Below are 69,372 nucleotides of genomic sequence, written 5' to 3'. Positions count from 1 at the left end.
CCCAGCCACAAACAAGTATTTTTAAGCAAAAGACACAGTGAGGAGACATCAATGTGAGCACACACGCAAACCTTCCTGTGGGGGTTTACAGGACAGCACAGGGTGCTGAGGACAGAAGCCAGCACCCAGGAACCAACAGGGAAACCCAGGGGGCCCATGGCACTGCATGAGGTCTCAAGACCACTGTGGGGCTCAGTGGTCAGGCAGGCTCAAGGGTCAGCCTCAGAGCAGGTATAGCAGGTGGGGAAAGGCCTGAAGACGGGTTTTAGTGTCACCTTCTCATTCCACCACTAGACACGACATCTATTCTAATGTGTATGAGTGTTTATGTGTTTTTTTTTTTTTTTTTTTTTTTGAGGCGGAGTCTCGCTCTGTCGCCGGACTGGAGTGCAGTGGCCGGATCTCAGCTCACTGCAAGCTCCGCTTCCCGGGTTGACGCCATTCTCCTGCCTCAGCCTCCCGAGTAGCTGGGACTACAGGCGCCCGCCACCTCGCCCGGCTAGTTTTTTTGTATTTTTAGTAGAGACGGGGTTTCACCGTGTTAGCCAGGATGGTCTCGATCTCCTGACCTCGTGATCCGCCCGCCTCGGCCTCCCAAAGTGCTGGGATTACAGGCTTGAGCCACCGCGCCCGGCCGTGTTTAGAGAATAACATTTATATTATGAATCTATAGCCATATGTGGGTGCATCAAGTTACCCTCATCAACCTATGGTGACTCTGTTCATTAGGAATCAGTCCATGCATTTGAGGACCTCACAAATTAATACATACGTAGAATCACTTTATTTTCAGTCTCCTTTCCTCCCTCTTTCTTTCTTTCTCTCTCACACACTGACATAGGCACGGGGTGCCGTAACGTTAATTACCTGAGGTATTACAGAATATTGATTCATTTGCAACTTGACCAGTTTAGCTGCTGTTCATGTTGCTGTAAGATCTAGAACACATTTCTCAGCTGTGTACTCCTCTAAGCTGAGCAGCAGCTTTATTTCAAATACACAGAAACTGAAACCAATCCAAATACCAATCAGCACCTTTATCAGTAAACAACTTGTGGAAAAGTCATTTATTGGAATAGTACCCACTACTGCAGTCAGTTAATGTTGGATCCGATCAACAGCGTGGTTCAATTCACAAGTACATACGATGAGCACAATGAGCCAAACACATACATATGATTCCGTTTTATAAACTGTACAAAGTGAATACTCATTGGACGTTACATAACAAAGATCCCTAACTGACTTCTCCATAGTAAGAGAAGCGAAGGTATAGGAAGGAGAAATTGCGAGAGACAAAGAGAAAATTGAGAGGCAAATTGATTTGTTTTCTCTGTGAATGGTGATTAGGTCAATGTCTGTCAAATGGTGAACATACTATGTGAAGATTATGTCAGTATTACCTCATTAAAACTATTAAAAATAAAAGTCTAATGTGGTAGAAGATGAGGAGAGAAATAAAAATAATACAAGAAAAGTGATGAACTCCCGAATACCCACATGAATTAACCCTCAGTTTTTCTCTATTACTTAGAAAGACACCAAGGTACAGCCAAATAATATCACAGTATCATTTTAAGAAGATTGTTTTGTAAACCTCACTTGGAATTTCTAGCTCTTTCCTAGAGTTAATTTAGGGAACAGTTGGATCCAATTGTGAGAAACGTACGCCAGACACTGAGACTGGCTCTTACCAGATGTGAGCTCTTAGACATGTCACATGGCCGCTCCGTGCTTGGGGGTTTACATTCACATCTGTAAATGAAGGAAACATTGATTCCCAAAGAGCATATTTCATGTGCATGTAAAAGTATGAAGGCTAATGAGAATTAATTACTTATGAAGTATAATCACCCACATCCACTCTTGGACACAGCCCACTCTGATGCATCCCTAACAGAACTCATTATATAGTAGGAGACATGCAAATAGGGTCCTCCCTATGCTTATATGAAAACTAACCTAGCCCTGACCCTGCAGCCCTGGGAGAGCAGCCCCAGCCCTGAGATTCCCAGGTGTTTCCATTCGGTGATCAGCACTGAACACAGAGGACTCACCATGGAGTTTGGACTGAGCTGGGTTTTCCTTGTTGCTATTTTAAAAGGTGATGCATGGAGAAATAGAGATGTTGAGTGTGAGTGAACATGAGTGAGAGAAACAGTGGATCTGTGTGGCAGTTTCTAACCAGGGTGTATCTCTGTTTGCAGGTGTCCAGTGTGAAGTGCAGCTGGTGGAATCTGGGGGAGGCGTGGTACAGCCTGGGGGGTCCCTGAGACTCTCGTGTGCAGCCTCTGGATTCACCTTTGATGATTATGCCATGGGCTGGGTCCGCCAAGCTCCAGGGAAGGGTCTGGAGTGGGTCTCTGGTATTAGCTGGGATGGTGGTAGCACATACTATGCAGACTCCGTGAAGGGCCGATTCACCATCTCCAGAGACAACGCCAAGAACTCCCTGTATCTGCAAATGGGCAGGCTGAGAGCTGAGGACACGGCCGTGTATTACTGTGCAAAAGATACACAGTGAGGGGAAGTCAGTGAGAGCCCAGACAAAAACGTCCCTGCAGGAAGACAGGAGGGGACTGGGCTGCAGAGGGCACTCAAGACACACTGAGCACAGGGTTAGTTCTGGGGCAAGTTGCTCAGGAAGGTTAAGGGCTGGTTTCCTTTCAGAGTCTTAGCAATTTCTCCATCTAACAGTTTCCCCAGGAACCCTGTCTAGATCTGTGATCTGGATCTGCCAAGACTGCCTGTGTCACCTTCCTCACCTGTGACTTTGGGGGAGCTGATCGTGGACACTCCAGTGTGTAGGATTTCTTGGTGACAGCAATTGTGTCTTCTGTCTAGGCGAGTCTAGGGCCGGCCTTCAGAAAGGACAGGCTGGAATTCTTGGAAAGAGGCGCACCTGCCATCCATCGGGGAATTTTGTTGTCTTTTGTTCTGCTAGAATAAATCAGGATCACCCAGGATAACTAGTACTATCTTCCTAGCTCAAGAAACTTGATGGCAGGCTTCAGTAACACCTATATGAAATCATCAGAACAACACCTAGATTCCGGTCTCATTTAATAATTGAGACTATGTTCTAACCAAGGAGACATGTAAAAATGGTGATTGCCGTGGTCAGTTCAGATCATATATTTGTCCATAGAATCTGGCTGGTATTATAAACAGCTTTGCCAAAATATGTGCGTTAGTGTTGGTCTTCAGAGAAGCACATTCTATGACTGGATTACATTTGTGTACAGTTTCCTAAGGAACCTGTCCATGCTTTTGAGAGGAAATGCAGAGGGGGTGGAAGGAGGCTGGGGAAGCTGAAGGCATGTGAGGGAAGTCGGTCCCTCAGTGACGGAGAGAGGGAGGAGGACTGGGAGGAACTTTCGTAAACTTCTGTGCTGTTCTAGAAGGTCCAGCAAGTCACTGAGTCAGAGTCGTGCCAAAGTTTCCCATCGGGGACCCAGTGACTCCCGGCAGTGGCTCTGCTCAGATCAGCGCAGAGCTCGTTCTTCTCCTGAGAGTGGAGCACAGGACGGGGCTCCAGCACCAGCCGTGGCATGAAAGACAGAGTGCAGCCCGGGCACCTGGGTCAGCTGCGTTGTGCTCCCTGAAGGTGGAGGGAGGGAGGTGCTGACTCAGGGCCCACACGGTGCGGGTTCTATACAGAACAGAGGCTTTTACTTCATTTCTGTGGGTGACATAGAAACAAACATGCAGTCTGTAAACAATGGTGATTTCTAATTTGTCTCAATTGCTTTATTCCTTGATTCCGCAGAATGTCCTGGCACGGAGTTGCCTTTCTCATGTGGAATTGTGACGTGTTGAGGATGTGTGATCCCCCCTTTCATTGTTTTCCTCCATGTACAGAGATCCTGAGTAGAGTACAGCTGGCCCTCCTTCCACACTGTTCCTCTCCTCCCCACAGGAAGAGCAGATAAATACCTGAGGCTGACTCTGAGGTGGGATCTGTCCTGTGCACCTCAGAGCCTGCAGAGACCCCTGGCTGCAGATTCATGGAGTCAGGTGTTTGTGCCTGTGGGAACCTCGAGCTGTTCTTTTGTCAGTGAATGCTGCTTAGAACTAATTGTGGGGTTCAGAATTAGGACACCCCCTGAGCTATCACACCTCAGCTCATTCTGCCACTCACAATCTCCAGAAATTCAGGAAATGTTGAAGTTACATTTTTGTGCTGAATTGTTCTCATTTCACTCAGTTGTGAGTTTGTTCAGCAGAAAGTGCCACCATTGATGGGTCCCCACCTGATGCAGCTCATTTGCTCCCACAGAAGTTAGGAGGCTCCTGAAACTTCTCATCCGCCCCTCTCCTGCTCTTCATGTGAAATTCCATTTTACCTGGAATTCCAGTGTGTTGGTTTAGCCAGATTCCCCATCCTCCTTGTCTGATTTTCCTGGGTATTTTTTATTTTGCTGAGCACATGCTTTGCTTCTTACTTGTATGAAGCCTGAATTGTCTGTTTTGGTTTAGTTCTGTTTACTTTTAAGGTCGTAGTCATGAATTCTTTGCCTAGGACAATGTCCAGAAAAACATTTCGTAGGATTTCATCTACAACCTTCAGACTCTCAGGTCTCCCAGTTAAGTCTTTTATAGGTTTTGGCTTAACTTCTGTACATAGTGAGAGATATGGGTCCAGTTTTATTCTTCTGCAAATAGCTGTTCAGTTTTTCCTGCACAATTTATTGAACAAGGTGACCTTTTCCCAGGATATGCTTTTTGTCTAGTTGGTCACAGTCAGTTGGTTGCAGGTTTGTGACTTTACTTCTGGTATGTCTATTCTGTTCCACACATCTATGGTTCTCTGCTTGTTACATGTGTATAAAAATACCACTGTCTTTTGTATGTTTTTTCCATTATTTTAAACTTTGCTGAATTAATACATCAACTCTAGGAGTATTTCTAAAGAATATTAGTTTTTTAAGTACAAAATCATATTATCAGCAAACACAAAATAATTTGACTTTCCCTTTTCCAAATTGGGTGTCTTTATTTCTTTCTCCTGCCTGATTTCTCTGGCCAGTATTTCAAGTTTTATATTGATTAAGAGTGGTGAAAGTGGGCATCTTTGACATGACTTTCACAAGGACTTCTGATGTTTGTATAAATATTCCATTCAATCGTGAGCATTTATCAAACTGGATGTTGTAATGAGAACCACTTTCACAATGGGGAATTCAAACTCTGCTAGTTATCTTAATAGTAAGCAGTGGAGGTCAGGAGGCGATCCTTTCTTTTAAATCAGTGCAATTTTTGGACAAACACACTCATTCCCAAAATAACGCATTCACATATTAAGGTCTAGAAATGGTTCAAGTTGCCCCTGATTCATTCAAATGTGGATTCAACGTGAGGTGCGTGTCCCGGGGGAGCTTGTTCTCCAGTGGAAGCTCTGTCAACACAGAGTTCAGGGATGTGTAGGGGACACAGGGCCTCTAACAGGATTACGGCTTTAACCCTCAGCTTCTACAACTGTGTCATCCACGTGTCATGTATTTGCTGTTTCTCATACTGGGTCAGGCATTGGGCTATTAAATAGCATCCTTCAAGAATATGCAAATCACTGAGGTTAATACAGATAACTCTGTGCCCTGAGAGCATCACCCAACAACCACACCCCTCCTCGTGACCACACCCTACCATGGACAGGACCTACAGGATCCTCTTCTTGGTGGCAGCAGCAGCAAAGTTAAGGGGCTCCCCAGTCCCAGGGCTGAGAGAGAAACCAAGCCAGTCAAGTGAGACTTCACACAATCCTGTTTCCTCTCCACCGGTGCCCACTCCCAGGTGCAACTGGTGCAGTTTGGGCCTGAGGTGAAGCAGCCTGTGGTCTCAGTGAAGGTCTTCTGCAAGGCTTCTGGTTACAGCTTTACCACCTATGGTATGAATTGGGTGAGACAGGTCCCTGGAGAAGGGCTTGAGTGGATGGGATGGATGAACACCAACACTGGGAACCCAACCTATGCCCAGGGCTAAACAGGATGGTTTGTCTTCTCCATGGACACCTCTGTCAGCACAGCGCATCTGCAGATCAGCAGCATAAAGGCTGAGGACACAGCCATGCGTTACTGTACGAGAGACACAGTGTGGAAACCACATACTGAGAGTCAGAAGCCCTGAGGGAAGAGGGAGCTGTGCTGAGCTGAGGCAGTGGTGCAGCAGTTTCTTTATCTTCCATGTGATCTCATTTTGCATCAACTTCCACTGTTATATTAGCCATGAATGTGGGATAGACGGGTGCTCCTAAGAGATCCCTAACTTGTCCTTTTTGATGGGTTTTCCAGAAGACGTGAGGAGCCACTTTGTTTGCAAAGCATCCCAAAGCCATGCCCTGCTCCACACACGAGTGCGCATTTCCTGGTCTTTGGTTAACTGTAAAACGCTCATCAGTACACCTGGGCTAATTTCACATCAGGTAGAGGAATGTGTTCTAAAGGAAAGCTAAAGTTGTAATAGCAATTCCTGCTCAATAACTTTCAGCTTCATTGCTTTTGTGTGACCCACCAATTAATTATGTTACATCAAGGTTCTCAATGGGAGTGTCTAATAAATATAAGGGACGTACAGAATTTCCCTAATTAAAATGAAACAATTGTGAACACAACCTCAGTATTCAACCATGTCTCCACACTTCACACCCTTCACCACAAAGGAATTTTCATCTCTCCTGGAAGCTGGGTTCATTTTGAAATTAGTGATTTTTTTTTTCATTTTAATATCTCAAGATTATCGTATGTGACTATTTTATCAGAAAGTGAGTTATGGGTACTTGAACTAAACAACTGAAAACAAATTCCCAACTAATTAAGCAAGACGACAGAATGTGATTGGCTCCAGGCTTTGATAATCCAGCGGTTTATGCACTCAGACTTTAAATTTACACATCTTCCTGTTACCTTCATGGCACAGTCAACTCTCATTATGAAAGAAATGGTGACTGCATTCCCAAGGGTCACGCACAGTTACAAAAATAGACTGGCTAAGGTGAGGAGTTGATTGTTTAAATTCCCATTTCAAGAAGTAGAATCAACTACTTTTCTGAGTGGCTCACAATGACTCCAGCTCACTCACAGAGCTCAGACAGAAACTTAACTTGAGGGTGGGAGCTGGGCTGCAGGGGGCACTCAGTAGCCATAAAGGAGAAAATGAGCTGTCAGATGGAACTTCCCTGTCACCTCAACATGGAATTTATTGTTTCATTTCATTAGCACTCTTTACATAATGGTTCCTATTTTTTGGTCTGTTTATCACTTGTATTTTTGAAATGAATCTCACTCGAATCTTTACTCTTTTGCATTTTGTCTCCAGAACAAGGTTGGGAAGTGTTACCTCCAGCATCATAACATGATCTAGTGACCTGACACATTTGTGGCAAAGAATACCTACCAATTCAGAAGCTCTTTGGTTTTCTTTCCATGAAATAGAATTATTTCTTCTGTTCTGTGTATGAGCGTATCCTAGCAATCCTGTACACACCCACATCGATGTCTACAAGCCTATGAATTCTTCTCTGTAAATAAAAATTTATCTCAATTTCCCTCAGTGTCCATAATTCTCCTGAAGGTGAGGAAGGTCTTTCTGGATCTGTTTAAACAAAATGTCCAGAGACCACCTGGTAGGTCAGGAGCTCACCTGGCTCTGGATGTTGGCTCTGTCTCTTTCCCTCTGTGTCCCACAGGTCAGTTCACTTGTTCAGTCCTAACCAGAGAGCCCAGGTTTGTCCTGATGTTAAAACACACCCAACTTCTGATGACTCTCCTGTTACCCACATCCATGGAGATAGATTCATTATATAATTCACCAAACTAATGTCAAATGCCCAAGTTGCAATACCGCAAACTCTAAGGTGTGTTCATGCAATTCAATGAAGGAGAAAGTCTTTCAGACACAGGTGAACCTGAAATGATAAATATGTGGGTGAGTACTCTGGGCTTGAGTGTCATTTTCCAGCCATGTTTCAGAAGTGTGACCTGTCAGGGAAGAACCAGAGTTCCTTGTGCTCTCAGAGGGGAGGGTTCACAGATGTCCTCTCTTGTTCCCAGGAAAGGCAATTGCACTAATCTTGATGATGAGACTATGCTACTGTGCTGACCTATTATTTTTGGACTGAAATTGTCACTGTGATCCCCAATCTACCTATTCACAGAGAAATGTATAAAGGTCAGGCCATATTCTCAGCATCACATATTGACACAGTTGGAGATACGTCCCACTACCTTCTCCTGAGACTGCAGACAGAATCCCAATTTCAAACAGTCACAAAAGGGAAGGTCTCAGATTTTATTTTTTTTTTATGATGCACTCTGTGGGACAGATATATTCCCTCTAACCATGATGGATATTCTGAATTACAATAAACATGGCATGGATGTAGGTTTGTATAAGTTCACTGTGACAAATATATTTAGCTGCTGCCCTAATGTTTTGAATGGAGATTTGACAATTTAGATAACCTGATTGTTTGGTTGGTTTCATATAAATCTTCACGGGTAGAACAGCATTGAACCTATTCCAAAATCTGTCCTTGATCCATGATCACACTCATCTCCCAGACCAGCTCCTTCAGCACATCTCCCTACCTGGAAGAAGAGGACTCTGGGCTTGGTGAGGGGAGGCCCCAGGAAGAGAACTGAGTTCTCAGAGGGCACAGCCAGCATCCTACTCCCAGGATGAGCCCAAAAGACGGGGTCCTCCATCCTCTTTTTACACCTCTCCATACAAAGGCACCACCCACATGCAAATCCTCACTTAGGCACCCACAGGAAACCACCACACATTTCCTTAAATTCAGGGTCCTGCTCACATGGGAAATGCTTTCTGAGAGTCACGGACCTCCTGTGCAAGAACATGAAGCACCTGTGGTTCTTCCTCCTCCTGGTGGCAGCTCCCAGATGTGAGTGTCTCGGGGATGCAAATATGACGATATGGGAGCCTCTGATCCCAGGGCTCACTGTGGGTCTCTCTGTTCACAGGGGTCCTGTCCCAGGTGCAGCTGCAGGAGTCGGGCCCAGGAGTGGTGAAGCCTTCGGAGACCCTGTCCCTCACCTGCGCTGTCTCTGGTGGCTCCATCAGCAGTGGTTACTACTACTGGAGCTGCATCCGCCAGCCCCCAGGGAAGGGGCTGGAGTGGATTGGGTATATCATTGGTAGTAGTGGGAGCACCAGCTACAACCCCTCCCTCAAGAGTCGAGTCACCATTTCAAAAGACACGTCCAAGAACCAGTTCTCCCTGAAGCTGAGCTCTGTGACCGCCGGAGACACGGCCGTGTATTACTGTGCGAGAGACACAGTGAAGGGAGTTGAGTGTGAGCCCAGACACAAACCTCCCTGCAGGGAGGCGGAGGGGCGCGGGCAGGTGCCGCTCAGGACCAGCAGGGGGCGCGCGGGGACCACAGAGCAGGAGGCCGGATCAGGAGCAGGTGCAGGGAGGGCGGGGCTTCCTCATCTGCTCAGTGCTCTCCCTCCTCACCAGCACCTCAGCTGTCCCCAGGGATCCTCTTTCTTTGCTATCTGTGGTTCTGCTTCCTCACATTCTTCTGCCAGAAAAGAAAGGAGGAAGACACATTTTCCTCTTACAATTGAAGTTTCACCAATTACTAGGAACTTTCCTACAACTTCCTGCATGGCCCATTATTCCTTAGTGATTAAAAAACATATATTCTAATGCTTCTCACCATCTCTTGGTTTGTGTCATCAATCGAATTGTGCCCTCTTTGAAATTCATATGCTGAAACCATAAATTCAATGGATCTATATTGGAATTTTAACGATACAATTAAGGTTAAATGTGGTCAGAAGTGTGAGACCCTAATGCAATAGACGTGCTGTCTTTATAAGAAGAGGAGGAGACACCAGAGACCTCTCACTTTTCACGTGCACGCAGAGAAGAGGCCATGTGGAGACGCAGTGTATGAGAAGGTGCCCCAGTGCATGCCAGGAAGAAGCTGCACCAAGAACCACCCTGCCAGCACCTTGATCTTCAACATTTAGACTTCAGAATTGTAAGAAAATCAATATTTGTTGTGTAAGCCACCCACTCCGTGTTGTCTTCTTATGAAGACCCAGACAGACTAATAACACATAACTCATAACTCTGTTAACGCTGTCCCCTGGATGGAGAATCAGCCCCCTGAGGCTGGGCACATCTCTCAAACTTCTACATAAAGTAGGCAAAAAATCATAGCTGTGGCATAAAAACTGTCATGTCCCTGTTGACCAATTTCTGGGCAAAGTGTTTTAATAAAGCCGCTGAGGCTTTGTCACAAAAGTTGTCTTTTATCTTTTCTTATGACCTCACTAATGGACAATGGCTACCAGCTGGATGGAGACTGACCACTGACCATCTTCTGCTGTCTCCTTAGTATGCCACAGAAAACACAGCAACATTACTCAATGTCTTCAACTTTCTAAATTTGCACTGAATGTATTGCTAAATGAGGAGCTACATGAGGTCTGAGTTTTGTTCCCTTCTTCCCAGTCTTCCTCAATTACCAAGGGCAGAAGAGGCTTTCAATGAAATTTGGCTGTCAATGCCCCCAACACCACATCACTTTTAAGGTCCAGGAACTTTATTGGGGGATAGTGAAATACACTTTTAAATGTCAAGCCTAAAGCACATACAACAGCTGAAGGAATGGCCACTGTGCACCTAAAGGATGAGGCAAATGGTAGGGTCCCTTCCTCCAGGATGATCCTGGGTGTGATGGTTGGACGCCTCATGCATATGGAATTAAGGACTGGACTGAAGTAGAAACAAGGGTCACATCCCATAGGAAAACATGAAAAGAACAGGTGAGCATCCGTGAAGACAGGTAATTAAATTTGTTGAGTTTAAGATGAAATTTTTTTCCGAAGTTTTTAATGTTCTTAGCTAAATATGAATCTTTTCAACAAACTGAGAATTAAAGGAGAATGGAGTTAGAAGATGAGAGAGGAAAAAAATCCTGAGAGAGCAGAAAGAAAATTCACACAAAACTGTCACATGGCAGAGGCCAGAATGGAGCTGATGCAGCAATGTCATTATTCTGCAGCCCTAGTTGAAACACTTTGGTATTTAAGGCAGGCCCAGTGTTGAAGAATTCCTTTAGTTTTTGCTTCTCTAGGAAAAGTCTTACTTATACTTTATTTTACAAAAAGATTTACATGTTAAAGTTACTTGGTTGGCAGAGTTTTGTTTGTTTTTCAGTTTTTTTCCCCCAGCAATTTGAATACAGTCATGGGCCAGCTAACAAGGTTTCAGTCAACAATAGACCACATATATGTTTGTGGCCACATAACATTGTAATACCATATTTTCACTAAGGATGTTCCATATTTAGATGTGTTTAGATAGAGAGATTCTTACCACAGCGTTTCAGTTCCCTGCAGTGTTTGGTGCAGTAACATGCTATACAGGTTATTTGTTTGGAAACATTGTGCTATTCCACATAGTCTATGTGTACTAGGATATTCCTTGTAGGTTTGTGTAAGTTCTCCCTATGATACTTGCACAATGATGACATTGACTAGAAATAATTTCTAGTTATAGAAATTATTCTCAGAAATATCTCTATCAATAAACTATACATTATCAAATATAATTTCTCTCCATTCGGAACTGAAAAGCTTCTCCTAAGAAATCTGCTAAATCTGCTCTTTTACATTGTTTTCAAAAACCTTTCCTTTAGCAATGTGGTTTCAAACTATCTCTGATTTTTCTCATTTGGTTTAACTTATTTAAAATGTATAGAGCTTCATGGATGTGGAAGAATATTTGCTTCTCCAGATTTAGAAAGTTTCCATGCTATTACTTCTTTAAAAACCTTTCTGCCTCTCTTGCTCGGTCTCTCTTGCTCGGTCTCTCTCTCTCTGTCTCTCTCTCACCCTCTTCCGTCACTACCCCTTTTGTCTCATCTTTGCATAACTCCTCAATGCATAATTTCATTTTCACTGTGCTTCCTGACGCGTAAGTCTTTAACTCTTTTTATTTCTTTCATTTAAGTTTTTCTTCTCTGTCTCTACTATTTCAAATGATCTTTCTTTGAGTTTACTTTCTTTTATGACTTGATCTAGTCTGGTCTAAAATCCTCTTAAAAATTTTGTCTGACTTATTGTATTCTTCAGCATCAATAATTTTTTTAGTCATCTTTTAAACGTTTTATCTCTATTAAAATTCTCACATTGTTCTTGTATGATGCCACTAGCTCATTGAACATGTTTCTAACATTTACTTTAAATTTTCTTCCAGGTAATCCATATGCTTCGTTTTCATTGATATCAGTTTCTAGTTCTTTATGTTGTTCTTCTGTTTGGACCATGTTCCCCTCCTCCTTCATTTTCCTTGACTGTCTTTGTTGCTACCTGTTCATTATAACAAAAGTCACCATACACTCTTCAAAGACGAGGCTTGTAGAGATCATCCTCACCAATCAGTCCAGGCAGTAATTTGGGTCTCTCAAAACTTCATAGTATTCAAACTTCTGTCTCTGTTCTTAATGGTCCCTAGCTTTTAGAGGATGATAGATTCTGCCAGAAATCACAGGTAGGGGAGGTAGAAACTATTTACTCAAGCAGCCCCTTGAAAATTGGACCACTGGACAAAGTTTTATTATTGATATATGATTCATCAAAATAATGTTAGCTCAAGCTTCTCTCAACCAGTCATTAAACATTGAAATTTTATCATTTGTCATTTGAATCTGGGGTTTATTCTTTAAGTATTTAGGTAAAATTACAAACTGGTTTAAATCTGCCTATTTGGCAAACTGATCTGTTGCTGAATTTCCATTTTCTGTGTTCTCTCTGTGCATTTAAATCTAAATCTGTATTAGACATGCATCTAGAATGTGGAAAAGTATCTTAAAGTTCCTTAATTTATTTAATTTAATGGGGTTTCCAGAAGATGTGAAAATCTCCTTTGTTTATCAAACACCTGACTATTGCTCAATAGTTTTCTCTTTAATTTTTCTCTCTCCTCTTCCATTATCTATAATAAGCAAGGAGAAATGAAGGCACACCATCGACAGTTTGCTTAGATATCCCACCACCTAAAATTCTAACTGTCACTTACTAATTCTAAATTCATCCAATGTAACATAACTAAATTATAAATTCCATAACAAGGTACACATAGTTTCCAGTTCTTATACCACATTTGTGACAGAAACAAAGCAGGTGTGCTCTCTGCGAGGTGGTCATCTGAGTTCCGAGGTGAGGGGTCACACAGGTATTTTTTGATATTTAAGGGATCGGGCAACAACAGTGATAACAATTCTGATCATCACTGGCTATTACCGGAAAGTTTACAGGTAAAGTTACTGCTGTTATTTGATTATAACACCTAGTTAGAATGAAGCTCAGAGGAAGAGGTCCCATCCTAGGTCACACAGTGAGGAGGAATGGAGCTGTGCTCTGCTCTCCACACTATGCACCAGATCCCAGGCACAGGCCCAGGTTCCACTGACACGTGGCATCTGGAGGGCAGTTCTCAGGGGATGGTCTTAGCGCACCTGCTTCCTGCGGCAGGGCGCTTCCTTCTCTCAGTTGTGCACTTGCTCCTTCTGCCAGCTCTGAAGTGACCACTTGCATTGTCATGAATTATTCATGTTGTCTCCCTTATTATGGCAAAAAGCATATTTATTAAATTTTCAATTCATTGTCTCTGAAGCACACTGCATTAGCAGAAAGGAATAAATCACATTCCTTCACCTCCCCCACAGCCCAAGATTCCTGAAGACAGAGCGGATGTGATGTACTCATAGGTGGATCTCTGCTCCATCTATGAGGAGGTGGCCTTGGTCTTCAAGTTTCAGCAATTCTGGGAAGCCAAGGTCACCTCCATCTCCTCCTCCCTGCTCTGCAGCTCACCTGAGAACAGTTTTCTCATTGGAATATCATCTGTTTAAGGAATACAAGTCGCTGCTTTAGGATATGGGGCCTGAGTGCACCTGCTGGATCCAGCCCAGGACTGGAGACACTTTCCAGAACACAACTTCACCTGAGACATGTCCAATCACACTGTTTTACTTGCACAATTTCAGCTTCCTCAGAAGAAAATTAAAATTGCTGAGACTTTTTCATAAATGTTGTGCCATGTCCTTTTTCTGTTTCCTTGCCTGTTCATTTATGTCAGACCAGGTACCACTTATATGTAATGAGATCAGAATTCTGCCTCCAGTAACACATCTGAGGTGACACTTGATTGTACTTTTGGTTTAGGCTCCAAAATGTAGATTATAAAATTCATCAACCTCATTTTTATGTCAAAAGAAATCTGCATAATCTGAATGTCAACACTTTTTGGAATCAAGTAACTGAAGTAACAAGAAATCTTACCCACTTCAAAAACTGGATAGACAGACATGCCTAAAATGGCAGTTGACACTTACTTAACGGGAACAGAGGTTGCAGAAGCCACAAGATATTGAGGGCACTACATGACAAGCACTATAGACATCTGAAAGACAGATGTGGACTCGGTAAATGCAACATTCCAGAGGCTCTTTCACTTCTAACTTTTCTCTACTTTCTCTCCAGAAACCTCAGGATTCTAAAAAATAAAATCCAAATGCATTTCCTATGGATCAGAACTGCAGATGATTAATTACTGAGAAACATACCAGGAGCCTGTTTCAGGAGCTTCTACAGGGAAGGACTTTTCCAGAACCTTATCTTATGTGAATGAAGACAAATCTTCCGTTCCAGATTTTTCTTCCATCCTTCCATTATTATACAAATGAGCAAAGTTAGCCAATAGGGGTAAGAAGTAAGTAAATAGTCTAGGGACTCTGAAACCACAAAAGGGATTAACTACCAAAAATGAGCTTTTCCCCCTGGTGACGCCTGGTCAAGGTCACAGCCCAGAAGAGGATGCCGATCGCGTCTCTAGGTTGCCATGGTCAGAACGGGCAGTGCTTACCCGCACTGCCCAATCCGTTCTCACCAGGATGATGACTCTGGATAAAGACGCAAGTGTGGCAATGCACAGACTCTATCTGAGGAGAATGTAGGGAAACTAATGGAAAATGGCAGAGAGTGAGACAAGACAGTAGAGGAATCCGAAGCCTCTGATATCACCATTTTTAAGACCACGGTCTTGAAAACTCCCTGACTGACCTCAGCTTCTGTTATCATGAAGCCTTTGCTGGATTCCTAGCTGAGAAAATGAAAAGAACAACCTGCATGCACTTCCCAAGTCTCCCCTTGGGTCCTGTTTGCTTTAGACTTCTAGGGAAAATGTCAGATACCTGGGCCTAGTGTCAGTGTAGGTGGCACTTCCTATAAGCTACACAATAGGAAGAAGGGAAAATGTGTGTTATTGGAATAGTGGATATGGAGTGGGGTGTCATCTGAATGTATCTGGACCTGCTGGTATTCTCAGGTGCAACATTCAACTGCAGGAGCCCATTGAAGAAACACATCACTCCCCAAACTCCTGTAAGTTTCTGTGTTCATTTTGGATTCACTAATGAAGTGAATCCAGAGCTTCAGAGAAGGAGCTTCCTCCTTCATCATATAATCCTTGCTTTGGTTCCCCCTGCAGAGTTCAATAGGTTTAGTAAGGCTAATCACTTGTTTCAAGAAATGATGTCAGCAGCATATGGTGTCACTGAGAGATTATTCTAAACCAGAACAAAGCCATTTCATGTCGGGCTACAGAAGCTGGGGTAAATGTTTGTGAGCCTTAACAGGACCTCCTTGCAAGGCAAGGGCTGGGCGGAAGAATCACTCAGGAGCCACACAACACAGGTTCCAGCCCTGGAGCAGGTGCACAGGAGGCTGCTGAGAAGGTTTCCTCTGAAGGACTGAGTCTTCCTTTTTCAGAAAAAAAAGCTAAAATATGAGCTCAACAAGTTGCTGATATCCGAACCATTCGTACAATTTAAGGCAATGACGACTATTTTTAAAGTGGGTTTCTGGGATTATTAATATCTTAATAGTGAGAATATGAAGAATAGGGATGGTTTCATTAATTCAATGGATAGAGAATTGTGGTAGCCACTATATTTCTATGAATAAGAAATTCAGATTTCAGTGTTCAGTAATGTTGCCTACACTGTGTGAGTGACAGGACAGTGGTGGATCTTGGAGTGTGGCAGGGGCACTTACCAAGTGAGTCAGAAATCAATATGTAAAAATGAGGATCTATGGATTTGAACTGAAAGTATGTAAATACTTCATAAAATACTAACAAATGGAGTTCAAAATTAACCCAAAATTATTACAAACACAAATTCCTTGACAATTATATTGGGAGCAGTGAGTTCATAAAGAATTCCAAACTACTGTTTCAACTTCTGATTCCTATTGTTCCTGAGATGAGAAAATCAGCTCTGATTACACATCACAGGGCAAATCTCTAAACCAAGAGTGCTTCCATTGAAGATGCTGGGGAATCAGACGCGGGGCAGGTGCTAGAGACACTGGATCAGGAGTACCCAGCGGATCTCAGAGGGACCTACTGGACACTCACATAGGAGATCAGCAGTCACTGTCTCAGGTCACCAATGAGCTGGGCTGGTGCCTGACAGGTCCAGAATAGGGCCAAGGCCTCTTCTCAGTGTCATGGAGAGGGATGGTTCCAGAAATCTTCCAGGCGGTCTCTATACTTATAAAGTGAAAGTTCACAATGAGGAGCGTGCTCTGAGCGGGCTTATTCTTCAGTGAAAGGACCTCTGTCCACAAACATTCATAAATGAAGCAGGATATGCATTTCATCAAACAAGATTAGGGCTCAGACCATCTGCATCTCACACTCTCATAAGGCTAAGGTGCTTAAGACACCAGGGGATGCTCAGAACCACCAGGGGCGCTCAAGACAGGGGACGATCATAACCACCAGGGGGCTCTCAGGACACTGGGGGATGTTCAGAACCACCAGGGGGCGCTGACAACCAGCAGGGGTGCTCAGGACACTAGAGGGCGATCAGGACACCAGGGGACTCTCAGAACCATCACAGGGCATCAGGACACCAAGGACCGATCAGAACCACCAGGGGTGCTCAGGACAACAGCTTGCTCAGGACACCAGGAGGCTCTCAGAACCACCAGGGGGCGCTCAGGACTACAAGGCAGTGCTCAGGACACCAGGGTTAGCTCAAGATAACAGGGAATGGTCAGAACCACCAGGGGGCGTGCAGGACACAAGGGATGCTCAGGACACCAGAGGACGCTCGGAACCACCAGGGGGCGCTCAAGACAACAGGGGACGATCATAACCACCAGGGAGCGCTCAGGACACTGGGGGATGTTCAGAACCACCAGGGGGCGCCCAGGACACCAGGGGCGCTGACAACCAGCAGTGGGTGCTCAGGACACCAGGGGGCGCTCAGGACACCAGGGGATTCTCAGAACCACCAGGGGCGCTCAGGACACCAAGGGACGATCATAACCACCAGGGATGCCCAGGACAACAGCTCGCTCAGGACACCAGGAGGCTCTCAGAACCACCACGGGGCGCTCAGGACTATAAGGCAGACCTCAGACACCAGGATCAAGATAGACTCAAGATAGCAGGGACCTCAGAACCACCAGGGGGCGCTCAGGACACAAGGGGACACTCAGGACTCAAGGGTTCTCTTGGGAAGTGGGTCCCTATCAAGTTCTTGGGGATGGTGTGTTTCTTTTTTTAGGCTTTGTAATTTCTCACCTGGCGAAACAAAAGTCTTCCCAGGATCTCTTGCCATTTATTTCTTGGAATGCATGTTTCTCTCCTCTACAAAATCGTAGCTTAGAACCATAATTCAATTCTTTATATTTTTATAATAATACTAGCAATAATATCTAAGTAAATTTTAAAATGACGAAATTGTATATGTTTACTTTAAACTATTTCCGCAAACATTTCTGTTTCCTGCACTGTGTCAGTCACATTATTTTAAATACTTTTCTAACAATAACTCAACATATGAATGTGCTGAGTTTATTTTCCTTTCATCCGCTGTTTATGGAGTTGAAATATCACTTTAAGGGCTTCTGTCCTCCACTTTGGTGGTTCCTGGAGTTCTGACCCTCAGTCTGTTTCTCTACCTTCCCTTCTTCTGTTCACATTTTTGCTATTCCTCGGTTTCTGCTCAAGGAATCCGCAAGTCCATTTACTTTGTCTCATCCATGTCTGGTGAATCAGTTCCTTCCCTTCATGATCACTGAAGTCACCCAAGTATGGGAAGGTAACAGTCCTTAGAATATGCTCATCTACCTGCAGAATCCCTGCTCTCCTCACCCTTTTCCAGGGTCCTGCAGACATCACCCCATCCCATTAACCCTCTCTAAGTACCCCAGAGTGGGCTCTGCAGCTTCTGCTTCCCTCTGTGTGCTCAGCCCTGGGGCTCATTACAGCTTTGATGATAAAGCCCAAATCCCTATTGTGTTTGCACACTTTCTGACCACCCTCTAGCAAGCTGCCACTGTGAGTGAATCCTGGGAATCCTGGGGTGACTTTAATTCTATATTTATGGAGATTCTCTAGCATCCAGGAATATTGTAAAATAAGCAACATATAGAGTTTATGTTAAAATTCATGTAAAACAATTGCAGAAAAAAATTATTTAAATTGCAAAACGCTATCTTTTAAATTTAATACTTAATATTTTATTTTAATTTAATATTTAAATGTTATTTAAATTGGAAAAGCTGACACATTTTTCAAAAATACAATGTTATTTCAACACATTGTGTAATTTTATTACACAATGTGTTTTTACTAAAACATACATTTACATGTATTTCATATTGATATTGGAATATACAGACATTCATAGAAGAATATTATTTTGGACTAAAACCTCAAATATAAATACAATAAATTTAAATCAATTAATTAATTAGAATAATACAGAAACAAAGGTATGTTCCTTTGGTGTTCAGAAATGTGTTCACTTTTGCCTGTGCTCATATATGTTTCATTGCTGAGTGTGGGTGTTTTTTGTGTATGTGACTATAAAGTTTTAAAACAGATGATTAACTTATATAGTCATAGAAATCAAAGTTTGGGTTTTTTTCATGTTAAAAGTTAACAGAAAACTCACAAATGAAAAAAAAGTCATAGGCCAGGTGCATGACTCACGTCTGTAATCTCACCACTTTGGGAGACTGAAGCGAATGCGTCACCTGAGGTCAGGAGGTTGAGAGCAGCCTGGCCAACATGGGGAAACCCCATCTCTAGTAAAAATATAAAAATTAGCTGGGCGTGATGGTGGCTGCCTGTAATCCTAGCTACTGGGAGGCTGAGGCAGGAGAATTCTTGAATCTGGGAGGCAGAGTTTGCAGTGAGCCAAGATCATATCACTGCACTTTAGCCTGGGCAACAAGAGCGAAATGCTGTTTAAAAAAAAAAAAATTCCAGAGAGCATTTGAAATGCCTGTGGTGTATTCAGGTGTCCTATTAGTAATCATTTTAAAAACTAGCTAAAATGTTTTTAAACTTTTATTTTTGGTTCAGAGGTACATGTGCAGGGTTTGGTACATAGGTAAACTGTGAGTTATGTGGGTTTGATATACAGATTGTTTTGCCACTAAGGTAATAAGTGTAGTGCCTAATGGGTAGTTTTTCACTTCTCACCCTTCTCCCGTCCTCCACACTTGTGTAGGTCCCAATGTGTGTTGTTTTTTCTTCTTTATGTCAATATGATTAGCTCCCGCATATAAGTGAGAACAGGTGGTATATAGTTTTCTGTTACTTTGTTAATTTGCTTAGGATAATGACCTCCAGATGCAACTACGTTGCTGCAAAGAACACGTTCTTATTCTTGTTATGACTGTGTTGTATTTCACGCTCAAACATACAGAAATCAATGTGTTGGGAAAAGCCAAGGTGTGGGAAGAAGCGGAGGCAGGGCTTGCATATCTGACATAACATCCAGGGCTCAGGGCACAAAACCCCTCGCGGCCTTTGGAATGTGTCTAGACATGCTGGCTCCTTGCTTCCAGCCCTCCCAGGCTCCTAGATCAACTGTATTCCCATTATCTCAAGTAGCAGAACATGTTCCATATAAATGCTAAACCATCACAGCTGTAGATCATGCGCTTGTCCTTTCGACCCCTACATTCTCACCACCTGTTTCTTTGTTTGATCACCAATAAATAGTCTTGGCTTCCAGAGCTCGGGGCCTTCACAGGCTCCACACTCGCGATGGTCCACCTGGTCACACTTTCTCTCTCAAACTGTCTTTTTCTCATTCCTTTGACTCTGCTGGACTTCGTAGCCCCAATGACCTGGTGTTGTGCTGGATCAACCCAACATTTCTGGCACCCAATGTGGGGCGACAAAGATCCCGGTGAAGGAACAGCAGAGCATGTAAAAGTGGAGGCGGCATCATCAAAGGACACCTGATCGTGATGAAAACAATCTCGGAGGGAAAGCTGAGAGCTCAGCAGAACCAGGGTAACAATGGAACAAAGTGAAAGCAAACATTCTGCTTATTTAAATTTCTGAAGGCATTTATTACGAGAAGGGAAGTGAAAGTTAGTACTCAGAATATGTTATCACTGATTAGTAGAGGAAAGCAGTTTTTGCCCATGGTTCCCGGAACAAGGGACTATGGAGTTGGATGAATGGGAGAGAACTTGCAGATATTTTTTAAAAAGCATATAAAGATGGAGCAAAATTCCAGTCTCACTTTGGTCAATGTGGGCACTAATAAAGGCAGCTTGTGAGCCATTTCAAACAGATGACGAGGCAGATTCAGATGAGAAAGAAGAGGACAAGTGTAAAAAAAAACCACAGATTCTGAATGTGAAGAATGGAAACCAGAGGAAGTTGGGTCATACGACTCTCGTGCTAGAAAATACTCTGCCTTTCAGAATGTAACCTGGGCACACTGAATGCAACTGTATAAAAATGAATCAATATAGTCAGTTGGGTCATATGACTCTCGTGCTAGAAAATACTCTGCCTTTCGGAATGTAACCTGGCACACTGAATGCAACTGTATAGAAACCAGAGGAAAATAAAGGAAAGGAAAACGAAAGTATGTTTTACTAGCCCATCAGCTCCATCTGCTGAATTAAGTGAATGGCCACCTCCTGTATCTCCCCTTAATGGGCAAGAAAATGTATTAGCTACAAAACTTACTGCTCCTGTAGTTACAACCTTAAAACCTGGAGCAATTGGTGGTGCTACACAAAATTCCATTCAAAAGGCTAGAGCTGACTGACAGCTTGAAGCGTGGCAATTTCAGTTTCTCTAATTGAACCACCTTTCCATTTAAACTGTTAAAGGTATTCGCGCAGGCCATTCGTCAATATGGGACAACTCTCCTTTTGTGCAAAGTTTGTTAAAAAATGTGGCTCTTGGCCGGGCGCGGTGGCTCACGCCTGTAATCCCAGCACTTTGGGAGGCCGAGACGGGCAGATCACGACGTCAGGAGATTGAGACCATCCTGACTAACACGGTGAAACCCCGTCTCTACTAAAAATACAAAAAACTAGCCGGGCGAGGTGGCGGCGCCTGTAGTCCCAGCTACTCGGGAGGCTGAGGCAGGAGAATGGCGTAAACCCGGGAGGCGGAGCTTGCAGTGAGCTGAGATCCGGCCACTGCACTCCAGCCTGGGCGACAGAGCGAGACTCCGTCTCAACAAAAAAAAAAAAAAAAAAAAAAATGTGGCTCTTGATAATAGGTTAATACCATATGATTGGGATACTTTGATAAAATCTGTTGTCACTCCATCTCGGTTCTTGCAGTTTAAAACCTGGTGGTCTGATGAAGCTCAAACTCGGGCAAGGGAAAATACACAAGCACAGCCACCTGTGCCAGTTTCCTTTGAACAGTCAAAGGGAGTCGGGGCTAATTGGGGTGGATTAGAAAATCAAACAGTAATGTAGGATGTTGCCATTGTTCAGCTGCACTCTGTGTGCTTACGGGCATGGGAAAGGATAAATGTTACAGGGGAAAAATATCCTTTCAGTTCTGTCCGACAAGGACCTAAGGAACCATATATTGATTTTTATTGCTCAGCGCCAAGAGGCTGTCAATAAAGCCATAACTGATAAAACAGCTGAAGATGTTGTAATACAGCTTTTTGCACATGATAATGCTAATGCAGAGTGTCAAACTGCTATTAGACCCCTGAGAGGGAAGCCTCACTTAGCTGAACATATTAAGGCTTGCAATGGCATTGGAGGTAACTTACATAGGGCTACTCTTTTAGCTCAGGCTATGGCTGTAAGAGTTGGAAAAATTATGCCCCATTTCTCAGGCTCTTGCTTTACTTGTGGGCCATTTGGACACAAAAAAAGGAATGTAGAAAAGGAAGTCAAAAGGCAAGAACTACTACCACCAAACAACAGAAAAGCCCCAGTGTGTGCCCCTGTTGTGAAAAAGGCCATCGCTGGGCAAGTCAGTGTCATTCTAAATTTAGCAAAGATGGACAACTTCTTTTGGAAATGAGATAGAGAAACTAGAAAGCATCTGTAAATTGAACACTGTCAGCAATAAAAAAATAACAAGTGACCGATACATAAACCATTACTGGTGAACTCCAGACATGATGCTAAGTGAGCAGTCAGTCTCAAAGCTCAAAGGGACACAGCTGTAAGCACCACGGTCATCCTCAGGTGTCAGTGGTTTGGGCTGGGCTTTCTCTGTCTCTTTCCTGACCAGGCCCCGATGTTGAGCTCCGCCACTTGCAGATGGAAAATCCCACTATTTTCAATCATGCACTGAGGTTTGAAGTGCTTCACACAGACTGAAACAAACACAGGCTCCTTTGAACAGTGTCTGGCATTTGTTCCAATCACGAGAGAACGTCCCCCCGCTCTCTCCCTCCTCGGTTCTCTCCTGCAAGCCAGCAGCCCTGCAGTTTAGTCTGCATCTCCCATACATCCACCTATCTCATTCCAAGGGCCTTCCACTACACCTTCCACTGTTTTTGAGAGCACTGGCAGGCTTTGAACTTTTCCACATTCTGTTGTTACTGAAGTTAGGATGCTGAACTTAGATGTGGAAGGAAGTAGGAGCATCTTAGATAAAATATAATGACTGACCTTACTAAGTTTTCTAGATTTTCCTGAATAAATGTTTCTTCACTTGCTGTATGCTGTCAGAGCCTTTCCAAACCCTGTAATTTTCCAAAATAATTTTCACTGGTCTCCTGAGGGCATGGACTCATTGAGCCCCTCATGCTGTCAAAGAGAAATAAAACTTTTTTCACTTTTTAGAGACCATCCATGGGCCATAAAATAATGGGTTGGCTTTTCTTCCAACACTTTACAGACACCATCACTTTTCCTCTTGCTTATAAGATTTTCACCAGAAGAAAGCTGTCATCATCTTTTCTGTTCTTTTGGAAGGAATCCCCCCTCTACTCACCTCCACTTGCCTGCATGTATTTCTATTTGTCTTTGATTTTCAGCAGTTTTAATGAGATTTACCTAAATGTGTGTGTGTGTTGAGGGGTGTTATCATGCTGTTCTGTGTTCTCTGAGATGCATGGATTCATTGTTTACTCTGTCTCCATTTTCGTGAAAACAATTAGAAATAAACCTGTATGAGCCCAGAAACGAGCCTCCCCTATGGGAGTGAAGAACCACGTGGGGGCGCTCAGAACCCACTGAGCACAAGAGCCAGCCTCAGGGCAGGTGCAGATGGGGGTTAAGGTCTGGTTTCCTGTCAGCACTGTGGCTTCCTCTCCATAAAACAGATTCCTCTGGGGCACTTTTCTGGATCCTTGATCCTGCTCTTCCTATGAAGTCTCTGAAGAAGAAGCATTTGTTGTAACAAGAGAAAAACTTTCTCACATGCACCAAAGGCAGAGTCACCTAGTCATTTACTCCTGTTTCTCAACATCAATAACCTATCAGTGCTTCTGAAGTTAATCAGTTATATCTATAAAGATGCTGTGTTTAACTCAGCATGCAGCCCAGCTCAACAGAACTCCAAGGGCCAGTCAGCCAGCAGCAGGCAGGATAAAGTGCATGCTGGACATTGGGGCAGAGGGAGTTCCCATCCAGTGCAAGAGAAGAAAGGCCGCGTGGTGGTCACTGTCAGGACTCAAAGCCCACAGCTCCAATTGTAGGTGATCCCTGGAAAGGAAGAAAGACCCCACCAATGTTTAGTGTGGATGTCGAGTCTGATGGTGCCACACTCACACCCCAGGTGAATATAAAAAGTTTTATTAACTCTGTTTTTCGGGTGTCTGCTGAGAGCACCGCAGGCTTCTCAAGAAATTACAGACTGGAATTTCCTCATTAGAGCAGGAAAGGAGGCTGGCTCAGGGCTTTAGAATGATTTGGTGGTGGGGTCAAGGGGTGTGTTTCTACTCAGGAGAAGGAGCTTGCATGATTTAAACCTGACACTGGCATCAGATAAGGGAGCTTCCGTGATTTCTTAACTAGATTTACCACATGCAGAGGGCAAGGAGGAGGAAGAATAAACCTTAATTCATTAGCATTGAGGCACAAAAAATAGGACCTGGCACTTTATTCTCCCTAGCAGCTCAAGAAAATGAGTGAAAAAGAGAAGAGTCCACTGTGTGTGAAAAGCAAACAGGTCTAAAGAGAATAAAAATTTTATTACTATGAGGACATAATAAAAAGAGAAGAATGAATGAGACAGGCAGAAGTGCTGAATCAATGCCCTGTGTGGGGCCTTTTCATTATCCACAGTCATCAGTTTATTCTGAAGGTCTCAGGTCAGCTTCCTGCTTCAAAATATCACAGGCCCTTACAGTCTATGTGAAAACGCTCGGTTTGTCGTTCTTCACTAAAGTAGCCTCATAATTAGATGAACTTCTGAATTTAATCTCCAGTTATGTTAAATAAAAAACAAAACACAATCTACAGTTTAGGAAAGTGAGAGTTTATTTTTTATCAAAGGTTACAGCCATCCCGTATGCTGGAAAGCATAGCTTTTGGTAAAGATGAGAGAAAGGCACTCCCACGAAGAAGGAGTTGGGCAGAAGCTTTATGCTGAAGGGTTTGGCTAAACAGACGCAATCGACAGGTTACAGGAGGGGCTATGGATGTTCATGGAGGTGGTCCTGACACATGCACACTGGACACACATGCATGTAACTTATGACCCCTATTTACTTACCAGTGAAGACTTAGCATTTAAATTCATTACAGTTAGGACCTATGTGCCAAAAGCAGAAGCAGAGACACAAAGGCACTCAGTGTGCAGCCTCTATAAACGAACAGAGCCAGGCCATGGTCAGTGGTCTCTAGTTAGGAGAAAGATCGTGATATGAGTCTAGTGTTCAATCAAAGCTGGGGATGGCTTGCGGAACAGGGGTCAGTTCATCAGGGAATGGGCTGCAATTGTCCTCACAGTGCTTGTCTCAGTGCCTGTCTCAGTGCCCGTGCTTACTGAGCCACTAGTGAAAAAGAATGACCTATTGGCAGTTAGAACATAGTTTATCTTTCAAGTGCAGGAGTGAGTGGCAAAACCCTTGCCTGACATGGCTTTAGGTCTTGTTTATCATTTGACATTGCCATAGAAAGTCTGTTCTGTCAGTCTTATGATCTATATTTTAACAATAGTGTTGGTCATTGTTATGTCTAAACCGCAAAGGGGAGTGGGTATAAGAGGCGTGTCTGATCTTGTCATGGTTGGGAACTCAGTTTTAGGTTCTTCTGGAATCCCTTAGACAAACTGATGGACTATTTAGTCAGTTGAGGCACTTAGGATTTTATTTTTACTTTACAGTTCCATAAATATGAACCCAAGTATTGACATTGTGCAAATTCACTGCTGGGTTGTGGTTGAAATCACCTGGTAAGATTCCTTCCAAAGTAGTTCAAGAGCAGTGTTCCACCCTGATGTTTCTTCCAATAGATATAATTCCCTGCTTCAATGTCATTAGAGGCTATTGAAAAGATGTAGCAAAATGGTGGCTTTAATCTGTTGATGAATGGAGTGTGTAAAATACAGTCATCACTTTCAATACTTTGTCATGCATGCATGTAACAGGAAGAGGTGAGCACTAGGGGTACATCTCTAAGTATATGTGCCTTCCAGCTACCAAGCCGTAGGCTGATAACTGATGTCTCCCTGAGGGAGTTGACTATAATTCTCTAGTGCTAGGGAGAGAAACTTTGGCCAAGGAAGTTCAAGATTTTCTTAAGGTTTTGACAATTTTAGTTCAAGGATGACAATTTTCTTCATCAGTTTCAGAAGACTGTGGATGGGACTGATGCTGAGTTATAAGAGTAATGCTGATGCCTTCTGAGTTTAGATAGTATTATCAACAAGACGGTTTGGTGTGATGATCCACTACAATACGTATTCTTTGAGTTGTTTTGCCATTTCAGTTTCCTTTAGGATTTTACTTTCCAAGTTACAATTAGGTCCCTAAAATGTAGCTGTGCATCTAAAATTTATTCTTTTGTTGAGACTTTTTACAGGTTCCAGAAGATGTGAGAACCTTCTTTGCATGAAAAACATCCCAAAGTCAGGCACTCCTCTAAAACATGTACTTAATCCTTGCCTTTGGCTTATTGATGAGTTCTGTTGACCACGATAACTCTGTCATGCAGGCTGACTTTACATCAGGTGGAAGAACACATTCTGAATGCACTACTCATTTCAGTGTGTTTTATTACTGACGTATGATTCATCAGAGATGATATTAGATAAAGGATTTCAATCAGAATCTAATCTAAAAGATGTAAACAAGCTTTCCTAATTTAGATAATATTACTGTGAGCACATTGCTAATATTCAGCCAAGTCTCCTGGCTATCACACTGAATCCACACTAACTTTGACCTAAAAGTTAGCACTTGTTCTAATGTTCAAATACATTTTTTTTATATTGATGTCTCTAGATTATTATGTGTGGCTATTCTAGCCAAGAGTGAAGGAAAGCAAGGTTAACTGACTAAAAATGAGAAACAGCACAATCTAATGTAATGGAAGTCAGGACATGAGTGTCTCCAGACTTTTCTATTTTGTAGAGTTCATGCACCCAGGGGATTTCTTTTCTCATTTTTACACAAAGAAACACCCAAATTGTCCATTTCATCTCCCATTGACTCTTATCATCTCTCTCTGTGTCAGTTTGCTTAGAATTTTGGCCTTTAGCTGAATCCAAGTTGCTGCAAAAACATGATTTCATTCCTTTTTACAGCTGCATGGTATTCCACTGTGTGTAAGTACCATGTTTTCTTTTTCCAGTTTATAACTGATTGGCATTTAGTTTCATTATATGTCTTTGGTACTGTCAATAGCACAGGTTAGTTGATGTGTCTTTTATTTCCAGTGATTGGTTTTCTCTTGGACATATACCTAGTTATGAGATTGATGAGGGGAATGGTAGCTCTGTGTTAAGTTCTTTGAGAAATCTCCAGACTGATTTCGACAGCGCTTGGGCCAAATTACATTTTTCACCAAGTGTGTAAGTGGTCCGTTTTCTCTATAGCCTTGCCTGCATCTGTTAATTTCTGATCTTTTACTGATAGCAATTCTGACATACGTGAGACAGTATCTCATTTGGTTTTGATTTGCACTTATCTGATAATTGAATATGCTGAGCATTTTTATGTTAGTTGGCCGCTTCTAGGTTTACACTTGAGAAGTTTCTGTGTGTGTCCTTTCTCCATTTTTATAATGGGGTTATTTGATTTATGCTGATGATTAAGTTCCCTATGGATTGCCTAAGATAGCTAGTGTTCGAATAAGAAAAATGAATACAAAAACATAATCACTGGTAGGTAAAGGCATACTGAATTTGGAATGGTCATGGGTTGCCGGTTGGTACTGAAATGGTACAGCAACTTTGGAAAATGTTCTTCAGAGAAAATCTCATACACAAATGTACCTAGTGTCACCACTCACAGTAGTCAAATTGAGAATATAGCTCCAGTGTCCATCGACTGCCACAGGGATGAAGACGCTGCGGTGTGTCTGTGTGTCTGTAACCCACGGGAATGAAGACGCTGCGGTGTGTCTGTGTGTCTGTAACCCACAGGGATGAAGACGCTGTGGTGTGTCCGAGTATCTGTAACCCACGGGAATGAAGACGCTGTGGTGTGTCTGTGTGTCTGTAACCCACGGGAATCAAGACGCTGTGGTGTGTCTGTGTGTAACCCAGCTTTAAACAGGAGTGAAGCACCGACATAGGCTGTAACTTGGATAAGCCTTGAAAACATTGGGTGAGTGAACTGAGGTAGACACAGAAGTCCACATCACGAATTGTGCCATTGATACGAAGTACGCAGAGCAGGAAAACCCCAAGAGGCAGATCTGAGGAAGTCCGTGGAGGGGAAACAGAGAATGACCGCTTAATGGAAGTGAGGCTTCCTTTTTGATGATGAAAACGTTCCCAAACCAAATAGTGGTGATGGTTACACAATATTGCGAATGTCTAAAGTATCACTGACCTGTACACTTAATGAGGGCTAAAATGGTAAATTCTATGTTATGTGTATCTCAACACAATAAAAATGAGTGCCACATTTTGTTTAGTGAATCAGCAACAATAACATTTCGGTTTAAATGCTGGATTGATTCTTCATCAAAACCAGTGCTTCCTGCTGGATCTGGATCAATCAGCCCCCACAGAGGGGACAGGAGTGGGTCAGGTGCACAGGTCATGAAGGAAGCACAAATTCCAGCCCACTCCTCAAGTGTCTAGTCACCACCTCCAGATCTGTGTCCAAAAACAGTTCTTCCTATGGCTGAGCTATGGGATCAGCAAACACCCAACCATGCTTTTGTTTATTTGTTTGTTATTTGTTTTCAACAGTGTCTTGCTGTGTCACCCAGGCTGGAGTGCAGTGGGGCGAATTTGGCTCACTACAACACCTCCTGGGTTCAAGCGATTCTCCTGCCTCAGGCTACCAAGTAGCTGGGGCTGCAGACACCCAACACCATGTCTGGCTAATTTTTGTATTTTTAGTAGACATGGGGTTTCACTATATTGGCCAGGCTAGTCTTAAACTCCTGACCTCATGATCTGCCCTCCTCAGCCTCCCAAAGTGCTGGGATGAAAGGTGTGAGCCACCGTGCTGGGCCACAACCATGTATTTTTAAGCAAAAGACACAGTGAGGGGACATCAGTGTGAGCCCTGACACAAACCTACCTGTGGGGGTTCACAGGACAGTACGGGGTGCTCAGGACAGAAGTGGGCACTCAGGAACCAGCAGGGAAACCCCGGGGATACTTGGCACCTCATGGGGCCTCAGGACCATCGTGGAGCTCAGTGGTAAGGCAGGCTAAAGGCTCAACATCAGGGCAGGTGCAGCAGGCAGGGAAAGGCTCTGGAGACGGGGTTTAGTGTCACCATCTCAATGCACCACTAGACACTCTCCATTACATCTATTCTAATGTGTATGAGTGTTTATGTGTTTAGAGAATAATATTTATATTATAAATCTATAGCGCTTGTGAGCGCATCAAGTTACCCTCTTCAACTTATGTGGACCCTGTTCATTAGGAATAAGTCCCTGCCTTTGAGGACCTCATAAATTAGTAATTATGTAGAATCACTTTCTTTTCCAGCCTCCTTTCCTCCTTCTTTGTTTCTTTCTCTCACACACACTTATAAACAAATGGGGTGCTAAACTTTAAATACCTGTTATATTAAAGAAAACTGATTTATTTGCAACCTGACCAGTTTCACTGTTGTTCATGTTGTTGTAAGATTAGGAACATGTTTCTCAGCTGTGTACTCCTCTAAGCTGAGCAGCAGTTTTATTTGAAATACAGAGAAACTGAAAACAATCCAAACATTAATGAGCAGTTTTATCAGTAAACAAACTGGGTAACATCTGATCACTGTGTTCTAACTTCAACAAAAATCTTGGCAGTCTGCCTTAAGCAGGATTTCCCTCCCTCCTGATGTTTCCTCTTGGTGATTTTCTATCCTTTACCCCAACCTTGCTGCATGCCTACAAACACCCACGTTCTCATTCTATATTTGCAGTTCTGCTGAATCTCTCACCCCACTGCAAAATCCCATTGCCCAGGTCCCTACACCTATCACGAGGGCCCTGGATAAAGTCTTCCTTACTGTGCTGGAACAAGTGTCTTTGTATATGTATTTTTTCTTTAACAAATTGACCTTTAGTATTTCCTAATTGATCAAGGAACCTCAACCATTGAATGAAAGTGAGGATCTCCATTTTACTATAATATTTGTATGTGTGAATTTCAATTTCCATGTGTGGTGTCCAGAAGTCCTGAGCACCAACATTTGTGCTTCTCTGTCCAATTCATCGATTCTGAAACCCCATAGTCATCCCAACATGGGTAAATAGGTGAATTTTTTGTGTGTTTTTACTGTTTAGTGACTGACTTATTTCACTTACCCTGAGTCTTCATGAACACAATGATGAAAAGTAGACAGAGGACTTGTTTGGAAATGCCAGATTTATGGTAGACTTAACCACCCACATGTGTCTGGAGATCTTCGTGTTCCAAGAACAGGACATTTTTCCCACCATAGCACAAGGATGAGAACCTCTGAGCTGTGAGAATGGAGGACAGGCAGGGCTGTGTGAGGACAAGGAGGGGCTGCTGCCTCGTCCAGGGTGTTCTCTCCTAGCAACGCCTCCATCCCTTCCTCACTCTGTGGTATTTGTCAGATGGGAAACATGCCTAGAATTTATCTTTGACATATGGATGGAAGCCCAGGCAAGAGGCTGTTGACAGCTTATTTCTGAACCTACTTCTGTAAGGAATGCCCAGATCCCTTGCTCTCCTTCCTGGTTCCTAATCCCTTTAACCCCCTTCCCCTCCCGCACCCATCCACTGCCTATTTACCGCCCCTTCCCCACACCCTTCACTCTAGCACCATTTTCTTGGGCTCCTGGGAAACACAACAGCTTTGGTTGAACTCACAGCTCAGGCACACTCATGGGTCCCTCCAGAGCCTCTCAACTTTCCTCCTAAAGTCCCTCAGCTCCTCCTTGTGGTCCTAACTTGGCCATCTCTACCCTCTCTGCTGAGCCTAACCATCCACAATCCATCCCATCGGGATTTGTGTACATCAGTGGGTTAACTCAGCAGGCCTGAATTGCTCAAAACCTGCATGTTCCTAAAAAAGTAAGTAACTAAAGAATTTAAAAAGAACTTTTCTTCATTTATGGTTCTCTGTTACCTCCTGGGATGAGGTCTCCAAGTCCATAAAATATTCCACCTGATAACAGTGTCTGTGGATGTCTGCAGCCTTGGGACATGCGGTACGAGTTTAATCACAGGGATTTATAGTGAGTGCCTGCTGTTGTTATGCTGGGGTGGTCTGTTGTCTGAGTAGTGTGGTCAGTTACCCAGGTGTTCCATAGTCTGATTCATTCCCAGAACACAGCCCTGGACAAGAAAGCTCGGGGCACTCCCCTGGGTATCAACACTTCACACATGTCATCTTACAGCACAGCTGGACAATTACACATGTGCAGGAGGCTCCCCTGTGGGAGGACCCCTGAGAGCTTGTGCCTGGATTCTCCAGGGCTTCACTCCTTGTGCCTTTTTTTCAAGTATTTTCAATGGTATCATTTTGCTGCAATACACTGTTCCTGTGAATATGACAGTTTCATGAATCCTGTGTTTTTACTGAGTTCTGAGCCTGAGGGTGGCAGATGCAACCTCTCAATGCAGTTGTATCAGAAGAAGGATTTCCTAGAGAGACCCGCGAATCAATGACATGTGGCTGAAGCATTGTTTGGAAACATAAGTATTCAGGTGTGAAGTGACAAAATCTGACACCTGGATGGAAACAGAATTACCGGGTCTGAGACAGCAGCTGAACCGAAGTAGATGTCTGCAGGTAAATGCAATTTAGAAATGATAACTCATACTCCCAAAGAGCTGGCTCAATTGATACATAAGGAAACATAAAATGAGAAGAATTAGCCTAAATATGCAATTATTATTTCTGAGAACTAAGTGAACATCTGGGAGAGTGATTGCAGGGAAGTGGCACTGCGCCCACCTCAGATTTTGGCCGATCTCATTTCTGGCTGACGGGCTCAGAGCACTCCCTAAGAGGGCAATTATGCTGCGATGACAGACCAAAGCTTCACAAACTCTATCCACCCAGAAGGTGGCTCAGGTGGTGACGTGGGGGGAGGGTAAACCATAAAACAGCTGAAATGAGGGAGGATAGTGACAAGGGGCTCTGCTTTTGAGCTTATCTTTAGCTGAATATTTTTGTTAATCTGGACTTAGACAATGACTACTGTAATAATGGACACTTTTTTGAGTCTCTCGCAATGGAGGACTAGGCAGGGGTCAATGTTGTGCCCAGAGATTACTATAGAACAATAGTAGATGGCTGAACATGACCCAAACACAAAGCCTCTTGTTGCTGATGGGACAGCTGCCCTCCTCCACCGCACAACACTTCTCTAAAGTGTGTTTACCCTGAGAACTGAGATTGCCTTTCTCTTGTAAGTGAAAAAAAAATAGAACACTCCAAATAAAGAAGTTGTAATGCTGTATTTGTAAAACATTCTAATATGGGTTAATGATGACTTGGAATATGCATCCCACTTATCTTTTTATTTGTATAAATTCATGGGTGAAAGAGCAATTTTGTTACATGAACATATTGTTTAGTGATGAAGTCAGGGCTTTAAGGGGAGTCATCATCTGGATGGCGTATGTTGTACTCATTAAGTATCTTCTCATCCCACACACCACTCCCACCCTCCAGACCTTCCAAGTCTCCAATATTTATTATTCCACACTCTATATTCACGTGTACATATTATTTAGTTCTTACATGAGAACATGTGGTATTCAACTTTACTCTTCTGAGTTATTTAACTTAAGATGGTGGTCTAAAGTTTCATCCATGCTACTGTAAAATACATAATTTCATTTTTTATTGAGTAGTAATTAAATGTGTGTACATATATATTCACAAATATATATAGTGTATTTGCAAGGATAAGTGTGTGTATATATATATATATGCACATGTACATATACAATGTTTTCTGTATCTAATCATAATGAATAGACAGTAAGTGTGGTACCATATGTGCTAGTGTGAATAACGCAACAGTAAACATAAATGCAGGCATCTGTCTAATATAAAATTTATTTTCCTTTCCTTTCAGCCGATACCAAGTAGTGGGGTTGCGGAATCAAATATTAGTTCAATTATTAGTTCTTTGAGAAGTTTCCATACTGTTTTCCATATAGCTTGTACTAATTTACATTTTCTCCAATAGTGTATATGCACTACTGTTTCTCTGTGTCCTTACCAACATCTGTTTATGTTCAGTTTAGTTTTTATTTTTAACTTTTTAATAATAGCTAGTCTGACTGGTTTAATATGGTTTCTCATTGTGACTTTAAATTGCATTTCTGTGATGATTAATGCCATTGATTGTTTTATGACATGCTGGTTGATGATTTTTATGTCCTGTTTTGAAAAATAAATGTCTGTTATTTGCTCACTTTAAAATGAGGTTATTTGTGTTTTCTTGTGTTGTTTTTGTTTCTTGCACATTCCAAATATTAGCTCTTTGTCAGACGTAGTGTTTACAAATATTTTTCATCATTCTGTAGGTTTTCTGTTAACTTTATTGATTTTTTTATTTTGCTGAGCACATGCTTTGCTTCTTATTTGTATTAAGTCTAAATTGTCTATTTTGGTTTAGTTCTGTTTACTTTTAAGGTCATAGTCATGAATTCTTCACCTAGGACAATGTCCAGGAAAACATTGCCTAGGATTTCATCTACAACCATCAACTCTCAGGTCTCCCAGTTAAGTATTTTATAGGTTTTGGCTTAACTTCTGTACATAGTGAGAGATATGAGTCCAGCTTTATTCTTCAGCAAATAGCTGTTCAGTTTTTCCTGCACAATTTATTGAACAAGGTGACCTTTCCCAGGATATGCTTTTTGTCTAGTTGGTCACAGTCAGTTGGCTGCAGGCTTGTGATTTTATTTCTGGTATGTCTATTCTGTTCCATACATCTATGGTTCTCTGCTTGATTGTTACGTGTGTATAAAAATAGTACTGTCTTTTGTATGTGTTTTCCATTATTTTAAAACTTTGTTGAATTAATGCGTCAATTCTAGGAGTATTTCTAAAGAATATTAGTTTTTTAAGTACAAAATCGTATTATCAGCAAACACAAAATAATTTGACTTTCCCTTTTCCAAATTGGGTGTCTTTATTTCTTTCTCCTGCCTGACTACTCTGGCCAGGATTTCAAGTTTTATATTGATTAAGAGTGGTGAAAGTGGGCATCCTTGACATGTTCTGAGTCTTAGGAGGAATACTTTCAACATATTCCTATTCAGTATAATGTGTGTGAGTTTGTCATATATGATTTTTATTCATTTGAGGTATGTTTTCCTTCTATTTTAATTTCATTGAGGGTTTTTGTCATAAAGAAATCCTAAATGTTATCAAATGCTTTTTTTGACCTATTGACATGATTATATGTTTTTTGTTTTGAATTTTATGTGGTGGATCACAGTTATTGATACATGAATGTCGAGCCATCCTTGCATCCCTGAAACAAAACTTAGTAGATTGTGGCGTATTATCTTTTTGATATGTGATTGGATTCAATTTTCTTGTATCTTGTTGAGGATTTTTACATCTATAGTCATCAGTGATATTGATCTGTAGTATTCCTGTTTGGGTCCTGGCATGGAGGTGGTATGAGGCTGTTAGTGGCTTTGTGGAATGAGTTAGGGAGAAACACCCTCTACTCAATTTTTTGAAGAAGTTTCAGTAGAATTGCTAGCAGCTCTTTCTGTATATTGGGCAGAATTCACCATTTAAAATCATCTGTTTTAGGGCTTCTTTGTTGAGACTTTTAAAATTACTGCTTGAATATCACTAATTTTTGTTGGTCTCTTCAGGATTTTTATTTCTTCCTGTTTCAATCTTGGGAGATTGCATGTTTTCAGACATTTATCTGTTCACCCTAAATTTTCTAGTTTGTTAGCCAGAAGATGTTCATAGTAGTCTATGTTGATCATTTATATTTCTATGGCATCAGTTGTCATCTTTTCTTTATTGTTTCTCATTCTGCTTATTTAAATTGTCTACTTTACTTGCCTAATCTAGCTAGTGGTCTCTAAGTTTTGTTTATTATCTCAAAAACCCAATGTTTTTTTTTTGTTGGTTCTTTGTATTTCTTGGTTCTTAACTTTATCTAGTTCTGCTCTGGTCTTTGTTATTTGTTTTCTTCTACTGTGTGTTTGGTTTGTTGTGGTTTTTCTAATTCTTTGATATGTAATGTTAGGTTGTTAATTTGTAATCTTTAGCTCTTTTTGATGAGGTCATTTAACACTATAATCTTCCCCCTCAGCACAGGTTTTTGCTGCAAAGGTTTTGGTATGCTGTTTCTCTATTTTTATACATTTCAAAACATGTTATAATATCCTTTTTAATTTTATCGTTGACCCAAAGTTCATTCAGTAGCAGGATGTTTAATTTTCATGTGTGTTTGTGTAGTTTTGAGTTTTCTTCTAGGGTTTGATTTCTAGTTTTGTATTACTGTGGTCTGAGAAGATAATTCATTTTTTAAAAAGATATTGAGACTTTTATTTCTGGCATAGTATATAATCCATCTTAGAAAATATTCCTTGCTAATGGGAATAATGTATATTCTTCAGTCATCAGAATTGAATGTTCTGTTAATATCTTTTGGGTTTATTTGGCCTAGAGTCCAATTTAAGTCTAGTGTTTCCTTGTTGATTTTCTTTCTCAATGATTTGTCTAGGATTGTCAGATGGGCATTGAAGTCTATCACAATTGTATTGTTATCTATGTTCTTCCTTAGGTCTAATAGTATTTGTTCTATGAACATGGGTTTTCTGGTGTAGAGAGCATATATATTTAGAATTGGTATTTTTAATCAATCATTTTATCATTATGTAATGACTTTCTTTGTCTTTAATTGCTGGTGTTTACTGAAAGTTTGTTTTATATGATATAAGCATAGCTATTCTTGCTTGCTTTTGGTTTCCATTTGCATGAAATATCCTTTTTCACACTTTTGATCTTGGATCTATGTGTTTTTACCAATTAAGTGAGTTTCATGTCAGCAGCATAAATTTCAAAACTCTTTTTTATTCTTTCTACCAATGTATATATTTTAGGTGAAGAATTTAACTTATTTATATCCAAACTTAATAGTGATATGTGAAGTTTGGCTCCTGTTGTCATGTTAATTATTAACTAGTGGCTTTGTAGTCTTAATTGTGTAATAGTTTTACGAGTGAATTTTATAATTTTGCGTTGTTTATGATGGTGAGTATTGACCTATGGCTTCCATATTTGGACTCCCTTGAGCATTTCTTGTAGTTCTGGTCTAGGGTAAATAAATATCCTTAGCATTTTCTTACCTTAGAAATACTTTATTTCTCCTTCATTTATAAAGCTTAGTTTAGCAGGATACAAAATCAATTATTGACATAGAATTTTTTTCCTTATTTTTTCTTTAAGTAGTCTGAAACTGAGAATTCAATCTTTTCTATCTTATAAGTTTATGTTGAGAAGTACATGGTTAGTTTAATAGAATTTCATATAAATCATTAGACACTTTTTTGTGAATTTTAGAATGTTTTTCTTCCTATTTCCTTTAGAAAGTCTGAGGACTGTAGATCCTGGTTATGTCTGTTTTCCCGTGTCTTGTCATGGAGTTTTCTGAACTTCTTTTATCTGCATGTGAAAATCTCTAGCAAGACTAGGGATATTTTCCTCAATTATTTCATCACTTTGGTCTTCTAAAAATTTTTACTAATTTTCTCCCTCAGGAATATCCATTATCCACTGTTTCAATTGTGTTACATAATCCTATACTTCCCAATGATTTTGTTCATTTTTTTCTTATTTCTATCTGACTGGGTTAACTTGAAATAGCTGTCTGTTAGGTTTGATGTTCTTTCTTCAGTTTAGTGTAGTCCTTTGTCAAAGTTTTAAACTGTATTTTCTAATTATAATTCAATGAAGTTTTTTCCCTGAAGATCATTTTTTAAAAATCAAAGTCTTAAGTAAATATTGAATTGTTCTGGTTTTTGTTTTTTGTTTTTTGACACAGAGTCTTGCAGTGTCACCTGTGCTGGAGTGCAATGGTGCGATCTTGGCTCACTGCAACCTCCGCCTCCCAGGTTCTTGCAATTCTGCCTCAGCCTCCTGAGTAGCTGAGATTACAGGCACACACCACCACACCAAGCCAGTGGTTTGTATTTTTAGTAGAGATGGGGTTTCACTATGTCGGCCAGACTGGTCTGGAACTTCTGACCTCACAATCCCCCCTCCTCGGCCTCCCAAAGTGCTAGGATTACAGGCATGAGCCACAATGCCTGGCCTGAGTGGTTCTAATTTATTTGTGTTGTTTCTCAACTCTCTTTTGGATTTAATTGAGCTTCTTTAAAATAAACATTTTGAATTACTTATCTGAGATTTCAAAATATATCATGTTGTTTAGATTCTATTGCTGGAGAGCTAAGTTGATATCCAGGGTCTTGTAATTCTGCTTTTTCATACTTCCAGAATTGCTTATCTGTTTGCTTTTCATTCCTAAACTGTTACTATTTTTGAATTCATTTTGATTTTAATGAAAATTTCATTCCCTTTAGAATGTGAATATCATGCATATTGGGTGGGTCTTTTTATTTGGTTCTTGGTTTACTCAGTGGCAAAGACTCTGTAATTGTTTCTTGTCTATAGATGGTCATTATTTAGTGGCTTTCTGAAATGATGGTTGTAAAACAATGTACTGGGCCTGTGAGCAGGCTCACTGCCTCCTGCAGGTCCTAGATAGTGGAGGCCTCAGGAACTGTTTCTCATTTGGGATGCATTTGTTTCAGCAGATTTTATGTTGGGTTGTTAAGTTTACCCTTCACGTTAGTAGGTGGCCTTACAGGTTTGAGCTGACTGTGGCAGAAGCAGATGAGTACATGCTTGATATCTGTGCACAGGGAGAAGCTCTCCGTTGCCTCAGGCAATGGGCTGGTCTATGAAATGCACAGTGACCTGAGTTATCTGCTGAGCTTCTGAGAGGGGGACAAATATGAGCCACTCAGCCTGGCAAGCAAAAGCACCAGCCTTGATGGAAATGGCCAGGTGAGGGGCATCTACTCAGTGATTTATTTTGTTATTAATAGTTTTAGTGTTGTGCCTTTTTCAAATTCCAGCTTTAGTAGTAACATACTGAGCATGTGAGCAGACCCGTGGTCTTTTGCGGAGCTGGAATCACAGAAGTATTGAGAAGCTAATCTCGTTTTCAACTGCTGTGCACTGGTGGTAGCGACTTTGTATTGGGTCATGCAGTTTGAACATCAGGCCAGTAGGTGGCGCTTGCAGGTAAGAGCCGCTACGGGGGCTGCAGAAGGATTTACGCTTTACCACTGGTTAAAGTGGGAAGTTTGTCACGTTCCAGATCTTAGAGAGAAGACTTTTAGTTATTTCTCATTCATTATAATACTACCTGAAACTCTCTGGAATACAACTTTTTGGTATGTCGAGACGTGTTCTTTCTATACCCATTTTTATTTATTTATTTTTTTCCTGAGAGGATGTTGAGTTTCATCAAATGCTTTTTCAGCATTAATTGAAAAAAATGATAATATGTGGATTAAAGATATAAATGTAAAACCTAAGATTATAAAAACTCTGGATAATACCCTAGGCAATACAATTTAGTACATAAGAACTGGCAAAGACTTTATTCTGAAAACGATAGAAGCAATTTTAACAAAATCAAAAATTGACAAATGAGACCTAAGTAAACTAAAGAGCTTCTGCATAGCAAGATATACTATCAACAGAGTAAACAGGCAACCTCTAGAATGGGAAGTAAAGTATTTGCCACCTATACATCTGACAAAGGTCTAACATTTATAATATACATGGAATTAAACAAACATACAAGAAAGAAAAAGTGGTCAAAGGACACGAAAAGACATTTACAAAAAGATTTACATGTGGCCAAATAGCATAGGAAAACATGCTGAATATCACTATCATTGGAGAAACACATATTAAAACTACAGTGAGGTACCATCTCACATCAGTCAGAATGGCTAATCTTAAAAAAAAAGTAATAACAGATGCTGCTAAGGTTGCAAGAAAAAGCGATCATTTATACACTTTTGGTGGGAATATAAATTAGTTCAACCATTGTGGAAAGCAGTGTGGCGATCCCTCCAATAACCTAAAACCGAAGTTTCATTTGACCCAACAGTCCCACAGCTGGACAGATACCTAAAGGAATATAAACATGTAGGTTCACTGCAGCACTATTCACAATAGCATACACATGGAATTACCTAAATGCTCATAGTGGCAGAATGGATAGAGAAAAATGTGGTACATAGAACCATGGAAAACTATGCAGCTAAGAAAAGAATGAAATTATGTCCTTTGTAGGAACATGAGGGAACTGGAGGTCATTACTCTTTGCAAACTAATTTAGGGACAGAAAATCAGACACTGTATGTTCTCACTTATTTGTTGAAGATAAATAATGTGAAATATTCTCTCAGGGCCTGAGTCTTGTTTACTCACGAAATCATTCCATCATAAGTGTTCAACAAGTTGCTAATATGCTTTTAAATCTCCCATTTCATCTGGACCATTATATCACTCAATAAAGCCAAGAGAACTCTATGTAAAAGTGAGATTCTATGATAATAAATATCTTAACAGTGAGAATATGAAGGATATGGATGGCTTATTAATTTGATGGGTACATAACTGTGGGATACACTATATTCCTATGAATAAGACATTCAGATTTCAGAACTAAGTAATGTTTCCTACGTTGTGTGTTTGACTTGGCAGTGGTGGATTCGAGAGTGTGGCAGGTGCACAGACCATGTGGATCAGAAATCAACATGTAAAGATGATGACCATCTATGGACATGAACTAAAAGTGTGTAAAGACTTCAAGTAATTCTATTTAATGGAGTTTGAGATAAAACCCAAACTTTTTCAAAACACAAATTACTTAGTATTTATTTTGGATTTATGAGTTTATCAAGAAATTCCAATTCCTATTTCCATTTCAACTCCTGCTTCCTACTCTCAGTGGGAGGGAAAACTCAGAGCCAATCACACATCACAGGGCAAATCTGTCAACCAAGAGTCTTTCCACTGAAGGGTCTGGGAGCTCAGGACTCTCAGGCAGGTGCTGGGGACTCTGTCTTGGGAGTGCCCAGCAGATCTCGGAACTCTCCCTGGGGCCTGCTGGGCACTCATGTAGGATAACTAGTGGCCACTTATTCAGAGTTACCAGTGAGCTCTGACTGTTCCTAATGGGACCAGGATGGAGTCAAAGTGCCTGCTCACTGTCAGAGACAGCAATGGTCCCAGAAACAATCGAGGTAATCTCTATGCCAATAAAATGTGGATTCACAGTGAGGAGCACATCCTGGGAGTGGGGATTGTTCTTCATTAGGAAGAGTGCTGTCCACAAAAAGCTTAGAAATGGGGCAGGGGGTGCATTTCCTCAAGCAGGATTAGGGCTTGGTCTCAGTATCCCACTCTTGTATGGTTGATGTGGCATCTGTGTATTTTTCTCATCCTAGATCAGGCTTTGAGCTGTGAAATACCTTGCCTCATGAATATGCAAATAACCTGAGCTCCTCTGGGATACATATAAATCTACTGGTACCTTCAGAGCATCACTCAACAACCACATCCCTCCTCTGGAGAAAACCCTGGAACCGCAGCTCCTCACCATGGACTGGACCTGGAGGATCCTCTTCCTTGTAGCAGCAGCTACAGGTAAGTGGCTTCCTAGCCTTAACACTGAGGAAGGGATCCTGGTTCAGTCAAAGAGGATTTTACTCACTCCTGTGTCCTCTCCATAGGTGCCCAGTCTCAGGTCCAGCTGGTGCAGTCCGGGGCTGAGGTGAAGAAGCCTGGGGCCTCAGTGAAGCTCTCCTGCAAGGCTTCCGGTTACACCTTTACCAGCTACAATATAAACTGGGTGGGACAGGCCCCTGGACAAGGGCTTGAGTGGATGGGATGGATTAACCCTAGCAGTGGTAATACAGGCTACGCACAGAAGTTCCAGGGCAGAGTCACCATGACCAGGGACATGTCCACGAGCACAGCCTACATGGAGCTGAGCAGCCTGAGATCTGAGGACACGGCCGTGTATTACTGTGCAAGATACACAGTGTGAAAACCACATCCTCAGAGTGTCAGAAACCCTGAGGGAGAAGGCAGCTGTGCTGGACTGAGGAGATGACAAGGGTCACAAGTTTTAAGGCTGTTTTGAATATTGGTTACATATTTAAGAAGAAAGAACAACAGAAACAAGTAACACTCTAATTGTAAGAGATACATTCCATTCAAGAGTCATCATAGAAGCCAAATTCACAGAGTGGGAAATCCACACTCAATAAAGTTGATACAAACATTCTATGAAGGTGCCACTGTGAACAAGTTTTCCAATTAGATCAATACATGGCTTAGTGCAAGGTTATTTGATCAAGTAGTAAGAGTAAGTATGACTATTAAAAACTGTCAAAAATTTCTTTCAAGTGTTTCTGCCAGTCTTTATAAATTTATATAAAATTATTTTTAGAGCAGTTTTAGGATTACAAAGAAATTGCACAGAAGGTGTGAGATTTCCCATGAATCCCTGCCCTCCACAGGCACAGCCTCCTCCACCACGACCATCCAGGACCACAGGCACAAATCAGTTGCAATGGATGAATCTACAAGGACAGTTCGTTCTTTCGTTTTTGGTGATCCCCTAGTATATCAAGCCTAAATTACCTCGGAGCACCACAGGTATTTTCAGTGGCTTTTTAGAGATGATATTAGTCAGAGGGAAAGTGGGTGAAGCTCTTACTCTTTGAACCCTTTCTTCAAAAAACCATAAAACATGTATTAATTTAGCACTTATCTTACTTCCAGTTTACAGAATTCCTTCCAAGAGAGTAAGATTTTTAAGCATTTAGAGGCAGGTTCATGTCTGTAAAAGTCCAGCAAGTTCTGCTGAATCGCATAATGAACATCCTTTCGTGAGAACTGGAGACCCTGGCAATGAGAGACTCCATGTATAATGGCATAGAGTTGGATTAGGTACACTGTAGGCTCTTGGGTGGTGGGTCTGAATAAGACGATCTGTACAGCGAGTGCAAACACATGCATGAGACACAGGCAGGAACAAAAGCTTTCATTTACAAAGTGGGTGGGCACCTGAAGGGAGCCCTCACAGAGGTGGTCACTGCTCGCCCTTGATGAGTGCACATTAGCCAGAGGCATGATCACGATTGGTCTTGCAGGGAAAGAGCACCTCTGAGGTCACAGGTTATGAAAATGTGTGTCATCCTCCAGCTGAGCAAGTCCGTCTGCTTGTTTGTGGGTGCCAACCCCATGGAGGGTGCACTGTGGGAGACGACAAGATGCACGTAAACCTCCTCTCACTAATTATCCACTGCCACACACTCAGAACAAACCTGTGCTCCAGAAAGGGATACATGCCTGCCAAAATAAACAGAGCTTGAGGAGTTTATTACCTGGTGAATATACTGCCCAAAACCACACGTTTCAGGAAGATTAGCTCACAGATGTTTACCAAGTGACTGAAGGGCAGTGGCGGGTGAGGTGATGGGACAGCCTCAGGGTTGCACATGAGGAGGGCTCCCTCCCCATGCAGGCTTTTCCTCCAGGAGCTGCACCAGGAACTTAAGAAGGATCAGGGAGAATTCTGAGAACACCCTGCTGCGGTGCTGCCCAGAGGGGAAGAATAAATATGAAAAAATACAACTCTGAGTAACGTATGGGCATTCGTTCATGAAAACTGTTTTTCTGAAAGCTTGTGAAGGTCTTGAAATGCCCTCGATTAGCTGAGGGCAAACATTGAAACGCTCCTTCCACAGGCAGTTCAAGCAGGATGGATGTGTCCTTCTATGGGTGATCTTCCCCAGCCCCTTCCTCTTCCCTCTCTATGTAAACAGTTCTCATCAGTGGAATGTGCTTGATGAAGTGAGGTCTTCGATTTTCTCATCTTCTGTGTGGTCAGTAATTTTCCTCATCTGAGGTTTTAAAAACTCACCTGCCTGCAGCACCTGAGAGCTTAAAATCTCTTGTGGACAAAACAGTAACAAAGGCACCCACCAGGGTTGAGCATCCCGTGTTGCTGACAGCGACCACCGGGGTCAACGTCCTCCTCACAATCCTGTGTCAGAGCATCGCCTGAGTGATTTCATGAGCAACTTCCCAGGAGAACCAGCTGAAAACTACTTGTCCCATTCTCCATGCAGATATAACCCATCCCTTTCCCTGAAGAAACAGAGCTGAATACTAAATACACTGAATGTTGTTTTTGCTGGTTTTGTAAGTTTGTGACTTTATCAATTTCTGAGTTATGTGGATCACTCTACATATTTCCCTCACGGGTGTGACCAGCCTTCTGGATGTCAAATATAATTGACTTTCTTCATGTAAAAGTGAACACAAGCTCCTCTCGTTTTCTGTGCTCACTGACAACTCTCAACTCACACAAGGTGTGTCTTTATGAGTTTTGTTTTCTGGTGTCTCTACTTGGCTTATTCACTACACCCATTTTATGTTACTTGTACAGGTAATTTACTGTTAGTTTTAAAATTTACTGTTGCTTAGTTTAATTAAATAAGCAGGCAATTGCTTAGAATAGAAAACAGTGTTAAGTAAAAGTACATGCAGTAATATTTAATGTAAGTAAGTAGGCAGCTGAAAGCAGGGGAAATCTACTCTGCTGTGTGAAAGTGTATGGAGACCTCATAGTGTGATGATCTTCTGCAGTTTAATCCATACTGCTACATAAGTGACAGCATCCACTCTCTTTATATCAGAGCTTTCCCTGACATGTGCAAGGAAGACTGAGCCCAGATACCTCCAACCAGACTGACCAGCACCTCTGACCAAGTGCCTGAACCGACAGCGATAGACATCACGTTTGTCTAACAAAATAATTACACCCTGTAAGGATACACACCAGTCATATGGAGACAATTCGAAAAAATTAAAGCCCAAACCTGATAGGTAGTAATTTGTACTTAGAAGAATTAACTTTATCTGCACATGCTTTTTTTTAATGATAGAGAAGCTACTAGTGCCACTGTCCAAGTTACTGGATATCTTATTCCTAGAATGAGACACTGCATAATTGTTCTGACATGAGGGAATGTAGCTATAGTTAAGGGATAGGAGATATGATCACGGGAACATGAGTCTGAGATCCAGCAGATCTTGCTCCTTCACATTTGCCCAGAAACAATGACCCCAGAAGAACAATGGAAGCACTGACTTAAGTCTCCACAGTCTGATGTAAGATAAACAGCAGGTATTTTTTGCTTCAGCTTTATAGTAGGAAATTTAATCTCTAAAGAAGGCCCATTTTGGGGACAATACTATTCTCCAGGATGCTTAAATTCCCCTAAAACAGAGAGCACTACAGTGCCCAGTGGCCAGGAGCTACAACAGCTGGTTCTGGAAACCAGTGGACAGAAATGCCAGTTTCTCTTACCACAAGTGTGATGGAAATTTGAAGAATATTTCTTTCCTTCTCCATAATCATAGGCTGCAATGGACTGGAGGTCCTGGTACATAAAAAAAAAAAAATGTGTCTGCGCTGGATACAGAATTAGTCTCATAAATAATTGTGCTACTGTGACCCTCACACTGTTGGACCAGCTGACCAAGAAAGTATTGTAAGAGTCCAGCTACTTGGGAGGCTGAGGCAGGAGAATGGCGTGAACCCAGGAGGCGGATCTTACAGTGATCTGAGATTGCACCACTGTACTCCAGCCTGGGCGACAGAGCAAGACTCCGTCTCAAAAAAAGAAAAAAAAAACTGGCTTATATAGAGTCTACAGATTTATTTTCATTTCTTCAAAATGAGGTAAAAAAAATCACATCAACTAAAATGTGGATGATGATGAACTGATAAAGGACAACAGTCACACTGTTTCAGGTGTGTTTTAACCCAAAGTCACACAACATGAGAGAACCTGAACTCTGGAGTCCTGGGCATCTCTGAGGAGAATCTAGAAGGTGGGCGGGAGCAAACAGTGATTCATGTCTAGGGGAATTTCAGGGGTACCTGCTCTAGGGGAAAGAAAGGCCTGAGCCTCTCCAGAATGTGCTCTGTTAAAAACTTTGTCTGACTTATTGTATTCTTCGACACACATATTTTTGTCCAGTCCTCTTTTAAATATTTTATCTCTATTAAAATTCTCACATTGTTCTTGCATGCTGCCACTAGCTTATTAAACATGTTCCTAATATTTATTTAAATATTCTGCCAGGTAATCCATATGCTTTTTAAATCATTGTTGCCAGTTTCTGGAACGTTATCTTGTCCCTCTGTTTGTACCATGCTCCCCGTTTCTTCATTTTCCTTGACTGTCTTTGTTGCTTTATGTTCATCATAACAAGCAGCTCTTGGCTCATCATAACAAACAGCCACACTCTTCAAAGACTAGGCTCATAGAGACCACCCTCACCAATCACTTCACTCAGTGATTGTGGATCTCTCAAAACTTCATAATCACTTCAAAATACTCGAACTTCTGTCTCTGTTCTCAGTGGCCCCCAGGTTTAGAAAATGTTGGGTTGTGCCAGGACTCCCAAGTAGCAGAGGTAGAAACTATTTACTCAAGCAGCCTCATGAATAGGTGCACCATTAGTCACAGTTTTATTACTGAGGTATGATTCATCAAAATAATGTCAGTTCAAGCTCCTCTCGACCAGTCGTCTAACATTGAAATGTTACAGTTCCTTATTTGGATCTCTCTGGAGTCTATCTTTTGAATACTTAGGTAAAATTACAAACTAGTATAAAGCTGTCTATTTGGCAAAATTATCTGCTGCAGAATTTTCATCCTCTGTGTATCTCTTTTTGCACTTAATCTTTTATTAGTCATGTATCCAGAATATAGAAATCTGTCCTAAAATTCCTTCTTTTTTTAAGTTTATGGGTTTTCCAGAAGATGTGAGAACCTTCTTTATTTATAAAATCCCTGATTCCACATTGCTGAATAGTTTCCTCTTTAATTTATCTCCTCCTCTCACATGATATTATGTTAAGCAAGGAGAAATCAAAACACACCATCCACACTTTGCTTAGAAATCCCCAAAGCTAAATTTTTAATTATCAGTTACAAATTCTAATTTTACCAATTGTCATGTAATTAACATAAACCTATAACAAGGTTCACATACTATCCAGTATCCAACACCATGTTTGTGACAGAAGCAAAGCATGTGTGTTCTCTGAAACGTGGTCACCTGAGACCTGAGATGAGGGATCATGTAGGTATTGTTTTGGTCTCTAAGGTTGGGGACAGCAATAGTGATAACAATTCTGAACATCACTGGCTCCTACTTGAAAGGTTTTAGGTACATTTAATGCTGCAAGTTTATATTAACACCTTGTTTGAATAAAGCTCAGAGGAAGAGGCCACATTCCAGGTCACACAGTGAGGAGGAATGGAGCTGTGCTCTGCTCCCCGCACTACCTACAAATCCCAGGCACAAGCCCAGGTTCCACTGACGCACGGCATCTAGAGCACAGTTCTCAGTGGATGATGTTAGGGCACCTGCTTCCTGGGGCAGGGTGCTTCCTTCTCTCAATTGTCCACTTGCTTCTTCTGCAGGCTCTGGAGTGAGCACTTGTATTGCCACGGTTTATACATGTTCTCTGCCCTAATATGGCAAAAATATATATATTTATTGAATTTTCAGTTTCATTTCCTCTGAAGTACATTGGGTGAGCAGAAAGAAATAAATGACATTCCTCATCCTCCCACACAGCCAAAGATTCCTGAAGACAGAGCGGATGTGATGTACTCATAGGTGGATCTCTGCCTCTCAGAGGTGGCCTTGGTCTTCAAGTTTCAGCAATTCTGGGAAGCGAAGGACACCTCCGTCTCCTCCTCCCTGCTCTGCAGCTCGCCTGAGAACAGCTTTCTTATTGGAATATCTTGTGTTTAAGGAATAAGAGTCCCTGTTTCAGGTTTGGGGGCCTGAGTGCACCTACTGGATCCAGCCCAGGACTGGAGATACTTTCCAGAACACATCACCTGAGACATGAGCAGTCTCACTGTTTTACTTTCACAATTTCAGCTTCCTCAGAAGAAAATTAAAATTGCTGGGACTTTTTCTTAAGCATTGTGCCATGTCCTTTCTCTGTTTTCCTGCCTGTTCATTTATGTCATACCAGGTGCCTGTTATATGTAATAAGACCAAATTCTTCATCCAGTAACACATCAATGGAGACCTTTGATTGGACTTTTGATTTATGCTCCGACACATAGATTACAATGTTCATCACCCTCATTTTTATGTCAAAAGAAATCTGCATAATCTGAATGCCAATACTTTTTGGAATCTATGAAGTAACTGAAATTGAAAAATAAATACCCACTCAAGAAACTGGATAGACAGGCAGGTCCAGAATGGCAGTTGACAGTTGCTTAACTGGAAGAGAAGCTGCAGAAGCCACAAGCTGTTGAGGACACTTACGTGGTCAGCACTATAGACGTCCGACCGACAGATGTGGACTCGGTCAGCGTGGCGGTTCCAGAGGGTCTTATGCTTCTACCTTTTATGGGCTCTCCCTCCAGAAACCTCCAGATTCTAAAATATACTATCCAAATACATTTCCTATTGGTCAGATTGTAAAAGATTAATTACTGAGAAATGTAACAGGAGCCTTTTTCTAAAGCTTCTACAGGAAAGGACTTTCCCAGAAGTTATCCTACATGAAGGAAGACAAACCTCCCATTCCAGATTTCTCCCCCATTCTTCCATTACTACACAAATGAGGAAAGTTAGCCAATAGGGTTAGATGAAAGTAAATAGTCCAGGGACACTGAAACCACAAAAGGGAGTAATGGCCAAAAACAGCTTTTCCCCTGGAGATTCCTGGTGAACGTCGCAGCCCAGAAGAGGAAGCCGATCGTGTCTCTAGGTTTCCATTGTCAAAACAGGCAGTGCTGACCTGCACTGCACAATCCATTCTAACCAGGATGATGGCTCTGGATTAAAGATGAGAGTGTGGCAATGCACAGACTCTGAGGAGAACATACAGAAACTTAAAAAAAAAAAAAACAATGGCAGACTCAGACAAGGACGGTAGAGCAATATGAAGTCTCTGACTTCAACATTTTTGAAAACAGATTTGGAAACTTCCTCGTTCATCTCAGCTTCTTTTATCATGAAGCCTTTGCAGGGTTCTTAGCTGAGACAAAGAAAATAACAATCTGCATGCACTTCCAAAGTCTCTACTTGTATCCTGTTTGCTTTAGATCTCTAGGAGGAAAAGTCAGATACCTGGCCTAGTGTAGGAGGCACTTTCCACAGGTGAGGCACTAGGAAGAAGGGAAAATGTGTGTTATTGGAATATTGGATATGAAGTGTGCTCTCACCTGAAAGCATCCGCATCTGCTGGAAATCTCAGATGCAACATTCAGCTGCAGGGAACAAGGCACACCCAAATCTCCTGTAAGGTTTTGGAATCGTTTTCCACTGATTCGGTGCATCTGGCGCTTAGAGACGGGGCTCCCTCCTGGGTCATAGAATCCTTGCTTTGAGTCTCCCTGTAGAGTTCATTAGGTTTAGTAAGGGTAATCAAGAGATGTTTGAAGAGATGGTGTCAGCAGCATATGGTGTCACTGAAGGAGTATTCTAAGCCAGAACAAAGCCATTTCATGTTAGGCTAGGGAAGCTGAGGGAAAAGGCTTTGTGAGCCCCATGGGAACTTCCTCGCAAGACAAGGGCTGGGCTGGAGGGGACACTCAGGAGCCACGCAGCCCAGGTTCCAGCCCCGGAGCAGGTGCACAGGAGGCTGGGGACAAGGTTTCCTCTCAGCGCCTGTGTCTTCCTTTGTCAACAACAAAACAACAATAACAACAACGACAACAAAAAACCCCAAGTGTTCAAGAAGTTGCTGATGTGCCTTTAAATATCCTGTTACATCAGAACCATTCATGTAATTTAAGGCAACCAGAACTATTTTTTAAAGTGAGTTTCAAGGACTGTAAATAATAGTGAGGATATAAAGGACAGGAATGGTTTTACTAACTGAAAGGATACAGAATTGTGGGAGTCTCTATATGCCTATGAATAAACAATTCAGATTTTAGTGTTAAGTAATGTTGCCTACATTGTGTGAGTGACAGGGCGGTGATGGATCTGAGAGTGTGGCAGGTGCACAGACCTAGTGAGTCAGAAATCAATACGGAAAGATGAGGATCTGTGGATATGAACTGAAAGCATGTAAACAGTTCATGAAATTCTATTAAATGGAGTAGGAAATAAAACCCAAACTTAGCCAAAACACAAATTCCTTTACGATTATTTTGGGAGCAGTGAGTTCATCAGGAACCCCAAATTTCTCTTACATCTTCTGATTCCTATTGTCCGTGAGATGGGACCTGCTGGACACTCATGTGGGACATCAGCTGTCACTTTCTCAGAGTCACCAGTGAGCTGTGCTGATGCCTGATGGGACTAGGATGGGGTCAAGGCACCTTCTCAGTGTCATGGAGAGTGATGGTTCCAGAAATCATCCAGGCGGTCTCTACGCTAATCAAATATGGGTTCACAGTGAGGAGCATGTCCTCTGGGCGCTTGGTCTTCAGTGAAAGGATGTCTGGACACCAAACATTTGTAAACGGAGGAGGGCCTGCATTTCCTCAAGGAAGACTAGGGCTTGGACCATCAGCATCCCACTCTTGTAAGGGTGATGTGTCATTTACCTTCCGTTCCTTATCCTGAATCAGGGTTTTGAGCTATGAAATGCTCTGACTCATGAATATGCAAATAACCTGAGATCCACTGAGGTAAATATGGATATGTCTCAGCCCTGAGGGTATCACCCAGAAACCACATCCCTCAGCTAGAGAAGCCCCAGGCAGCACAGCTCCTCACCATGGACTGGATTTGGAGGATCCTCTTCCTGGTGGCAGCAGTGACAGGTAAGAGGCTGCCAAGTCCCATTGATGAGGACGGGGTTGAGTGCAGTCAGGGGGGCTCTCATCCACCCCTGTGTTGTCTCCACAGGTGCCCACTCCCAGGTCCAGCTGGTGCAGTCTGGGGCTGAGGTGAAGCAGCCTGGGTCCTCAGTGAAGGTCTCCTGCAAGGCTTCTGGATACACCTTTACTAGCTCTGCTATGCAGTGGGTGCGACAGGCCCCTGGACAAGGCCTTGAGTGGATAGGATGGATCGTCATTGGCAATGGTAACACAAAATACGCACAGAAGTTCCAGGGCCGAGTCACCATGACCAGGGACATGTCCACGAGCACAGCCTACATGGAGGTGAGCAGCCTGAGATCTGAGGACACGGCCGTGTATTACTGTGCGGCAGACACAGTGTGAAAACCACATCCTGAGAGTGTCAGAAACCCCAGGAAGGAGGCAGCTGTGCTGGCATGGAGGAGATGACAAAGATTACTAGAGTGAAGATTTTCTTAGAAAATGACATTAAGGCATTAACGAAAAGGAACACCATAAATGTATATTTGAGAAATTTTAATTATTTGAGAGATTTTTCATACATTTATTCTGTTAGCTATTTCAGGGATTTGAATATGAATCCAATTAATTAAGCTGATATAGACTTCCTCTGAAGGTATCTTTTAAACGTCAATTTCTAAATCAGTGTTGTAAATATTTTGGAACACCAACACAAGAACACACTTTAAGTCTACTTTTATCTCTATTTTTTAAAAATGCCAAAAAGAATCTTGTTTTGTGCATGTTCCATTTTGAATTCCCACAATCAATGCATGATAGTTCTTGGTTTTCCTCATTCAAATTGCCATTTATCATTAAGAGTATTGTTTCTTTTAACCCTTCTACTAGGTGAGTAACGTTACCTAATTTTTATTTAAATGTACAGGTCCCTAAATAAATTCATATTTAACAATTTTTGTATAATTATTGGTGAGCTGCCTCTCATGATATTTGATTCATTTTTTAACTGCATTTTTATGAGTTGTATGTATATTTGCATATTGATTACAAAAGTCATTTAACAAATTGAAATAATTCATTTAACAAATATGTGACTTGGAGTTTTTGTCTCCATGTTTTCGGTTGTCTTTTACTCCCTTATGCCTGTGTATTGCAGAAAAATGTGTGTGTGTGCACACGTGTGTGTGTATGTGTGTACAAATTTACATGAAAAACATGTAAATTTTTTTTCATTCAAAGATCATGTCTTCGGCGTTATATCTGATATCTCATTATAAAATACACTAATAGTGATTATTTTTTCCATGTCTCTAATCTCAGGACACAATCAACTCATGAGTGTTTAACCTTCACCTACCTGAGTGAAGGACCCTCCACCTGAGATATTTGCAATACTTCTGTAAAGAGACGTGTTCTTTTTCCAATTATTTATTTATTTAGTCAACCATTGATGTCCATATTGGTTTATGGATGTCTGTTTCATACTCTGAAGAAGATCCTTGCTACATTCTTCGTTTTATCATTCAAATCATCAGAGCATTATTAGTGCTGGGAGCTCATGTAGTTTGATTCCTGCATCCTTACAGCAAACCTCATCTTTCTGTTTTTGGACATTTCCCTGTTTCCAGGTATTACAATAAATTCTAAGCTTGTTTTCTATGTTCACATTTTTGTACATGGAATCAGCCATTTTTCTAAAGTCTGCTTGTTTCCGATGTTAAAGAATAGTATTAAAATTTAAAAAATGTCATACTAGTATGTGTGTTGTTAATGTGTTGTAAGTACTTCCAGGACCTCTCAACCAATTGGCCTAGTAAATGTCCATGTTTATATGAACCCATGTATATGGACACATCGAAACTATTTATGTATCTAATCTTCTGGAACTTGATTACATTAAAAATGAGAACACACTGGTGTCTCCACCCAACTGTGCTACCACATGGACCTTTCCAGCCTTCCTTCCTTGACTGTCCATAACCACCCACTGCAAAGTGAGGAATCCTATCCTATGTCATTTTATTACTTAGCTGCACAATTTCAGGACACATGCATAACAGAAGCAGAAATGTAAAGCTCATTGGAAACATGTTTATCTACTAGAACAGACTGCTTATGTGCAGTTTCTTTACACTACAAACATATAGAATTTCCTCATTTTCAAAGTTGCTTAAGTCAGCAACTTCATTTTCCACTTTCTTCAGTGAAGTCATTTCAATGACAATGTATAATGGCATGTGTTTGAAATTCTTTCAAAGTCAAAACTATAGTCAGGTAAACATATAGAGCATATTCAAGCAATTCAGAGAGTAGGTATGAAATAAGTAAAAATGGCACTGGTTAAGAAAAGTAAAATTATTTTTAGTGATATACAGTGGTTAAGACACGGCAGAATTAATTTGTCTAAGCTCATACTGTTGTGACAGAAAATATAAACCTAAATATATACAATTTTTGTAAAAAAATATTTAGCAGTTCATTATTCCAGGATTAAATGCAGACTGTATAAAATTGTCTAATAACTTATTTGTGAGGGTGGGGATATCATGAGACACATGCAACAAAGAATGAAGTAATTTTCCTCATTTGCATGTAAGACATTTCCATTCACTAAAGACCTTTAATTAAAAAATCAATTTTCTATATGATCCAGGTTTTTTTCCTTCTGACAAGCAAATAACCCATAGGATTCCTTTCTTTCCTTGGTTGAGAAAGATTTTCCACAAGCTTCACATGTCAGGCATGCACTGTCCCTGAATGGGCCTGTACCCTCAGATGGGTCCACACACCTGTCAGCATGTGGCTCTTCTGTCAGACAAACACATCTTTCCTCATGTGGATTCTTCCCTCAGACGAACACCCATGTCCCCACATGGACTCTTTCCTCAGACCACCACATATGTCCTTATATTTACTCTTTCCTCAGGAAACAGACATTTCCTCATGTGTACTCTTGTCTCAGACAAACAAACATGTCTCCATGTGAACTCTTCAGTCAGATAAGTACACACATTTCCACATTCACTGTTTCCTTACACAAGCACATATATCCAATATTGAAGTGTTTTGTGAGAAAGGTATCCCTTTCCTCTGGAAGTGTATTTTTATGTTCTTACTGGACATATTTTTTGATAATGTTTGCTACTATGAAGATACCTGAACACTGTCCACACTAGAGAATAAGAAAGAGTAATGGGCAGATTAACCTTGTGCATCCAGACACAGGAATCTTTGACCCTGCCCTCCCTGAAATGGAGACACAGAGGATGGATGAGCAATGCTGAGCGGTGCACCCATGACCACAAAAACAAAGACATAGAAATGTGTCCCCTCCCCTCCTCATGAAAGGCAGCTCATCCCCTGTTCCTTCAGGCCCTGGTGAGGAGCCACCCTATGTCTGTGCCCTTTCGCAGTGTCCACACCATGGGGTCTGCACTGATCTGGGCTTCCTTTCTCATCACTGTCAGTATTAGGGTCCCTTATGAATCAGATCTAGCTGTGATTGCTCCAGATGAGGCTCTTCTTCCATTTCCTCTGTGTTTGAGGAAGTTCTGTGTGAAGTTTATTGGTGGAGTCAGAGGGGGAAAATTGTACAGCCCAGCAGTTCACCGAGACTCTCCTGAAAAGCCTCTGATTTCACCTTTACCAGCTGCAGCATGAGTTTGGTCCAGCAGGCTTCATGACAGAGACTGGTGTGGGTGGAAACAGTGAGTGATCAAGTTGGAGTTCTCAGATTACTCTCCATGAGTACAAATAAATTAACAGTCCCAAGTGACACCCTTTCAAGTACAGTCTACCGTACAATGACCAACCTGAAACCAAAGATAAGGCCTCGTATCACTGTGAGAGACACAGGAGAGGGAACATCTGTGTGAGCCTAGACACAAAAATCTCTGCAGGAAGACAGGAGGGAACTGCATTGTAGATGCTCCTCATAACCACAAAGGGGCAGTCAGGACCACCAGGAGGCGCTCAGGACACCTGGGGATGCTCAGAACCACCACAGGTGCTCAGGACACCAGGGGGCGCTCAGGACCACGAGGGGATGCTCAGGACACCAGGGGGCGCTCAAAACCACCAGGGGGTGCTCAGTACATGAGGGTTCTCTTAGGCGGCAGCTCCACATCAGGAGCCTGAGAGGTTGTGGTTTCCTTTTAAACTTTGGTGATTCCTGACCTAGTCAAGCAAAAGTCTTTCCCAGGATCTCTCACCATTTCTTCTTTGTAAATCCATGATTTCTTTTACCTACAAAACATTAACTTAGAACAGGGATTTAATTCAACTTTTAATGCTGCACATTTTCCAAGTAATACTGGCAATGATCCCTCAGGACAAATTTTAAAGTAGGTTATTTTATACTTTATTTATGTAAAATGATACTATCTTTAAAATGGTACAATTTTAAAAATCACACCTGTAACTCCAGCACTTTGGGTGGCTGAGGCAGGCAGATCACTTGAGCTCAGGAGTTTTATAACAGCCTGGCAACACAGTGAGATCAAGCAAACATCAACAAAAAATAGCTAGGTGTGGTGCTACCTCTGCAACCAGCTACTTGAAAGGCTGAGGCGGGGGGATCCCTTAAGCCTGGGAGGTTGATGCTGCAGTGAACTGTGATTGTGCCAGTGCACTCCAGCCTGGTTGACAGAGTGAGACCCTTTCTTAAAATAATACATGTCATCAGTACAAACTGTTTCAATGAATAGAGCTTTGTGTTTTTGTGCTGTAACAGTCAAACAGTTGTATGTGTTTTCTAACTTTAACTCAGTACATGCATGATGTTTTGTTTCTTTTACTTTCATCTGCTGTTTTTGGAAATTAAACACCATTTTAAACGCTCCTGTTCTCCCCTTTGCTTTGCTTCAGGTGTCCTGTTTGTCAGACTATTTCTCTATCTTCCCTTTTTGTTTGAAAGTCTTTTTTCTTCCTCAGTCTCCACGAAGGATACAGAAAGTCCCTTTACTTTCTGTCCTCCAAGTCTGGTGAATCAGTTCCCTTCTCTTCATAATCACTGAAGCCAGCAAAGTTTAGGAGGATAATGGTTCTCCTTAGAATATGCTCATCTATCTGCAGACTCTCTGCCCTCCTCAACCTTTTCTAGCGTCCTGAAGACATCACCCTCATCCCATCCCTCCCTTCCCTAAGTACCACAGAGTGGGCTCTGCAGCTCCTGCTGCCCTCTGTGTGCTCAGCCCTGGGGCCCACTTGTGCTGTGATGATGAAGTCTAAATCTTCGTGTGCTTGGACCACCCTCTAGGAAGATGCCATTGTGAGTGAGACCTGAAAAGCATGGGCTATGTTCAGTTTCATATTGCTGGATCTTCTCTATTTTAAAGGAATACTGGCACATAAAGACTAGAGCTTGTATTGAATATCCATGTCAAAAAAGTTTTCTTTCAAAACTTTTCAAAAAAAACAATTTTTCCTGCCTACTTTGAAAACTACAGTGTAATTCAACAAATAATGTAATACAATTTTAAAGGCGATATACATCATATTAGTTATTCAATTTATTAAAAGCAGAACGATATTTAAAATAAATTCCATTGCACATTTAAGTGACATATTCGACAAGAATGGCATTTACATACTTTTTTACAAAAACATGTATTTAAATATATTTGTCTTCTTAATATTGGTATAGGCAGACATACATGTAGAAAAGCATTATTTTGCACGACAACCTCAAACTGCAAACACAATTTAAATTCAATTAAATAATTAGAATAATATGAAACAAATAGGTGTGTTGTTTTGGTTTTTAGATATACATTCACTTTTGCAAGGGCACATGTATGTGTCTTTGCTGGGATGTTGTGTACGTATGTGTGTTTGTATGACCATGGAGTTTTAAATACATCGTTAAATTACATAGTTGTATTAACCTTGGCCAGGCACTGTAATCCCAGCACTTTGGGAGGCTTAGGCAGGCAGATGACTTGAGATTAAGAGTTCAAGACCAGCCTTGCCAACATGGCAAAACCCCATCTCTGCTAAAAATAACAAAAATTAGTCAGGTGTTGAGGCACGTGCCTTTAGTCCCAGTGCGACAGGGAAACGTGGGGCCAGAAATCCCACACAGAGTCCCTACTGGGGCACCACCTAGTGGAGGTGTAAAAAGAAAGCCGCCGTCCTCCAGAACCCAGAACGGTAGATCCACTGATAGCCCACACTGTGTGCCTGGAAAAGCCACAGACACTCAGTGCCAGCTCATGAATGTAGCCGGGAGGGAGACTGTGCCCTGCAAAGTCACAGGGACAGAACTGCCCAAGACCATGGGAACCCAACTGTTGCATCAGGTAACCTGGATTTGAGACACGGAGTCAAAGAAGATTATTTTGGAACGTTAAGATTTGATTGCCCAGCTGGATTTCAAACTTGCATGAGGCCTGCAGTTTGGGCTAATTTCTTCCATTTGGAATGGCTGTATTTACACAATGCCTGAACTCCCATTGTATCTAGGAAGGAACTGGATTTTTTTTCTAATTTTACAGGCTCATAGATGGAAGGGACTTGCCTCATCCCGGAAGAGACCATGGGCTGTGGACTTTTGAGTTATGGCTCCAATGACTTAAGACTTCAGGGTGCTGTTGGAAAGTCATGAATGGTTTTGAAATGTAAGAACATTAGATATGAGAGCGACCAGGGGTAGAATCATATGGTTTGTCTGTGTCTCTTCTCAAATCTCATCTTGAATTGTATCTCCCACAATTCCCACGTGTCGTGGGAGAAACCCAGTGGGAGGTGATCAAACCACGGAGGGAGTTCTTCCTTGTGCTGTTCTTTTGATAGTGGATGACTCTCATGAGATCGGATGGTTTTGAAAAACAGGAGTTTCCCTGCCCTTTCTTTGTCTGCTACCATCTCCATGTAAGATATAACTTGCTCCTCCTTGCCTTCCACCATGATGTTGAGGCCTCCCAAGCCATGTGTAACTGTAAGTCCATTAATCTTTTTCCTCTATAAATTACCCAGTCTCGTGTATGTCTTTATTAGCAGTGTGAAAACAGAATAATACAGCAAATATCAATCTCTTAGAATATTTTGTTGTTCTGCATATAACATGGCAGAGTCTCATATGAGAGGTAAAACAAATAATCTATGGACCTTCAGATATTAAGTCATAAGGTAATTATGCCTGAGTCCCTGAGGGGGTGAACCAGAGGTCGTACGCACTAGTGGCAGTACCTTTGTCAGAGGGCGTTCAGGGGTTTCTGAACGTTTTGATAATTTTAATTTAAAAATAGAATTTACTGTTTATTTATTCATCAACATTCCAGAAGATCGTTGGCAGTAAGAACAGCCTAGTATTGGAGTAATACTCATGAGTTAGAGAGTTATTTTGTAATTATTCTCCTGAGATTTGCGTGAGTGAATCGATATGGAAGTTCATATGTCCCTAGTTGAAATATCAGAATCAAGAAGTTTTCGTCAGCCTTAATGGCTGTAGTTTTTGACAAGGTAGTGCTTCAATTCAGCCAGAAAGAAAGACAACAATGAAACTTTCAAATACAGGGGAGTCCGACCTCAGTCTCTCTTTCTTATAAACAAAAAGTTGTGCCACATCAAGATTTTTCTTTAAGCTCTCAGACAGAGTCAACATTGGGAATGGATAAGATAATCACTTTCTCCTTAGAAAAGGCGAAGGTCTGAGAGGAATGCAGAGTTGTGTTCATGAAGAAGACGACATTGTTATGTCTTCTCCTTTGCCCAGTGACTGCTCTCAAGTTGAGTGTTTCAGATGTGAGACATGGCCTATAGGGATGGTTGTGACTGCATGTGACTGACAGGGACTGAGTCTTTTTATCTCTAAGTGTCCTGTCCTAGGAGTAGCTACAGGAGACAGCCCTAGACTGGAAGTGCCTCACTGACCCTCTGCCTCACCTGTGCACTCTCTGGTCAGTTCAAGAAACTCATACACCTGCAACATCTTTTGCCAAAAGTACTCCAACTGGTATGTATGACCTACGGTCCACACCCTCAAGTACACAGCCATGATCATCCTATGACTTGGTGTCTAGAAGACCCCTGGACTTTTAATTTTACCTCTAATATTAGACTCCACTTTATCACATGCAGACACAGCAGAATATTTTAAGACATTGATGTGTTATGCTGAAAAATACAACAGTTCATAAAAGTCTCCTTCCCATCACAGCCAGTGTTTACTGCTGAATAAGGATCTGCCATCCCCTAGGAAGGAGCTAGAATGGATGGCATGCCCTGTTAGTAGTGATGGGATTCAATCCGTCTTGTGGAAAATGGCAGCATCTTCTTCTTCTATAAGATTAAATAGTATTCTATTGTGTACACATACAGCATTGTCTTTATCCATTTGTCTATCTACTGACACTCAGATTGTTTCCATATCTTGGTTGTTATTAATAGTGTTTCAATAAACATAGGATTCAGATATGTTAACAAGTGGTAATTTCATCTGCTTTGGGTTTATTTCTAGAAGCAGAATTTCTGGTCATACAATATTTCCAGTTTTAATTCATTTGGACCCTTTATAATGCTCTCCATAATTGTGAAAATATAGAATGATATAGCCACTAGGAAAAACAGTTTCAGTTTTGAGGTATGATCCATAAACAAATAATGTTTGATTATGGCTCTCAATGAGAGTTTCTAATAAATATGATAGAAGTCAAGAAAGTTTCTCACCTTAAAGCAGGATGAATTTGCTCCCTTATTCCCTTAAAAGCAAAAGATTTGGAGCATACATGATGGAGGCTGTTGGCAAGGTTCAGAATGATATCATAAGAGGAAACTCAGTTGGATAAAAATGGTGGGTTTTCATTCACAGACATGCCAATTCTAAATATGAAACCATGAAGTCAAGTGAGGATCTAGAACGTGTTCACTTGAAGCATCAGCACGTTCTCAAAGGCACCTACTGCTGCCTCACAAGGGCGATGAACTTTTGAAACCAGTAAAGTGTGAGTTCACAGAAAGGCATAAAGTTAGCATGTTTAACATGAGATTTGTTTAATATGCCAAAGGCTTGTACAGATTAATTATACACAAATATACACCGTGTGTTTTGCATACCTACATGTCTAGAGGATGATTCTCTTAGGGAAATTTCTTCAGGTCACAGAAATCTATGTACGCTGTAGGTTCCATGAAAAAGTGTCTCTTTGTGAATACTGGTCTATTTTTCAATTAGGGAAAGTTATCTCTATTGGACTAGGCTTCCAATTTTGTAGATTTTTTCATTGCTTCTTGAGTTGTAAGACATGAACCAAAAAATTGACTGGAGACTTTTTGGAGTTTCATGGCTGGAGTTCACAAGATCTCAGGCAACCACTTCTCTGTTGCTTTAGTTTGAAAGACTAACTTCCTAGGAAAAGAAGCTTCTGTCTAACCATGATGAGCTCATTTCTTCCGCATACCATGAAGTTTGAGACCCCATTGTCAAGAATCATGAAAATTTTACGCTCCAGTTTACTGAAAATCCTGACTCTTGAATTTAATATTGATTGGCATTGACAAAAATGTTTCATTTTTGGATGTTTCCTAAGTTGCTGGCCCAACGTATCAGTGGACTGAGAATCCTCCATTAGCTCCCTGTCTGTAGCACTGAGTTGACTGACAATCAGAGTCATCCATGAAGAGTCCTGAGGTTCATCGGATTCTTGTAGACACTCAGGTGAACCAAAGGAATTACCAGAATTGAGGGCTGTCAGCCATTTGCACATCACTAGGAATAATTGCCATCTAAGTGTAAACGTCTACATCACTCAGAATACCCTGCATGACAGGGTGATACAAAAAAATCCAACCCCACCCCACAGATGCTCCACAGCAACCTTTACCGTTCTTTTCAAGGAAAAAATAATCTCCAAGTTAAGTGAGTCATTATAGATGTTCTGAGCTATGGTAAACATTGGATTGGGCGCAGATTTGTCTGACTTTAATGTGATTATTATACTCAGCTGCTGGTCCTATATGGACTGAGTATGGATAACTTAAATGAGCCTCGCTGTGTGATTTGTTATATGAAAATCTGAACTAAATAAACATAAAGAGCATGTGTGGACTAGCATGAGGGTGAGAGATCCTGGGAACCCCACCCCCCATACTCTTATCGCCCTTTCCGCCAGGAACCTCCGGGTTCTCAGGGTGAGAATCCACCTAGATCCCTGCATGGCTGTATTACCAGGAGACTGAATCTCTGATAAAAACACTGAGACCTTCTTCAGGCAGACAACCCATTTTTACTTCCTTATGTATGTGGGGAAAGGTAATCCATCCCCATTACAATCCCATACCAGCAGCCTTCCTTTATCATGAAAATGGCTACAATTAGCCAAAAGGGACACTTTTACGAAGATTTTCCTGTGATGTTCCATCGAGAAAAGAGCAAAAATGAGCTTCACACCTGGAGACTTCCAGTATCGGGCACAGTCCAGAGAAAGAAGACCACTACAGCATTAAGATTCATCTGTAAAAACATGTAATGCTTCCGTGTTCCACACATTACGTCTCACCAGTTTCGTCAATATGGATTAAATATGAGAGTGTGGCAATGCACAAACTCTATCTGAGGAGGAAAATAGGATAAAAAATGTTCCGGAAAATAGAGCAATTTGAAGCCTCTGACAACAGCAACTTCAGCACCAAGGAAATGATGTCACTCTCATTGGCCTCAAATTTACTTTTCATGGGGCATCTGCAGGGTTCGAAAGTGAGACCAGGTGAATGCAATGTGCATGCACTTCCCAGGGGTCCACTTGTATTCTGTTTTCTTTACTTCTGTTTGCAGAAAATAGACACATACTCAGCCTTAGTGCCAGTGTAGGGAGTGCTTTCCTTGACATGGATACCAGAAAAAAAAGGAAAAGCATGGGGCCGATTAATGTAAAAATTAGCCACAATGTGTGTGTATATATATGTGTGTGTGTGTGTGTGTTATTTGAATACTAGAGTTGAAGTGGGCTTCTATCCACGTGCACATGCACCTGCAGGTATTCTCAGGTGCAATAATCAACTGCAGGACCATAAAAGAAATAAGAGTCCCCCCCCAAATCCCTGAAGAGTTTTTGGGTTCACCATATGTCAAACGATTCAGTGCCTCTGGAACTCCAGGAAAGGGCTCCCCAGTGATGCAGGAGATCTTTTCTTCGGGTCTCCCTGTAGAGTTCTGGGTTTCCTAAGACCAATTCAGTATTTCAAAAGATGGTGTGAGAAATGTATTGTGTCACTAAAGGAGAATTCTGAGCCAGGGCACAGCCACTTTATATTGGACTAGAGACACTGGTAGGAATATACTCTCTAAGTTCAGACAGAAACCCTCCTGCTGGGTAGGGGTCTGGGCTGCAGGGGGCGCTCCGGATAAACCCAGCACAGGCTCCTGCCCCAGAGCAGGTACACAGCAGGCTGGGGAGGGGTTCCTCTCAGGGCCCGGGACTTCCTTTAAAAATATCTAATGTGAGTATTCACAAGGACTTCTGATGTTTGTATAAATATTCCATTCAATCGTGAGCTTTTATCAAACTGGTTGTTGTAATAAGAACCACTTTCAAAATGGGGATTTCAAACTCTGCTATTTATCTAATAGTAAGCAGCTGGAGGTCAGGAATAAATCAGTGCAATTTTTGGATAGACACACTCATTCCCAAAATAACGCATTCGCATATTAAGGTCTAGAGCTGGTTCAACTTGCCCCTGCTTCATTCAAATGTGGGCTGAAAGTGAGGTGCATGTCCTGGGGCAGCTTGTTCTCCAGTAAGGGAAGCTCTGTCAATACAGAGTTCAGGGATGTGTAGGGGACACATGGCCTCTAAGAGGATTACGGCTTGAACTCTCAGCTTCTACAATTGTGTCATCCATGTGTGATGTATTTGCCCTTTTTTATACTGGGTCAGGAATTGGGCTATTAAATAGCATCCTTCATGAATATGCAAATCACTGAGGTTAATACAGGTAACTGTGCCCTGAGAGCATCACCCAACAACCACACTCCTCCTCGGGACCACACCCCACCAACAGCACAGCTCCTCACCATGGACAGGACCCACAGGCTCCTCTTCTTGGTGGCAGCAGCAAAAGTTAAGGGGCTCCCCAGTCCCAGGGCTGAGAGAGAAACCAGGCCAGTCAAATGAGGCTTCACGCAATCCTGCCTCCTCTCCACAGGTGCTCGTTCCCAGGTGCAGCTGGTGCAGTTTGGGCCTGAGGTGAAGCAGCCTGTGGCCTCAGTGGAGGTCTTCTGCAAGGCTTCTGGTTACAGCTTTACCACCTATGGTATGAATTGGGTGAGACAGGTCCCTGGAGAAGGGCTTGAGTGGATGGGATGGATGAACACCAACACTGGGAACCCAACCTATGCCCAGGGCTAACCAGAACAGTTTGTCTTCTCCATGGACACCTCTGTCAGCACAGCACATCTGCAGATCAGCAGGCTAAAGGCTGAGGACACTGCTGTGTATTACTGTATGAGAGACACAGTGTGGAAACCCACATCCTGAGAGAGTCAGAAGCCCTGAGGGAAGAGGTAGCTGTGCTGAGCTGAGGCAGTGGTGCAGCAGTTTCTTTATCTTCCATATGATCTCATTTTGCATCAAATTCTACTGTGATATTAGCCATGAATGTGGGATAGGTGGGTGCCTAAGAGATCCCTGACTTGCCCATTTTGATGAGTTTTCCAGAAGACGTGAGAAGCCACTTTGTTTGCAAAGCATCCCAGGCCATGCCCTGCTCCACACATGAGTGCCCATTTCCTGGTCTTTGGTTAACTGTAAAACGCTCATCAGTGCACCTGGGCTAATTTCACATCAGGTAGAGGAATGAGTTCTAAAGGAAAGCTAAAGTTGTAATAGCAAGTCCTGCTCAATAACCTTCAGCTTTATTGTTTTTGTGTGACCCATCAACTAATTACGATACATCAAGGTTCTCAATGGGAGTTTCTAATAAATATGAGGGATGTACAGAAGTTCCCTAATTAAAATAATACAATTGTGAACACAACCTCAGTATTCAACCATGTCTCCACCCTTCACACCCTTCACCGCAAAGGAATTTTCATTTCTCCTGGAAGTTGCGTTCATTTTGAAATTAGTTATTTTTTTCGTTTTAATATCTCAAGATTATCATATGTAACTATTTTAGCAGAAAGTGAGTAATGGGAACTTGAACTAAACAACTGAAAACAAATTCACAACTAATTAAGCAAGATGACAGAATGTGATTGGCTCCAGGCTTTGATAATTCGGCAGTTTATCTACCCGGACTTTAAATTTACACATCTTCCTGTTACCTTCATGGCACAGTCAACTCTCAATATGAAAGAAATGGTGACTGCATTCCCAAGGGTCACGCACAGTTACAAAAATAGACTGGCTAAGGTGAGGAGGAGGATTGTTTAAATTCCCGTTTCAAGAAGTAGAATCAACTACTTTTCTGAGTGGCTCACAATGACTCCAGCTCCCTCACAGAGCTCAGACAGAAACTTCACTTGAGGGTGGGAGCTGGGCTGCAGGGGGGACTCGTAGCCATAAAGGTGAAAATGAGCTGTCAGATGGAGCTTCCCTGTCACCTCAACATGGAATTTATTGTTTCATTTCATTAGCACTCTTTACATAATGGTTCCTATTTTTTGGTCTGTTCATTATTTGTATTTTTCAAAGGAATCTCACTTGAATCTTTACTCTTTTGCATTTTGTCTCCAGGACAAGGTTGGGAAGTGTTACCTCCAGCATCATAACATGATCTAGTGACCTGACACATTTGCGGCAAAGAATACCTACCAATTCGGAAGCTCTTTGGTTTTCTTTCCATGAAATATAATTATTTCTTCTGTTCTGTGTATGAGCGTATCCTAGCAATCCTGTACACACCCACATCGATGTCTACAAGCCTATGAATTATTCTCTGTAAATAAAAATTATCTCAATTTCCCTCAGTGTCCATAATTCTCCTGAAGGTGAGGAAGGTCTTTCTGGATCTTTTTAAACAAAATGTCCAGAGACCACCTGGTAGGTCAGGAGCTCACCTGGCTCTGGATGTTGGCTCTGTCTCTTTCCCTCTGTGTCCCACAGGTCAGTTCACTTGTTCAGTCCTAACAAGACAGCCCAGGTTTGTCCTGATGTTAAAACACACCCAACTTCTGATGACTCTCCTGTTACCCACATCCATGGAGATAGATTATTTGTTATATAATTCACCAAACTAATGTCAAATGCCCAAGTTGCAATACCGCAAACTCTAAGGTATGTTCATGCAATTCAATGAAGGAAAAAGTCTTTCAGACACAGGTGTACCTGAAATGACAAATAGTGGGTGAAGACTCTGGGCTTGACTGCCATTTTCCAGCCAAGTTTCAGAAGTGTGACCTGTCAGGGAAGAACCAGAGTTCCTTGTGCTCTCAGAGGGGAGGGCTCACAGATGTCCTCTGTGATGTACCTTACCCAGGAAAGGTAATTGCACTAATCTTGATGATGAGACTATGCTCCTGTGCTGACCTATTATAGTCTTTGACTGAAATTGTCACTGTGATCCCCAATCTACATCTATTCACACAGAAGTGTATAAAGATCAGGCCACATTCTCAGCATCACACATTGAGACGGTTGGAGATACGTCCCACTACCTTCTCCTGAGATTGCAGACAGAATCTCAAATTTCAAATGGTCACAAAAAGGATGGTCTCAGATTTTTATTTTTTTTATGACGCACTTCTCGGACAGACATATTCCCTCGAACCATGATGGATATTCTGAATTACCATAAACATTGCATGGATGTAGGTTTGTATAAATTCACTGTGACAAAAGTATTTAGCTGCTGCCCTAATGTTTTGAATGGAGATTTGACAATTTAGATAACCTGGATGTTTGGTTGGTTTCCTATAAATCTTCACAGGTAGAACAGTATTGAACCTATTCCAAAATCTGTCCTTGATCCATGATCACACTCATCTCCCAGACCAGCTCCTTCAGCACATCTCCCTACCTGGAAGAAGAGGACTCTGGGCTTGGTGAGGGGAGGCCCCAGGAAGAGACCTGAGTTCTCAGAAGGCACAGCCAGCATCCTCCTCTCAGGGTGAGCCCCAAAGACTGGGGCCTCCCTCATCCCTTTTCACCTCTCCATACAAAGGCACCACCCACATGCAAATCCTCACTTAGGCACCCACAGGAAACCACCACACATTTCCTTAAATTCAGGGTCCTGTTCACAAAGGAAATATTCTCTGAGAGTCATGGACATCCTGTGCAAGAACATGAAGCACCTGTGGTTCTTCCTCCTCCTGGTGGCAGCTCCCAGATGTGAGTGTCTCGGGGATGCAGATATGACGATATGGGAGGTTGTCTCTGAGCCCAGGGCTCACTATGGGTCTCTCTGTTCACAGGGGTCCTGTCCCAGGTGCAGCTGCAGGAGTCGGGCCCAGGAGTGGTGAAGCCTTCGGAGACCCTGTCCCTCACCTGCACTGTCTCTGGTGGCTCCATCAGCAGTGCTTATGCCTGGAGCTGGATCCGCCAGCCCCCAGGGAAGGGACTGGAGTGGATTGGGCGTATCTATGGTAGTAGTGGGAGCACCAGCTACAACCCCTCCCTCAATAATCGAGTCACCATTTCAAAAGACACGTCCAAGAACCAGTTCTCCCTGAAGCTGAGCTCTGTGACCGCCGCGGACACGGCCGTGTATTACTGTGCGAGAGACACAGTGAGGGGAGGTGAGTGTGAGCCCAGACACAAACCTCCCTGCAGGGAGGCGGAGGGGGCGGGCGCAGGTGCCGCTCAGGACCAGCAGGGGGCGCGCGGGGACCACAGAGCAGGAGGCCGGGTCAGGAGCAGGTGCAGGGAGGGCGGGGCTTCCTCATCTGCTCAGTGCTCTCCCTCCTCACCAGCACCTCAGCTGTCCCCAGGGCTCCTTTCTTTGATATGTGGTTCTGCTTCCTCACATTCTTCTGCCAGAAAAGAAAGGAGGAAGACACATTTTCCTCTTACAATTGAAGTTTCACCAATTACTAGGAACTTTCCTACAAGTTCCTGCATGGCCCATTATTCCTTAGTGATTAAAAATAATATATTCTGGCCGGGCGTGGTGGCTCATGCCTGTAATCCCGGCACTTTGGGCAGCCGAGGCGGGCAGATCACGAGGTCAGGAGATCAACACCATCCTGGCTAACAAGGTGAAACCCCGTCTCTACTAAAAATACAAAACATTAGCCAGGCGTGGTGGCGGGCGCCTGTAGTCCCAGCTACTTGGGAGGCTGAGGCAGGAGAATGGTGTGAACCCGGGAGGCGGAGCTTGCAGTGAGCGGAGATCGTGCCACTGCCCTCCAGCCTGGGCGACAGAGCGAGACTACGTCTCAAAAAAAAAAAAAATATATATATATATGTATATATATTATATACATATATATATATGTGTTCTAATGCTTCTCACCATCTGTTGATTTGTGTCATCAATGGAATTGTGCCCTCTTTGAAATTCATTTGCTGAAACCTAAATTCAATGGATCTATATTGGAATTTTAATGACACAATTAAGGTTAAATGTGATCAGAAGTGTGAGAACCTAATGCAATAGACGTGCTGTCTTTATAAGAAGGAAGAGACACCAGAGACCTCTCACTTTTCACGTGCGCGCAGAGAAGAGGCCATGTGGAGACACAGTGTATTAGAAGGTGCCCCAGTGCCTGCCAGGTAGAAGCCGCACCAAGAACCAACCCTGCCAGCACCTTGATCTTCAACATTCAGACTTCAGAATTGTAAGAAAATCAATATTGTTGTGTAAGCCACCCACTCCGTGTTGTCTTCTTATGAAGACCCAGACAGACTAATACCACATAACTCATAACTCTGTTAGCGCTGTCCCCTGGATGGGGAATCAGTCCCCTGAGGCTGGTCACATCTCTCAGATTTCTACATAAAGTAGGCAAAAAATATTAGCTTTGATATAAAAACTTGTCATGTCCCTGTTGACCAATTTCTGGGCAAAGTGTTTTAATGAAGCCCTTGGGGCTTTGTCACAAAAGTTGTCCTTTATCTTTTCTGACGACCTAACTAGTGGACAATGGGTACCAGCTGGATGGAGACTGACCACTGACCATCTTCTGCTGTCTCCTTAGCATGCCGCAGAAAACCACACCAACATTACTCTATGTCTTCAACTTTCTAAATTTGCACTGAATCTATTGCTAGATGAGGAACTACATGAGGTCCGAGTTTTGTTCCCTTCTTCCCAGTCTTCCTCAATTACCAAGGGCAGAAGAGACTTTCAGTGAAATTTGGCTGTCAATGCCCCCAACACCACGTCACTTTTTTAGGTCCAGGAACTTTATTTGGGGGATAGTGAAATACACTTTTAAATGGAAAGCCCTAAAGCACATACAACAGCTGAAGGAATGGCCGCTGTGCACCTGAAGGCTGACGAGGCAGATGGTAGGGTCCCTTCCTCCAAGATGGTCCTGAGTGTGTGATGGTTGGATGCCTCATGCATATGTAGTTAAGGACTGGACTGAAGTAGAAACAAGGGCCATATCCCATAGGAAAACAAGAAAAAACAAGGAAAACAAGATGCCATCTGGGCATCCATGAAGATAGTTAATTAAATTTGTTGGGTTTAAGATGAAATTTTTTCCAAAATTTTTAGTGTTCTTAGCTAAATATGAATCTTTTCAACAAACTGAGAATTAAAAGGAGAATGGAGTTAGAAGTTGACAGAAAAAAGTCCTGAGAGAGCAGAAAGAAAATTCACACAAAACTGTCACATGGCAGAGGCCAGAATGGAGCTGATGCAGCAATGTCATTATTCTGTAGACCTTGTTGAGACCCTTAGGTATTTAAGGCAGGCCCAACGGTGAAGAACTCCTTTAGTTTTTGCTTCTCTGGGGAAGGTCTTACCTATCCTTTATTTTATGATAAGATTTACATGGTAAAATTTCTTGGTTGGCAGAGTTTTGTTTGTTTTTCATTCTTTTTCCCCCAGCAATTTGAATACAGTCATGGGCCACCTAATAATGTTTCAGTCAACAATAGACCACATATATGTTTGTGGCCACATAACATTGTAATACCATATTTTCACTAAGGATGTTCCATATTTAGATGTGTTAAGATAGAGAGATACTGACCACGGTGTTTCAGTTCCCTGCAGTGTTTGGTGCAGTAACATGCTGTACAGGTTACTTGTCTGGAAACATTGTGCTATTCCACATAGTCTGTGTGTAGTAGGATATTCCTTGTAGGTTTGTGTAAGTTCTCCCTATGATACTTGCACAATGATGACATTGACTAGAAATACATTTCTCAGAAATAATCTCTATCACTAAACCATACATCATCGAATGTAATTCCTCTCCATTCTGACCTGAAAATCTTCTGCTGAGAAATCTGCTAAATCTGCTCTTTTTCTTTCTGTTTTCAAAAACTTTCCTTTAGCGATGTGGTTTCAAACTATCTCTGAGTTTTTCTTTTGGTTTACCTTATTTAAAATGTATAGAGCTTCATAGATGTAGATAAATATTTGCTTCTCCAGATTTAGAAAGTTTCCATGCTATTACTTCTTTAAAAATCCTTTCTGCCTCTCTCGCCTTGTCTCTCTCTCTCTGTCTCTCTCTCACCCTCTTCCTTCACTACCCCTTTTGTCTTATCTTTGCATAACTCCTCAATGCATAGTTTCATTTTCACTGTGCTTCCTGACTCATAAGTCTTTAACTCTTTATTTCTTTCATTTAAATTTTTATTCTCTGTCTCTACTATTTCAAATGATCTTTCTTTGAGTTTACCGTTTCTTCTATTACTTGATCTAGTTTGGTCTAAAATCTTCTGTTAAAAATTTTGTCTGACTTATTGTATTCTTCAGCATCAATATTTTTGTTTAGTCATCTTTTAAATGTTTTATCTCTATTAAAATCTCGTATTGTTCTTGCATGATGCCACTAGCTCATTGAACATGTTTCTAACATTTACTTTAAATTTTCTGCCAGGTAATCCATATGCTTCCTTTTCATTGATGTCAGTTTCTGGATCTTTGTTGTTCTTCTGTTTGGACCATGTTCCCCTCCTCCTTCATTTTCCTTGACTGTCTTTGTTGCTACCTGTTCATTATAACAAAAGCCACCATACACTCTTCAAAGACGAGGCTTATAGAGATCATCCTCATGAACCAGTCCAGGCAGTAATTTGGGTCTCTCAAAACTTCATAATATTCAAGCTTCTGTCTCTGTTCTTAATGGTCCCCAGGTTTTAGCGGATGATAGATTTTTCCAGCAGTCATAGATAGGGGAGGTAGAAACTATTTACTCAAGCAGCCGCTAGAAAATTGGACCACTGGACAAAGTTTTATTATTGATGTATGATTCATCAAAATAATGTTAGTTCAAGCTTCTCTCAACCAGTCATTAAACATTGAAATTTTATCATTTCTTATTTGAATCCGGGGTTTATTCTTTGAATATTTAGGTAAAATTACAAACTAGTTTAAATCTGCCTATTTGGCAAAATGATCTGCTGCCGAATTTCCATTTTCTGTGTTATCTCTTTTTGCATTTAAATCTAAGTCTGTATTAGACATGCACCCAGAATGCGGAAAAATGTCTT

General features: G+C 41.9%; 1 protein-coding gene, 1 long non-coding RNA gene and 4 gene segments (V, D, J or C); all 6 read left to right on the top strand.

Moving 5' to 3' along the window:
* Positions 1-1,873: 1,873 nt before the first annotated feature.
* LOC117069739 lies at positions 1,874-2,547 on the top strand. The segment is given in 2 exon segments: positions 1,874-2,104; positions 2,208-2,547. Coding segments are annotated over 2 exon segments (471 nt in total).
* Positions 2,548-8,772: 6,225 nt separating this feature from the next.
* LOC117069588 lies at positions 8,773-23,698 on the top strand. The segment is given in 4 exon segments: positions 8,773-8,899; positions 8,979-9,295; positions 19,791-19,797; positions 23,622-23,698. Coding segments are annotated over 4 exon segments (447 nt in total).
* An 11,446-nt stretch (positions 23,699-35,144) lies between these two features.
* LOC117069772 lies at positions 35,145-40,483 on the top strand. The gene is made up of 4 exons (XR_004431660.1): positions 35,145-35,228; positions 37,820-37,964; positions 39,684-39,774; positions 40,430-40,483. It is a non-coding gene; the product is annotated as an uncharacterized LOC117069772 (long non-coding RNA).
* A 42-nt stretch (positions 40,484-40,525) lies between these two features.
* LOC117069757 lies at positions 40,526-41,084 on the top strand. The segment is given in 2 exon segments: positions 40,526-40,628; positions 40,715-41,084. Coding segments are annotated over 2 exon segments (363 nt in total).
* An 8,571-nt stretch (positions 41,085-49,655) lies between these two features.
* LOC117069760 lies at positions 49,656-50,325 on the top strand. The segment is given in 2 exon segments: positions 49,656-49,822; positions 49,908-50,325. Coding segments are annotated over 2 exon segments (363 nt in total).
* Positions 50,326-64,979: 14,654 nt separating this feature from the next.
* The window catches only part of LOC117069585, a 20,059-nt gene continuing 15,666 nt past the window's right edge, over positions 64,980-69,372 (top strand). Inside the window, exons 1-2 of the mRNA XM_033187923.1 lie at positions 64,980-65,091; positions 65,175-65,836. Coding sequence (XP_033043814.1) covers positions 65,025-65,091; positions 65,175-65,836 — 729 coding nt within the window. The 5' untranslated portion in view covers positions 64,980-65,024. The remainder of the gene's footprint in view (positions 65,092-65,174; positions 65,837-69,372) is intronic.

The sequence above is a fragment of the Trachypithecus francoisi genome, unplaced genomic scaffold, assembly GCF_009764315.1.
Source record: "Trachypithecus francoisi isolate TF-2019V2 unplaced genomic scaffold, Tfra_2.0 Lachesis_group3, whole genome shotgun sequence".
NCBI lineage: Eukaryota > Metazoa > Chordata > Mammalia > Primates > Cercopithecidae > Trachypithecus > Trachypithecus francoisi.
The sequence above is the reverse complement of the archived record's forward strand: the minus strand, read 5'-3'. Positions and strand labels throughout refer to the sequence as shown.